Source organism: Ricinus communis, chromosome 2 (assembly GCF_019578655.1).
Source record: "Ricinus communis isolate WT05 ecotype wild-type chromosome 2, ASM1957865v1, whole genome shotgun sequence".
NCBI lineage: Eukaryota > Viridiplantae > Streptophyta > Magnoliopsida > Malpighiales > Euphorbiaceae > Ricinus > Ricinus communis.
Genome location: NC_063257.1, coordinates 25,904,034 through 25,976,122, shown reverse-complemented (window position 1 = coordinate 25,976,122; position 72,089 = coordinate 25,904,034). Strand labels below are relative to the sequence as shown.

At 34.6% G+C, this 72,089-nt stretch overlaps 3 non-coding genes across 3 annotated transcripts; 1 reads left to right on the top strand and 2 right to left on the bottom strand.

Moving 5' to 3' along the window:
* The first annotated feature begins 27,987 nt into the window (after nucleotides 1-27,987).
* On the top strand, nucleotides 27,988-28,094 carry LOC112534621. The gene has a single exon (XR_003078897.1). It is a non-coding gene; the product is annotated as a small nucleolar RNA R71 (small nucleolar RNA).
* Nucleotides 28,095-31,152: 3,058 nt separating this feature from the next.
* Nucleotides 31,153-31,259, bottom strand: LOC112534620. Its single transcript, XR_003078896.1, has one exon. It is a non-coding gene; the product is annotated as a small nucleolar RNA R71 (small nucleolar RNA).
* Nucleotides 31,260-52,265: 21,006 nt separating this feature from the next.
* Nucleotides 52,266-52,372, bottom strand: LOC112534615. Its single transcript, XR_003078891.1, has one exon. It is a non-coding gene; the product is annotated as a small nucleolar RNA R71 (small nucleolar RNA).
* Between the last annotated feature and the right edge of the window lie 19,717 nt (nucleotides 52,373-72,089).

Below are 72,089 nucleotides of genomic sequence, written 5' to 3'. Positions count from 1 at the left end.
ACTATACAATGGACAATCATTATACACATGTAAACCACAACAAAATTCATAAAAGACTTGAGATGAAAGGATAGGAGAAGAGAGTTGATCGGTAGCCCTGCAAAACGATTTCACTCGAGCATCTAAAGATGCTCGGGCATCCCAATTTTTAACACTCTCTTGGTTCCTGATTCCATTTTCCAATATGTCATACAAAGAGTTTGAATTTAGCATTGAACCTCCTTATCATTCACTATCTGAATCATAAACTTAAACGAAATAAATATGTACAAATAAAATAAAATAATTAAATAAATAAAAATAAAAATCATAAAATAATAAGAAAGCAAAAAAAATGGCTAAATTAACAAATAGCAAATTTCACTCTAGTTTTCAAACATTCCTCGGCAACGGCGCCAAAAACTTGATGTGTGCTAATCGTGTTAGCTACAATCTAAGGCAGTGTACCTATCGATGCAGTCTAGTACTAGTGGCGAGTATCAAGGTCGTATTCCTCGGGAAAGTGAAAGCCCAGAGTTACTCCTTTGTTCTTTGTTATATTAACCTAAAATGGATAATGAATAATTTCTAAACTAACTATTAACTACAAGCTAAGTTCCGAGGGAGATGCAGGAGTAATTGATAAATGAAATAATCAAGACAAGAAGACTAACCCAAAGGGAATCTAAACTAGTTGGCAATCGAACAAAAGATAAAGGATCGGTGAGTCTAATTATGCTACCCGTGGACGAATTCTTAACCGAATTCAGTTTCTCTCTCGAGATAACCGAATTCCTAAACCTACTAACCTAAAGTTGGAATCTCTTCCTAACGATTGATTTTTAAATTAGCATTAAGCTTTAATCCGCCTCTATTAAGCTTTGTTAATTCTTAATCTGGCTAGTTAACTATCCTTATCTCTAAGCGATTATTAACCAGTTCTTGCTATTTAAAATTCCAATTGCCAAACGGATTTCTCAATCTCATAAAGCAATATAAACATCACAATTCACAACGTCTCATGAATAGTGCATTATCTTATTAATATTGAAAATAAGAAGAATACAAAATTAACCCAAACAATCCAACAATATAATATCAAGCCAACATAGTAAAGAAATCCCAATGGATTAAATCAGTCTAGCTAGACATGTTCATGTTTAAAACAATCTAGGAAATCAATTACAATGAAAGAATAATGAAAATAAAACATGTACACCCTTTTCTCTCGAATTGGATGAACAGCTCCAAATCTGGATCTACACTTTGATTAATCTCCCAAAATGCCTCTTGAATTGCTTCCACTACGGTTTTGCACTCGGAACCTTATGATTCTGGGATTCTTACTCCCCGCAACTCTCTCTCGCACTCAATACTGTGCAGAAACCGAACCAGCCGCTAGGGCTCTATGTCACTCTTTTTCCTCTTCTTTCTAAGAAAAATTCATTTTTCTTATATATTTAACTCAGCACGGCCGAAGTCCAGGCCGTGCTAAAACTGTGGATCTCACCAATTAGGGTCTCACCACGGCCGTGATGCTCCCCGTGTTGGCCACCACAGGCCGTGCTGAAAGTCGTGGTGGCTACGGAAACCGTGCCCAAAATGCAAAAGTCAAGAATCAAAGCCAATGGTTGAGCACGGCCAGAGTCCAGGCCGTGCTCAATGTATGCATTGCGGGCTCTTGTCCGATATTGATGAATTCTCGTCCGTTTCCGCACGTATTGATCTATAATTGCTTAAACACCGATGATGGTCCTATAAATGTTCCTGAAATGCAAAAGAACACAAAACACGGGTGATCTGGGAATAAAAGCACAATAATTGCTAAGAACATACGCAATAATATGCAAGCAAATATGTGTAAAACTATGCTCATCACAAGTATTATAAAATAACCCTATAGAAGGTCTATATTTATGAATATGAGAAAACAAACCCGTCAGAGGGGTATATTTGTCAATATTAGAAAAGCACCCCATAAGAGGGGTATATTTATGAATATGAGAAAACGCCCCGTAAGAGCGGTATATTTGTGAATATGAGAAAACAACAGCGTAATAAAGGTGTATTTTTTCATATGAGAATATAACCTTGTAAGAGGGGTGTATTTGTCAATTTAAGACAACAACACTATAAGAGCAGCATATTTATGAGAATGAGAAAATAACTACATAATAGAGGTATATTTCTTAATATAAGAAAGGATTCCCGTAAGAGGGATACATTTGTGAATATGAGAAAACAACCCTGTTAAAGGGGTATATATGTCAGTATTATAAAATATCTCCATATAAGGGGTTTATTTATGAATATGAGAAAGCAACCCCGTACGAGGGGTATATTTGTGAGTATGTCAAAACAATCGCGTATATGAGCTATATTTGTTAATATGAGAAAACAAGCCCATAAGAGGGGTATACTTGTCAGTATTAGAAAACAAACCTGTGAGAGGGGTATACTTGTGAATATGAGAAAATTATCTTGTAAGAGGGGTATACTTGTGAGTATCATAAAAAAATGCCGTATGAGGGGTCTATTTATGAATATGAGAAAACAACCTCGTATGAGGGGTGTATTTGTCGATAAAAGAAAACACAACCCCGTAAGTCGAATATATTTATGAGTATGAGAAAATAATGCTGTAAAAAGGGGGTATTTATGAATATGAGAAATCAATCCCATAAGAGGAGTATATTTGTGAATATGAGAAAAAAACCTCGTAAGATTGGTAGGTTTGTTAGTATGAGAAAACAACCCCTTAAAAGAAGTATATTTCTTAATACGAGAAACAAACACCGTAAAAGAGGTATATTCATCAATATTAGAAAACAATCCGGTAGGAGGGGTATATTTGTGAGTATAAGAGAAAAACCCGTAAAAGGGGTATATTTATCAATATAACAAAACAACCCTATAAGAGGGGTATATTTGTGAGTACGAGAGAAAAAGCCCATAAAAGTGGTAAATTTTTTAATTTGTGAAAACAACCCTGTAAGGGGGGTGTATTTGTCAATATAAGAATACAACCTCGTAAGAGCGATATATTTGTGAGATTGATAAAATAACCCCATAATAGGGATATATTTCTTAATATGAGAAAGCAACCCCGTAAGAGGGGTATATTTGTGAATACAAGAAAACAATCCAGTAAGAGGGGTATATTTATGAATATGAGAAATAAACCTCGTAATAGGAGGTATATTTATGAATATGAGAAGACAAACCCGTAAGAGGGGTATATTTGTCAATATTAGAAAACAACCCCGTAATAGGGGTATATTTATGAATATGAGAAAACAACCAAGTAAGAGGGGTATATTTGTGAATGTGAGAAAATAACCTCGTAATAGGGTATATTTTATAATATGAAAATATAACCCCGTAAGAGGGGTGTACTTGTCAATATAAGACAACAACACAGTAAGAGCAGTATATTTTTTAGAATGAGAAAATAACTCCATAATAAGGTTATATTTCTTAATATGAGGAAGGAACCCTCGTAATAGGGTATATTTTTTAATATGAAAATATAACCCCGTTAGAGGGGTGTACTTGTCAATATAAGACAACACCGTAAGAGCAGTATATTTTTGAGAATGAGAAAATAACTCCATAATAAGGTTATATTTCTTAATATGAGAAAGGAACCCCGGAATAGGGGTATATCTATGAATATGAGAAAATAACCTCATATAAAGAGTATATATGTGAGTATCACAAAACAACTCCATATAAGGGGTTTATTTATAAATATGAGAAAACAACCCCGTAAGAGGGGTTTATTTGTGACTATGAAAAATTAACCGCATAAAAGGGGATATATGTGTGAGAATGATAAAATAATCCCATAATACAGGTATGTTTGTGAGTATGAGAAAACAACCGCATAAACGGGCTATATTTATGAATATGAGAAAATAATCCCACAAGATGGGTATATTTTGTCAATATTAGAAAATAACCCCGTAAGAGGGGTATATTTATGAATATGAGAAAACAACCCTATAAGAAAGCTATATTTGTGAATATGGGAAAGCAACCCTATAAAAGAGGTGTGTTTGTTAATATAACAAAACAATTCCGTAAGAGCGGTATATTTGTGATAATGAGAAACTAACCCCATAATAGGAGTATATTTCTTAATATAAGAAAGCAACCCGGTAAGAGGGGTATATTTCTTAATATGAGAAAGCAACCCCATAAGAGGGGCATATTTATGAATATGAGAAAACAAACCCGAAAGAGGGGTGTATTTGTGAGTATTAGAGAATAACCCCATAAAAGGGGTATATTTTTTAAAATGAGAAAACAATCCTGTAAGAAGGATATATTTGTCATTATAAGAAAACAACCTAGTAAGTCAAGTATATTTCTGTGTATGAGGAAATAACGCCGCAAAAGGGGTATATTTATGAATATGAGAAATCAACCGTGTAAGAGGGGTATATTTGTGAATATGAGAAAATAACCCCGTAAGAGGGGTATATTTGTGAGTATGAGAAAACAACATCGTGAAAGGGGTCTATTTATGAATATCAGAAATGAACTCCAGAAGAGGGGTATATTTGTGAATATGAGAAAACAACCTCGTAAGAGGGGTATATTTATGAATATGAGAAAATAACCTCGTAATAGGGGTATATTTTTTAATATGAGAAAATAACCTCGTAAGAGGGGTATATTTATGAATATGAGAAAATAATCCTATAAGAGGGGTTTATTTTGTGACTATGAAAAAACCAACTGCATAAAAGGGGTATATCTATGAGAATTAGAAAATAATCCCATAATAGGGGTATATTTGTGAGCATGAGAAAACAACCGCATAAATGGGCTATATTTATAAATATGACAAAACAACCCTGTAAGTGCCGTACTTTTTCTCCATATTTGAAAACAACCCCATAAGAGAGGTATATTTATGAATATGAGAAAAAAACCTAGTAAGAGAGGTGTATTTGTGAATATAAGAAAACAACCTCGTAATAGGGGTATATTTTTTAATATGAGAATATAACCCTGTAAAAGGGTATACTTGTCAATATAAGACAACAACACCGTAAGAGCAGTATATTTGTGAGAATGAGAAAATAACTCCATAATAGGGTTATATTTCTTAATATGAGAAAGAAACCCTAGAATAGGGGTATATTTAGGAATATGAGAAAATAACCCTAAATAAGGGGTATATATGTTTGTATCACAAAACAACTCCATATAAGGGTTTATTTATGAATATGAGAAAACAACCTCGTAATAAGGGGTTTATTTGTGACTATGAAAAATGAACTGCATAAAAGGGGTATATTTGTGAGTGTGAGAGAAAAGCACCGTAAAAGGGGTCTATTTATGAATAGGAGAAACCAACCTCGTAAGAGGGGCATATTTGTGAATATGAGAAAACAACAGCAAAAGAGGAGTATATTGTGAATATTAGAAAAGGACCTCGTAATAGGGGTATACGTGTGATTATCATAAAACAACGCCATGTAAGGGGTCTATTTATGAATATGAGAATATAACCCCATAAGAGGGGTGTATGTGTCAATATAAGAAATAACCTTGTAAGTCGGGCATATTTGTGAGTTTGACAAAACAACACTGTAGAAGCGGTGTATTTATGAATATGGGAAATCAACTTTGTAAGAGGGGTATATTTGTTAATATGGGAAATCAATCCTGTATGAGGGGTATATTTTTGAGTATGGGAAAACAATCGCGTAAAGAACTATATTTGTGAATATGAGAAAACAACCCCGTAAGAGGGGTATATTTTTCAATATTAGAAAACAGCCCCGTAAGAGGTGTATATTTGTGAATATGGAAAAATAACCCCATAAGAGGGGTATAATTGTGAATATGAGAAAATAACCACATAAGAGCAGTATATTTATGAGTATGAGAAAGTAACCCTACAATAGGGATTTATTTATGAACATGAGAAATCAACCCCATAAGAGGGTAGATTTGTGAATTTTAGAAAACAAATCCATAAGAGGGATGTATTTGTGAGTATTAGAAAATAACCCCATAAAAGGGGTAAATTTTTAAAAATGAAAAAACAACCTTGTAAGAGGGGTATATTTGTCATTATAAGAAAACAATCCTGTAAGTCGGGTATATTTGTAAGTGTGAGAAAATAATATCATAAAAGAGGTATATTTATGTATATGAGAAATCAATCCCGTAAGAGTTGTATATTGGTGAATATGAGAAATTAACCTCGTAAGAGCAGTATATTTGTGAGTATAAGAAAACAACCCCGTAAAAGAGCTATATTTTTTAATATGAGAAAATAACCTCATGAGAGGGGTATGTTTGTCCATATGAGAAAACAACCGGATATGAGGGATATATTTGTCATTATAAGAGAATAAGCTCGTAAAAGGGGTATATTTATCAATATAACAAAACAGCCCCATAAGAGGGGTATATTTGTGAGTACGAGAAAATAACCCTTTAAAAACGGTATATTTTTAGTATGAGAAAACAACCCCGTAAAAGGGGTATATTTGTGAATATGAAGAAACAACCTCATAATAGTAGTATATTTTTTAATATGAGAAAACAACCCCATAAGAGGAGGTGTACTTATCAATATAAGAAAATAACCCTGTAAGTGTGGTAATATTTACAAGGATGTGGAAATAACACCATAATAGGGGTATGTATATGAGAAAGCAATCCCATAGGAGGGGTGTATTTGTAAATATGTAAAAATAACCCCGCAAGAGACATATTTGTGAGTATCATAAAAGAACCATGTAAGAGGGATATATTTGTGAATATGAGAAACCAACACCGTAAAAGGGTGTATTTATGACTATAAGAAATCAACCCCGTAAGAGAAGTATATTTGTGAATATTAGAATACAACCCCGTAATAGGAATTTATTTGTGACCATGAAAAAGCAACCGTGTAGAATGGGTATATTTGTGAGAATGAGAAAATAACCCCATAATAGGGGTATATTTGTGAGTATGAGTAAACAACAGCGTAAACATGCTATGTTTGTAAATATGAGAAAACAACCCCATAAGAGGGGTATGTTTCTCAATATTAGCAAACAACCCTTAAGAGGGGTTTATTTGTGAATATGAGAAAACAACCTAGTAATAGGGGTATACTTTCTAATATGAGAAAACAACCCTATAAGAGGGGTGTATTTATCAATATAAGAAACAACCCCGTAAGAGCAGTACATTTGTGAGAATAAGAAAATAATCCTATGATAGGGTCATATATTTTAATATGAAAAAGTAATCCAGTAAGAGGGGTATATTTGTAAATATGAGAAAATAAACCCATAGGTGGAGCTTATTTGTGACTATGAAAAACAACCGCATAAAATGGGCATATTTGTGAGAAAGGAAAAACAACCGGATAAGAGGGGTGTCTTTGTTAATATAAGAAAACAACTCCGTAAGAGCGATATATTTGTGAGTATGAGAAAACAACTGCGTAAACAGGCTATGTTTGTGAATATGAGAAAATAACTCCGTAAGTGGACTATAATTTTCAATATTAGATAAAAATCCCATAAGAGGGGTATATTTGTGATTAGGAGAAAACAACCCCATAAGAGGAGTATATTTGTGAATATGAGAAAATAACCTCGTAATAGGAGTATATTTTTTAATATGAGAAAACAATCCCGTAAGAGAGGTGTATTTATCAATATAAGTAAACAACCCTGTAAGAGTCGCATATTTGTGAGAATGAGAAAGAATAACCCATAATAGGATTATATTTATTAATATGAGAAAGAAACCCCGTAATCAACCCCGTAAGAGGGATGTATTTCTGAATATGAGAAATCAACCCCGTGTGAGGGGAATATTTGTGAGTATGTAAAAATAACTGCGTAAACGAGCTATATTTATCAATATGAGAAAGCAAGCCAATAAGAGGGGCATACTTGTCAATATTAGAAAACAACCCCATAAGAGGGGTATACTTGTGGATATGAGAAAACCATCCTGTAAGAGGAGTATTCTTGTGAGTATCAATAAACAATGCCATAAGGGGTCTATTTATGAATATGAGAAAACAACCCCGTAAGAGGCGTATATGTGTCAATATAAGAAAACAATCCCATAAGTCGGGTACATTTGTGAGTATGGGAAAACAACACTATAGAAGGGGTATATTTTATGAATATGAGAAACCAACCCCGTAAGAGGAATATATTTGTTAAAATGGGAAAACAACCCCGTTAGAGGGGTATATTTGTCAATATGAGAAAACAATCATGTAAACGGGCTATATTTGTGAATATGAGAAAACGATCTCCGTAAGAGTGATATATTTATCAATATTAGAAAACAACCCCAAAAGACGGGTATATTTGTGAATATGAAAAAATAACGCCGTAAGTGGGGTATAATTATGAATATGAAAAACAATCCCGTAAGAGGGATATATTTGTGAGTATGAGAAAATAACCCCATAATAGGGGTTTATTTATGAATATGAGAAATCAACCCCATAAGAGGGGTATATTTGTGAATTTGAGAAAAAAACCTGTAAGAGGGGTGTATTTGTGAGTATCAGAAAACAACCTCATAAAAGGGGTATATTTTTAAAAATGAGAAAATAATCCCATAAGTCGGGTATATTTATGAGTATGAGAAAACAATGCTGTAAAAAGGGTGTATTTATAAATATGAGAAATCAACCCCATAAGAGCAGTATATTTGTGAATATGAGAAAATAACCTCGTAAGATTGGTGTATTTGTTAGTATAGAAAATAACCCCATAATAGGAGTATACTTTCTCGTATGATAAACAAACATCGTAAAAAGGGTATATTTGTCAATATTAGAAAACAACTCGGTAGGAGGGGTATATTTATGAGTATAAGAGAAAAACCTTGTAAAAGGGGTATATTTAACAATATAAGAAAATAACCCCGTAAGAGGGGTATATTTATGAGTACGAGAGAACAACCCCATAAAAGGGGTAAATTTTTTAATTTGAGAAAACAACCCCGTAAAAGGGGTGTATTTGTCAATATAAAAAAAATAACTCCGTAAGAACGATAAATTTGTGAGAATGAGAAGAAAACCCCATAATAGGGGTATATTTCTTAATATGATAAAGCAACCCCGTAAGAGGGGTATATTTATAAATATGAGAAAACAACTCCGTAAGGGGTATATTTATGAATATAAGAAAAAAACCTTGTAAGCGGGGTATATTATTTTATATGAGAAAACAACCCCGTAGGCGGGGTATATTTGTCAATATCAGAAAAAACATTATAAGAGCGGTATATTTGTGAGAACGAGAAAATAACCCCATAATAGGGGTATGTTTCTTAATATGAGAAAGCAACCATGTAAGAAGGTTATATTTGTTAATATGGGAAATAACCCCGTAAGAGAGTATATTTGTGAGTATGAGAAAACAACTGTGTAAAGAGGCTATATTTGTTAATATTAAAAAATAATGGTCAATATTATAAAACAACCCCGTAAGAATGGCATATTTGTGAATATGGAAAAACAACCATTAAGAGGGGTATATAATTGTGAATATGAGAAAACAACTCTGTAAGAGGGATATATTTGTGAGTATGAGAAAATAACCCCATAATAGGAGTTTATTTATGAATATGGGAAGTCAACCCTATAAGAAGGGTATATTTATGAGTTTGAGAAAAAAATCCCGTGATAGAGGTGTATTTGTGAGTATCAGAAAATAATCCCATAAAAGGGTATATTTTTTAAAATGAGAAAAGAACCCCGTAAGAGAGATATATTTGTAATTATAAGAATACAACCTCATAAGTCGAGTATATTTGTGAGTATGAGAAAACAATACTGTAAAAGAGGTATATTTATGAATATGAGAAATCAACTACGTAAGAGGGGTATATTTGAGAATATCAGAAAAGAACCCCGTAAGAGGGGTATATTTGTGAATATGAGAAAACAACCTCGTAATAGGGGTATATTTTTTAATATGAGAAAACAACACCGTAAGAGGGGTGTATTTGTCAATATAAGAAAACAGAGCGGTATATTTGTGAGAATGTGAAAATAATCCCATAATAGGGGTATATTTTTTAATATGAAAAGCAACCCCGTCAGAGGGGTATATTTGTCAATATTATAAATCAACCTCGTAATAGGGGTATATTTGTGAGTATGAGAAAACAACTTTGTAAATAGAGTATATTTGTTAATATGAGAAAACAACCTCGTAAGAGGGGTATATATGTTGTTATCCTGTGGAACCAAGAAGGAAGAATTGAATTGGTGACCTCAAATTGCGGAAGTAAGAGGCCATAGGTAAAAACACTAAGGATTAAGAAAAAAGATAAGGAAACAAGGGTTAGAGAAGTCTACATAAGGGATTTATAGTGGTTCGGGAATGATCCTTCCTACCTCCACTCCTCAAGATCACACTTGAGTATTTCATTATAATCACTTTGATTATAAACTTGGGTTTTACAAGTTCACCCACAACTTGGTGTTTTCAAAGCTCACACTAAACCTCTTCCCTTAGCGTATCAAACTCTCACTAAGTTCCTTAATCTTTGAGTATTAATGGTTATTCAACAACCAACTGCTTATGAATAAAGATTTCAACTTAATACAATTTACAAATAAAGAAAATGGGTGTAAAAAGTTGAGAAATGAATTTGCAAGAGTTTTGGTATATCATACACACACACTTAGTTGTTATGTCTTTAAGAGGGATATTTATACTTATACCAACTCCTTAGAGACGTTATAATAGGGCTAAAACTCCTACAATGCAATATTTGATGACTTGGCAAAAATTGCCTAAAGTCATGGAAAGCGCCCCCGTGTTTCCTAAGCACGCTCGCACTTTTTGAAAAGAGACTTTGGAACTCCAACGGCTCCATCGACGTGGCACTGATGGGGTGGCTATTGTCTTAATGGTTACTGACATCGTATTAATTGCGAAAAGCGCCCCTGCGCCATGATAGCACCCTCATGCTTGCCTTGATTGTGCCTAGAAGTTCCCTCGCGCTTCTTATCGCGCTATCAGTCTACCAGAAATTGTCTCAACACCTGAAGTGAGGTGCCCTCACGCTTTTGAAGCGCCCTCACTTCTTCGAGCTTTGACACTTTGACTGCCAAGTGTCATGAGATGATTGGGCTTCTATCAGGTGAACTTTTCAACATCATATAAGCTTTTGACCTTATGAAATGTGCCCCACGCCTTTGGAATGCTCTCATGCTTTTGAGGTAAATTTACAAGATATGCTTCAAGGCTAAAAAATGTTTGGGATAGGCTTAGTTCGTTTGATGCTCTATCAGATAGACACTTAGTCACGGAGTTAGTGATAATTATTTTGGTTGTTAGAATCAAAATAAAGATCAATTGCACCTTAGGTCAACAATCTCCCCCTTTTGATTTTGACAACCAAATTGATTGGAAATTCAAAATTGATCAAGTATATTTGCAATTGAATAACCAACAACTCATATTTTAAAGCTAAAGGAATCATTTTCTTAAAGGTATTTAATAAATGTTACTCCCCCTCAGTGCCTCTTTTGAATTTGTTATGAAACAAAATTAATTACTTAGGTTAATTATTAATCAACTCTTCCTTTTAATCATTAATAAATTTTAAGAATTCTACACATAAATTTCTCTCCCCTTTTGGCAAAATTAAAAAGGAAAAGAGATGTAAATTGGCAAGGAGATAGCAAACACAGAAGAGAGATTTCATTCATAAAGAAAAAGGAATGTACATATATGTGATCAATAGATGAGAGACATGCATGAGAAGGAAAACCAAATGAGAAAACAAAAGACAAATAACAAAAAGCAATTTTAAAAATCAATCTTCTTCCTCATCATCCTCTTCTTCTTCTTCTTCTTCTTCTTGATAGACCATGAACTCCTTTCCTTTGCCACCAGTGCTTACTTGGGGTGGAGGAATGGGAGCCTCTTCTTCCTCTTCTTCTTCCCAATCCTCTACATGACAATAAGGGATTTTGTGTGCCTTTTGTATCTCTGTTAAATTCGCATGCAAATGATGGAGGTAATTCCAAGTCTTCTCCATTTGCTTTAGGACTTTGTCCTCAAAAGAAAGAGAGGTTTTAAGAGGAAAGGAAGAAGGAGTTGGCTCACTAGGAATCCTATGATCTTCCTTTCTTTTCTTTCGATTATCCATATATTCACCAATAAGAAGAAAGAATTCCCCATCCATTTCCCACTTAGGACCAAGTTGGATGACCTTAGCATGTTGTACGAAGGATAGGCCAAGTGAGAGTGGTGAAATAGAAGGAGTATATAAGTTTTGGTGAGTGGAGTAATGGGTTGGAAGTGCTTGGCATTTTTGGTGATATGTGAAGAAAGAAGTATAGCACCTTTAGAAGTATTACCAAGGTGAAAAAGGTGATTAAGAAAGAAATTTTTAAGTTAGGATTCGCTTACCATGAATCATTGCAAAGAGGAAAATGAGATCCTTTTGGGGAACTTTCTCTACCCCATTATCTCTTACATGAATATTGGTGGCAATCATCTTATGAACAACCCAATGGGTGAGGGATTTGAGATCCTTGGAGAGGAAATCTTTTGAGTGGGTCTCTTTGATGGAGATTTGTCTCCAAAATTAGGAAAGAGAGAGGCATCCCTACAAGGTTCTCAATTATGGAGAGATAGCCTATTTCTTAGAACCCAAAGATGGAGGAAAATTGAGGTCTTGTAAGGGTTCTTCTCTCCCCAAAAAGCCTAAATTCTATCATGTAATATTCATCCCCATCTCCTTTTTTATTAATTACTAAGATGGAAAGAAATTTCTTACTAAGGTTCTCAAAGCAAAGCTCTAGGGTAGGAGGAAGAAAGAAGTCTCTAAGTCCTATGTTACCAAGAAGATCATGTACGTCTTCATATATGCCAAGTTTGATTAGAGCTTCTTCATCAAAGAACCGGCTAAGTTATGTTTCCTTCCTCTCTATTGTTATGTATTTGATTATTGCCTCATCATTCACCCCTTTCATTCTTTCAATGATGGACTCTGTAGAGGAGAAGCTTCTTCCAACAGCCTTTTTTGGACCTATATGCTTGTCTTGATGAATAAGAAGAGAAGATTGGAGAATTTTTGAAGAAGGAAAGAGGGATTTTTTAAAGCTTTTTGAAATAATTGTGAGAAAATGATGCAAATGAGTAAGTTGTGGCTTTTATAGCCTTAAGGAGGTGTGAACAATGGTACAAAATGGTTGGTTTTGCATTAAGACCAATTTTCAAAAATTCTGTAATGACTAGTTTTTTGTTGAAATCGAGGGGAAGCACGAGCATGGTTGCGATTTTAAAAAATTAGTCACAATCGCTATAATTTGAAGAAACCGTGGTCACGCTTGGGAGTCACAGACGTGCTTTTTTAATGTCATTTCTAGGATTTCTTGAGGACCTATAAAGCGCGAGCGCTTAACCAAGGCGCGAGCGTGCTTTTTGAAATTTCATACGAAAAATGATTTTATAATGAATGCATGAGCATGCTCCTTTTACTTTGATCACATCATTTTATATATGAGTATTGACATGTACCAAGATTAAAAATTCTAGGGCTAAGATAATTTAAATACTTAACATTTGCACAATAATGAAAAATCACAAGTATCATAATCAATCAATTGCACAAATTTTCAAGAATGCAAACTAGAGTGCTACCATTTATCATTCTTAATTCCCTTTTTATGGAATTTATTCTATCCTCATTTAGGGGTTTGGTGAAAATATCAGCTAATTGTTTGGATGTATTAACATATTCTAGCACTACACTACCATTTTGAACATGATCACTCAAGAAGTGGTGCCTAATATCTATGTGTTTACTCCTGGAGTGTTGAATAGGATTCTTAGAAAGGTTTATAGCACTAGTGTTGTCACATTTGATAAGAATATGATCAACTTCTCTCTCATAGTCTCTTAATTGTTGCTGCATCCAAAGGATTTGAGCACAACAACACCCCCACCATATATTCGGCTTATGTGGTAGAGAGAGCAACTGAGACTTATTTCTTGCTAAACCAAGACACTAAGCATTCACCTAAAAATGGCAAGCTCCGAAGGTGCTCTTTCTATGTAATAGACTACCGACATAGTCAGCCTCCGAATATCCTATTATATCAAAAGGTGTTTCTCTAAGGTACCAAAGTCCTAAGTTTAAGGTCCCACATAAATATTTCAAAATTATTTTAACAGCATTTAGATGAGATTCTTTTAGACATGATTCAAATCTAACACGAAGGTAAAAATTATACATGATATCGGGTCTAGAGACGATTAGGTATAAAAGTGATCCAATCATACCTCTATAGAGCTTTTCATTTATGCTCTTACCTTCTCATCCTTGTCCAACTTAGTTGTGATGCTCATTGGTATCTTGGCTGCTTTGCAACCATCCATTTCAAAATTTTTTATAAGTTCCCTTGTGTACTTGGATTGGTTTATGAATATTCCTTCTTTGCTTTGCTTGATTTGAAGACCAAGGAAGAATTTGAGCTCTCCTATCATGCTCATTTCAAATTCTCTAGTCATACACTTAGCAAAATCCTCACAAAGTTACTCATTAGTAGCACTTAATATAATGTCATCAACATAAATTTGAACAATTAGAGTATCGTATTTATATTTCTTTACGAAGAGTATAATATCAACCTTTCCCTTTTGAATCCATTTTCAATTAGGAAAGAACTAAGCCTTTCATACTAAGCTCTAGGAGCTTGTTTCAATCCATACAAGACTTTAGAGAGTTTAAAAACATGATTTGGAAAATTATGGTCTTCAAAATTGGGAGGTTGCTTAACATATACTTCCTCCTCAATGAAACCATTTAAAAAAAACTTTTCACATCCATCTGAAAAAGTTTAAAATTCATGTGACATGCAAATGCTAAAGGCATCCTAATAACTTCTAATCTAGCAACCGGAGCAAATAGCCAATTCATTCCTCTTGGTTGTAGCCTTTTGTAACCAATCTAGCTTGGTTTACTCATCTAGCTTGTTCCTAAAGACCCATTTACAACCTATAACTCGACTATCCTTGGGTCTAGGAACAAGTTCCCACACTTTATTTCTCTCAAATTGGATGAGTTCATCTTGTATAGCAATCACCCAACTCTCATCTTTTAGAGCTTCATCAATGGTCCTTGGCTCAATTTGAGAAACAAAGGCTAGATTATTTAAAGCTACTAGTTTAGAATGAGTACTTACACCTTTTGATAGATCTTCAATGATTTGAGTGGGGGATGATCCTTTTTGAAATTCCAAGCGTCTGGAAGGTGTTGAGAATTTTTCATCTTTTGGAAATCTTGAATGGCATCTTGGTTGTGTTGATCTTCTTGAGTTTCCTTCATAGGTTTTCACCTTGAGTTCCTCAAATGCACCTACAAGATCATCTACACAAATACCTTTCCGATCAAGCTTATTTAATTCATAAAAAAAAAATATTCATACACTCTTCAACTACTAAAGTATGTTTGTTAAACACTCTATAAACTTTGCTTAAGGTGGAGTAGCCTAGGAAAATTCCTATATCAGTTTTGGCATTAAATTTTCCAAGGTTGTCCTTGGTATTTAGAATGTAGCATTTGCAACCAAAAACTCTAAAATATGAGACTTTAGGATTTCTTCATTTCCAAAGCTGATAAGATGTTTTGTTTAACAAAGGTCTTTTGAAAACTCTGTTAGCAATATAACAACTAGTGTTAATGGCTTCAGCCTAAAATTATGAAGGAAGTTCATATTTATTAAGCATTTTTCTAGGCATTTTCACTAAAGTTCTATCTTTTTCTTTCCACAACCCCATTTTGTTGGGGAGTTCTAGAAGAGGAAAAGTTGTGAGAAATACCAAATTCCTTACAAAGATTTTCAAAAAGATCATTTTCAAATTCCTTTCCATGATCACTTCTTATAGAGAAAATCAAATATCCTTTTTCGTTTTGAACATGTTTTGCAAAAGATTTAAGAACATTGAAAGCCTCATTCTTATGAGCAAGGAAGTTAACCCAAGTAAATCTAGAGTAATCATCAACAATTACAAATGCATACGATTTTCCACCCAAGCTAGCTACTCTAGTAGGTCCAAAAAATTCCATATGTAGTAGTTGGAGTGGTCTAGAAGTACTTACAATGATTTTGAATTTAAAGAATGATTGGTGTTGCTTTCCTATTTGGCATGGTTCACAAGGCTTGTCTTTGATGAACTTCACTTTAGGAAGTCCATTCATTAGCTCCTCTTTGGCTAATTTGTAAAGATTCTCCATGCTTGCATGACTAAGTCTTCTATGCCATAGCCAAGATTCATCACTAATAGAAACAAGACACTTGAAAGATTGGTAAGCAACTTTGTTTAAATCAAATGGCTAGGTGTTGTCACTTCTTTCTCCTTTGAATATCACTTTGCCATCCACAAGGGAATTGACAAGGCATCTATTAGAGCTAAAAGTGACTTTGTTCCCCTTATCGCAAAATTGACTCGCACTTAATAGATTGTGTTTCAAACCATCCACTAGGAAAACATTATCAATAAAAGATTTACCATCCTTACCAATGGGTCCGATGCCAATTACCTGACCCTTGGCATCATTTTCAAAAGTTACTTTGCCTCCTTTGTAGTCCTTGACATCTACAAAAAGACTCTTGTCACACCTTGAACATCCACTATCAACATGCCAAAGATTTGTGATTGTGGATTTAAGACACATCTATAAAAAGAAGTCAACTTTACTTGATTTTAGGTATCCAAACAAATTTTGGTCCTTTGGGGTTATGATATGCATCATATTATACATATTTACATGCCCAATTGTTTATATTTTTTGTGCATAGTTATCTCATTTTATGCTAGAATCACCTGTCTTTTGGTTCCTTTCACGTTTCAGGTCATTATCGAGGGACATTATCAATAATTGAGGGAAATACGCGCAATTACGGACTAGAATCCATCAAATTGAGCAAGGACTAGCATTCCAAGGTTGAGCACGACCTAGACTCCGGCCGTGCTGAATCATTAAATAGTTGCCCTCCAAGAGTGCCATTTTGGCATGGTTTCCAAAGACACCACAGCCTCCACCACGGCCCGTGGTGGCTCAGCATCAGCTAGGGCATGGCTTGGAAGAAGTCAACAGATGCGGATTGCGGAGGTCCAGCACGGCCTGGACTTTGCCCGTGCTGATCAGCACGGGCTTGACCACGGCCGAAGGAACTATATAGGCAAAAACGATTTGCTAAATTAGGGTTCGATTTTCTGACTTGATTTCCATTTTACAAGCTTAGACCATCTTCTTCTAGACTTCAATACTCGACTTTAGAAGATCATTTCATGTATTGAAGGAAGGATTACAACTATTTTAACATCAAATTGAAGATCGAGGCAAGATTTGGGAGCATTCAATAGGCAAATTAGGGTTTACTATTATGAATTGGGAATTTAGGGTTTCTCATCCAACTTGTAGAAGAAGATAACCCCACACTTAGCTCATTGCTTGTCCTCAAGCAATCAAAAGTAAAATAAGGAAAATAAACCACTAAGGAACAACACTTAAACTGATAAACAAGCTAGAAAGCCCCTGCACATATTCTTAACAAGCATAAGTCAAGCAAAAAGAAAGGAAGCAATCAATTCAAGTATCACAACCAAGATGCTAATGATTCACAAAATACTATCTCAACAAAATTATTCAGAACCAACTCCTCACAAGATTCACTCTAAACCACTCAGTGTTTAAATGGTAGTGTTTAATCGTTCAATGCATCAAATACTGCCTTACTTACTATATCCTTGCTCTTAAATCCTACTCTTACCACTTATGAAGAGTCAACAATCATGTCAAGAGGTCTTTATAAGGGTTGTAATGGGGATTAGGTAGGGGTAGGTAAATTTGTTAAGAGTTGGACCTATGGTGTTCTGCAATGAGATAAATGACCTGCACACAAGCCACAAAAATTACAAGGGATAAACAATGAACAGTAGTCCAAGGTAGGAAATAGGAATCAAGTCAAAATGTAAACTCCCAAAAGTAATTAAACAATTAGCTCACTTACTTTCTTTCTTTTCATCACCCTTCCCTCTTGTTCTTCTTATTATTATTATTTTTTTTCTTTTATTTCTTTTTTTTTGTAATATATAAAGGAAGAAACATTCACATAATATAGTGAATTTCTTATGGATTGAAGGAAGCTACTTCAAGTTTCCAATGCTATTCCCAAGATAAAAATTCCCAATAAAAACAACTCATATGCAAAATCATAACCCAAAGCAGAATAAAACTAAGTGGTAAGGAAATATGATAAAAAATGGTAAAAGAGGGGGTTATCTATAGAATCAATAAACGAATGAATGCTTTTTCGCTAGAGTGAAAAACCTAAGTGCCTCTATCATACCAAAGTGTTAAACTCTCCTTATGGCCCTCATAAGCATTACCGAGCAAGTTCTAAAAGTAAAGACAGTAATTGGCACTCTCAACAAGAAATAAATAAAAGCATATAAAGTGTATGCTTATAATTGAGGCTCAATTTCTCACAAGTGTGCTTTTTGAGTAGGTTCCAAACAAAAATCATCAAAACAGAATTAAATATACCAAAGTAACTTATTACAAAACTCAAACTAAATAACTTACATTCTTCCGCAAGACTGAACACTATCGGTTTTACCCGATCACATGGACATAAACAGGAATTCTAAATCAAGTCAACAGTAAGAGCATCGAAACAAAGTGAAAAATTTTCAAAATTTTACAAAAGATTGCACAAAGAATAAACAAATAATTGAGATGGGATAAATATCACCCACCCCACACTTGAAGGACACACTGTCCCTAGTGTACAAAATATAAGAAATGAAAAAGGAAAAAGAGCTAATACTGCCCTGACTATGGCTCCGGAGTGAAAAGAGGCGCATCATCAGGGATATCAGGGCGTTGGCTAGTCTGTGGTAGAGGAGTGGCTGCAAATAATAAAATAAAGAATTAAAATCGAAACTGAAACAAAAATTAAATAAAATATGAAAACTAAAACTAATAAAATGTTTCAAAACAAAAGGTTAAAATATTAGAGATTAAAGATAAAAATTGGGGTGCGTCCCAAAAGCGCTTCTTTTTTATGTGATGAGTCTTCTTAGCTGGACTCATGGTGAAAAGCGAACGGGCGTGATCGACGACCATCCATTCTTCTTCCAAGGAAATGTCTTCAAGTATCTGCTTAGAGGGATAATCGTCAATTTCCTCTTCCCGATTGTCAAGCAAGCTGCCAGTATGATGGGCAAAACTCGCTCCTCGTATAATTGCACGTAGTCATTATGCTCTAGGGGCTCTTCCAATTGGAAGGATCGACGGTTGGGCAATTTCTTCAGGAACGTCAATGGTTTTCTCCAGTCCTTGGCTTGGTTCACTTGCTAGAAGAAACTCGAGCTCCTCTAAGACTTCTTCATTGGATAACTCGTGCTCATCTTCCATCATCGAAGCGACTTGTGGAAAATCCACCAAAAATTCCTCTAACTGCAACTCAGCATCATCAACTATACATTCCTATTGATAGTCTTTCAGAGGAATCATGTTCGCCTCTTCCTTTTCTAGTTCCATCTCCATGTTCAAGAAATCGTCCTGCACAGAAGCATCATCGTCAAACATAGTAGATAAACCAGAAAAATTCTCACCTGAACGCAAAGTGATGGCGGTCAAATGTTCCTCGGATTCAGTAGCGTTTGATGGAGTTCCCCATTGTTCTGCCGCTAGTAACTTGAAGATCAAGCCTACTTGATGCTCTATGTTCTCAATTGAGACTTGTTGACTTTCAAGTACCCTTTCTGTTTGTTGGAATCTATCATCAAGACTTGCAATGAACCTCATCATCAGCTCCTCTGGCACTATCTCTTCATCTTGAGTTGAAGGTGCAAGATTAGGCTGCTGATGTAGTTGCTGAAATTCTGGTGGTTCTTGGCCATCTAAGCTCCATCCAAAGGGTGAATGAGCGCTCCACTCTTGATTGTAGGTGCTTCCATATGAGCCATTTGGCCAACTTCCCGTATAATTCACCTATTCATAGTTATAAGAACAATGAGCAAAATCACTATACAATGGACAATCATTACTTAAATGTAAACCACAACAAAATTCACAAAAAAACTTGAGATGAAAGGTAGGAGTGGAGAGTTGATCGGTAGCCCTACAAAATGATTCCACTCGAGCTTCTAAAGATGCATAGGTATCCCAATTTTTTTCACTCTCTTGGTTCCTGATCCCGTTTTCCAACGTGTCATACAAAGAGTTTGAATTTAGCATTGAACCTCCTTATCATTCACTACCTAAATCATAAACTTAAACTAAAAAAATATGTACAAACAAAACAGAAATAAATAAAATAAAAAAATGGTTAAATTAACAAATAGCAAATTTCACTCTAGTTTTCAAACATTCCCCGGCAACAGCGCCAAAAACTTGATGTGTGCTATCTGTGTTAGCTACAATCTAAGGCAGTGTACCTATCGATGCAGTCTAGCACTAATGGCGAGTATCAAGGTCGTATTCCTCATGAAAGTGAAAGCCCAGAGTTACTCCTTTGTTCTTTGTTATATTAACCTAAAATAAATGATGAATAATTTCTAAACTAACTAATAGCTACAAGCTAAGTTCTAAGGGAGATGCAGGAGTAATTGATAACTAAAATAACCAAGACAAGAAAGCAAACCCAAAGGGAACCTAAACTAGTTGGCAATCAAACAAAAGATAAAGGATTGGTGAGTCTAATTATGCTACCCGTGGACGAATTCTTGACCGAATTCAGTTTCTCTCTCGAGATAACCGAATTCCTAAATCTAATAACCTAAAGTTGGAATCTTTTCCTAACGATTGATTCTTAAATTAGCATTAAGCTTTAATCCGCCTATATTAAGCTTTGTTAATTCTTAATCCGGCTAGTTAATTATCCTTATCTCTAAGCGATTATTAACCAGTTCTTGCTATTCAAAATTCCAATTGCCAAATGGACTTCTAAATCACACAAAGCAATCTAAACACACAATTCACAACGTTTCATGAATAATGCATTATCTTATTAATACTGAAAGCAAGAAGAATATAAAACTAACCCAAACAATCCAACAATATAATACTAAGCCAACATAGTAAAGAAATCCCAATGGATTTAATCAATCTAGCTAATCATGTTCATTATCAAAATACACAAGAATTCAATTACGACAATGAGTAAAGGTAGAGAAAACCCGATTACACCCTTGGATGAGAGTAAACAGCCCTAAATCCTTTTGCTCCAATTGAATCGATTTTTGTTCCTGTTGCTCGATTTGAAAACTAATCAACGAACCTCGCCTAATCTTCAATCTTTGAAGGGAATCCGATTGAAACCTTGATCCAAGTCTCCTTTTCCCTTGGTTTCAGCTCAGAAAACCCTTAGGGAGAGAAAACTTAGGGTTTGGGACGTTCTCCCCCCGCTTTTTTCTTCTTTCGTCTTGCTCTTTCTTTTAATTAGTTCGTCCTGTCACCGCGAACATGGCTGTGTTCTTGGCCGTGTTGGGAACACGGTCTGGTGTTCCTAGCCGTGTTACTCTCTGTGGTCGTGCTCCTTAATGCATCTTTTTCCTGTTGTCAAATGCACCCAAAACGGCCATTTTGGTGCCCGTGTTGGGAACACGGCCAGTGTTAAAACCAACACAGCCATGTTCAAATTAGGGATGCACAAACTCAACTTGTTTCGACAACTTTGACGTCCAATTCTGCTCCAATTCTTCCCTTTATCACTCATTGACTTCTTTTGGACCTAAAGCACACAAACAAACGCATAGGGTGAGTGTTGGGACCAATTCACATCCAAATGTACATAAATTCTACCTTAAAATCCCCATTTAGATGTGTGTATTCTACGCGCATCAGCAAGATTTAGGAGCATTCAATAGGCAAATTAGGGTTTACTATTATGACTTGGGAATTTAGGGTTTCTCATCCAACTTGAAGAAGAAGGGTGTACATGCCTTTAATTTACTTTTCTGAATCTATTCTTTACTCTGTGTTGCTTATTAGTATGAGTAACTAAATTGTCAAACCCATTGGGGTTCCTATGTTTTTGGATTGATTTTAATGCTACGAGATTTTGATTATCAATGCTTGTTTCTTCTTGCTTTCATTATTAATGAGAAATTACTTTATTTATGAGACGTTGTGAGTTGTGGTATTCAGATTGCTTTATGTAATTGAGAAATTCATTTAGTAATTGGAAATCTGAATAGCAAGAACTAGTTAATAATCACTTAGAGATAAGGGTAATTGACTAGCCGGATTAAGAATTAACAAAGCTTAATAGATGTGGGTTAAACCTTAATGCTAATTGAATGGGTTGTCGAAGCCCTTCAAAATAAATTACTGATTTTCCTATACTAACTTGTAGAAATAGTGAAACCAGGTCGAATCCCAAGTGAACCAATGTGGATAGCTTCTCAAAGTTAAATAAAAAAATGGGGGGATTTTGAATGTTTGAATCAAAGTTATAAATAAATAGAAAATAATGAAGGCGGAATATTAAAGTAAATAATAATTCAATTTTAACAAATTTTCAGTTCCAGAGTGCTAATTCCATCCAATTGTAATCATGATCATAGGCTAAAATATCAAATTTTCTATTCAAGTACTTAGTTTACTAATTCAGAACAACCACAACAAGTTAAATTCTCCTAATATAATTGACTCAAACCCAGCATCCAAATCAAAACATACCATTAGTCAACTGGGCATGATAGCGTTCTATATCAACTCAAAGATAGCATTAAGCATAATGAGAATGACTAAACCAATATTAATTAATTGAGATAGCTGCAACTGAATTAACCTTGTTCCTTTATTTCCCTAGAGCCTATCATGCAAGCTATGTAATTTGAAAAGGTCGCAATCACACACACATGAGCCAGCTCCTTGCTACTTGTGTCAATCGTTCATGACAATTACGGATCACAAACTCAAAGTTTAGCAATAGAAAAACCAATATCAAAGTTGAGTCGTCAGTTCAATCAATATCAAAAATTGATAAATAATAAAAATAAGAAATAAAGAATACTTGAATTAAAGAAGAATTCTGTTAAGCACAAAGCCTCACAAAATCACAATTGGAATTTATTCACCCTTAAATTAGAAACTAAGAACTTAGCCACACATGGTGGAGTAAGAATTCATAAGAAAAGAATTGTAGGGAATAGAAGAAAAATAATAAGAATCTCAAAGTACTCAGCCATCCTCTACTTGGTAGAACTAGCCTCCTTATATAGAAAGTCAAACCTAAACCCTAATAAGATAATCCTTATAAAAAAGAAATAAACTTTCTATATGATCTTATCCCAATAAGGAAGGATAAGATAAAGGGTAATCTAAACAAATTAAAATCCTAAATACATGGGAGTAAGTTCTCTTTATCCAACACTTCAAAAATAAAGGAAATTCTATAAAAGTGGGTCCACCACGAATTTATCTTGAAAATTTAAAATTCTCTTCTGCAGATTCCAGCAGCTCACGGATTGTAAGGCGTGATCACGCCTTATTGAAAATGATCTTCTGCCCAAATTTTTGCTCTTCCTCTAAAAGACTTAGTTTCTGACAAGTGATGCCTTAAAACATGTCTTTAGGCTAAATTTCACTCAACCCTTGATATTTCACCATCTAGATTAGAATAAACACAATTTCCACAATTAAGCACATTATCCAATCAAAATGTAAGGAAATTAAACACAATAAGTATAACTATTTATGATCTATCAAATTCCCCCACACCTAATTTATGCTTGTCCTCAAGCATACCTCAATCCAACATACCAATTCTCCTCTCTACTTCCTTTTTATTTCTTTTAATCTCCACAAATACCAAATAAGTTAAACATACATCAATGAGTTGAATCATAATGACAAACAAGGGGGTAGCACTCATAGGTAAATTTTGTAAAAAGAACAAGTATCTCACTAATTCACCAAAATCAAAGCAACAAGACTGAACACCCTAACATGGTTTCACTCAATACTGTCAAAGTATTTAGGGTGCATTTACTCTAAGAATCAAATCATAGCATATTATTACCATAAGCTTGCTAATGAATCAAATTTCCACCACTACACATGAATTAGATGCAAAAATCAAAGGGACTTTACAAGGGTTGTAATGGGGCTTAGGAAAGGGTGTGATAAAAGGAAAAATTGAAGTGTTTCATAATCAAGACAAAAAGTTAATTACTTGCATAATAACTATGACACATAACCACAAAACACACTACAAAAACTTTGAAATTTATTCCCACATCTTATATTAGCACTGAAATCTTTGGAGAAATAACATGTAACAATTCAATTCAATATATTTGATGAAAACTTCTCTAATTATCGTTTTTCATGAAAGGAATAAATATCAAATTTTTCTTTTTTTTTCTTTTTCAACATTTTCTTTCCTTTTTTTCTTTTTTTTTCGAAGATTTTCTTCCCTTATTTTTCCTCTTTTTTTTTGTATTTTTCTATTTCTTTTTATACCATGCAACACTTTCCCTTTTGTCTTGACAAGGGTACAGAAACAGGGGTAACAAACAAAAGGTCTTGGGCTAAACAATATGTGTTAAAAATAAGAAAAAGAAAATAGGCTCAAAGTGGCTAACTAAAACGAAAATCAACAAGGTAGGTCTTTTAAGAGTCTAAGAATTGGTTAATCCTAATTGCCCTTATCATATTAAAGCATCAATCCAAAGATGTTGTCTCAATATGCAATTACAAGCAAGTTCTAGAATAAACATACTAAGTTTGATAACACTCAACAAAAACAATTAGAGAAAAATATAATGAACTGCTCTTAGGCTCAAAAGCTCACTTGAATGTTCAAATTTGTATCAAGTCTTGTGCATCTTTCAATCAATAAACTAATGAGATACCATCAGATAATTTTAAAGAAACACTAATCATGCTTATCCCTTTCATGCATTAAACCAAAAATGTATCTCTAACTTACATGGTATTCTAGGTTACCAAAACAAAACTCAAGGTTGCAAAAGAAAAATTAGCACATATGAATTAAAGCATACCTAATCCTAAGCATAAAAAAAATATTTTCAAAAAGAAAAGGAAATCATGTAATTATCATATTCCTCCCCCACACCTCAACTACACATTGTCCTCCATGTATGAAAAAGAAAATGGCTCACAAAAGAAATGAAAAGAAATGTGAAACTCCCCTGATTTGCGAGCCATCATCGGGTAGGGCTGCTGTCGTTTTCTATTCTTGGCGAACTGTCACGTCGCCAGGATTTGAAGGTGTCCCTTTACTGCGCCCACATGTTGAGGTCCTTTTTCAAGCGGTAGTCTTAAGGTGCACCATGGATGGTGAGTGATAGGTGTTAAGGTGGAGGGAAGAGGAAGTGAATATTGGTGGTGGCTGCTGCAAAAGAAAAAACGTTGGTGGGTGCTGCAAAATAAAACTTTCCCTCTTCTTTTCTCTTTATTCTCCTTTTCTTTTGGAACAAAAATAAATAATATTAAAAAAATAAAAAAAATAGAGTAAAGAAGTCAAAACAAAGCAGAAGATGTTTTGAGATAAGGCGTGGTCACGCTTTATAAGAAACGAGCTTCTGTAAAATTAAGTAAAGAAGTCAAAATAAAGTAGAAGATGTTTTGAGATAAGGCGTGGTCAGGCCTTATAAGAAACGAGCTTCTGTAAAATTAAGTAGATAGGTCAGAACAAAGCATAAGATATTTTGAGATAAGGCGCTGGCACGCCTTATAAGAAACGAGCTTCTATAAAATTAAATAGATAGGTCAAAACAAAGCATAAGATGTTTTGAGATATGGCATTGTCATGCCTTATAAGAAACGAGCTTCTGTAACAAATTCAGTTAATGCTTCTAGGAGAGCTGTAAAAAAGGCATGGTCACGCCTTATCGAAATTAGTCTCCTGCCCAAAAAAATATTTTAACTTCTTCACTAAAAAAAAACTAAAACCTAAAAACTAAAAACAAAATAAACTAAGTGAAAGAAAATAAAAAGTATAAATAAAAATAAAGAAAGCATTTAGGTTGCCTCCCAATAGTGCAATTGTTTAACATCGTTATGCTTGACGGAATGATGAAACATTTGAGTCATCCTAATAAGTGGGGTGATCCAAAGGAAAACTAATGAGATATGGAGCAATTTTACCCTCATGGAAGAGCTTCAATCTATGACCATTCACTTTGAAAATTTTATCCGAATCCAAGCTTTTAATTTCCCCTACACTATAGGAAAACACATTAGTAACAACAAATGGACTGATCCATTGAGAACAAAACTTATCAGGCATAAGCTTCAATCAAGAATTATATAATAATACTTTTTAACCAATTTCATAATCAATTTCTTCTAAATTAGATTGTGCATCTAATTCTTGCTCATCACCAACACTTTCTTTTGCAAATACTTCTTGCACAATTGGATCAATTACATCAATATGGAAACGGGAATGTACATTATTAGGATATTTCATTGCATTGAAAATATTAAATTTAACAATCTCTCCATCAAACTCTACGGAGAGAGTACCCTCATCTACATTAATCTTTATCTTAGCAGTTTTCATGAATGGTTGTCCTAATAAAATCAAAGCTGATTTTGATGAGGAATTACCATCCATTTCCAAAATGTAAAAGTCAAAAGGAAGTTGAGCTCATTAACTTGCACCAAATCATCTTCAACAACTCCAAGGGGATGAATATAAGAATGATCAGCTAATTGAATCACTACACCAGTCTTTTGCAAGTTATTTAGTTTCAACTCTGATAAATAGAAAATGGCATGACATTAATGGAAGCTCCTAAATCTAACATGGCACGCTCAATTTTCGTATTACCAATGACACAAGGTAATGAAAATATACCTGGATCCTTGCATTTTTCTAGCATATTCTTTTGCAAGATATCCGACACATTCTTACTTACCACCACTTTCTCCCTTTCCTTCATCCTTCTTTTTTTTGTGCACAATTTCTTCAAGAACTTTGCATATTTAGGAATTTGCTTGATAGCATCCAATAATGGGATATTTATCTCCACCTTCCTAAATGTATCCAAGATCTCTTTTTCTTGCTCTTCTTCTTTTGGCTTAGCTAATCTGCTAGGAAAAGGAGGTAATGGAGTGTGAGATGAAAGATATAGAGGAGGATCGAATTTTACTCCATATGATGCTTTAGAGGAAGCTTCTTCTTCCTTTTCCTTGCTCGGTTCACTTTCCTTAAGTGGAATCGACCTTGAAGGAATCTCCTTTGCACTTCTTAGAATAATTTCAGTAACATTCTCCTCTGGATTTATCTCTAGTTGTGAAGGCAGTTTTCCAGAATTTTGAGCCTCCAATTTACTAACCGACGTAGCCAATTGAGTAATTTGATTGCCTAAATTCTGAATGCTTGACCTTGTTTCCTGTTGAAATTGAAGAGCATTATTAGCAAGATTTTTAACAATATCTTCCAAAGACATACCTGAATTTGAAGCTTGAGGTTTATGGAGAACTTAAGGTGGTCTAATGAAATTCTGGGAAGGATAATTTTATTGTCCTCCTTGGTTTCCATAGCTCAAATTCGGATGATCTCTCCATCCAGGATTATATTGATTGGAAAAGGGATCATACTTCCTTTGAGGTTGACTAGTAAACCCGCCTAAAGCATTAGCCTCTTGCATAAAGTCTTGTTGCAATGTTAGGCACATATCAGTGGGATGTCCTTAAACTGAGCATATTCCACAAACTTTTGCCATTTGCAATTGCCCTACAACCATTTGATGAACCAAAGCAATTAGATCAGAAATTTGATTTTCAAGATTTTTAGTGCTTACCTCATTAACTCGCCTAGTAGCTCCATTAGCTCTTGTACCAAATTACTGAGAATTTTCAGCCATGTTTTAAATCAATTTCTTGGCTTCTTCAGGTGTCTTGTTTACCAAAGCTCCACCACTTGCTGCATCAATCATACTCCTATCCATTGGCAACAATCCTTCATAGAAGTATTGGATGAAGAGTTGCTGAGAAATTTGGTGATGGGGGCAACTAGCACACAATTGCTTGAACCTCTCCCAATACTCATACAATGTTTCTCCAATGAGCTGTGTTATGCCACAAATTTCTTTTCTGATGTTGGCAGCTCTTGTTGTAGGGAGAACCTTATCTAAGAACAATCTTTTCATCTCATTCCATGTTGTTATTGAACCGGAGGATAGATAATAGAGCCAATCTTTTACTTTATCCTTCAAATAAAAGGGAAAAGCTCTAAGATTTATTTGCTCTTCGGTCACACCATCTGGCTTCATTCCGAAGCATACAATATGGAATTCTTTCAAGTGTTTATGAGGATCTTCACCTGCACATCCATGAAAAGAAGGGAGTAAGTGAATTAAGCCAGATTTTAATTCAAAATCAACTGCAATATTAGGAAATGTAATGCACAAAGATTTTTTATTCAAATCCGACGCGGCTAGCTCTTTGAGAGTTCTGTTCGCCATATTTTCTGTAACTTCTTGAAAAATAGATGTGTCATCAATAGCCAAATCTATCTCTAATTCCTCTATGAGACAACTTTTTTTTTTTGCCTAGTCTCCTTTCTTAATCAACGCGTTGTCTTCTCAATTTCAGGATTATATTGCAAATCAATAGCTTGAGAAGAACGAGTCATAAACAAATAAATTAAACAATGAGAAACTAAAATAGGTTCCCCGACAACGGCCCCAAATTTGAACGGGTTGTCGAAGCCCTTTAAAATAAATTACTGATTTTCCTCAACTAACTTGTAGAAATAGTGAAACCAGGTCGAATCCCAAGGGAACCAATATGGATAGCTTCTCAAAGTTAAATAAAAAAATGGGGGGATTTTGAACGTTTGAATCAAAATTATAAATAAACAGAAAATAATGAAGGCTGAATATTAAAGTAAATAAAAATCAATCTTAACAAATTTCCAATTCAAGAGTGCTAATTCCATCCAATTGTAATCATCATCATAGGCTAAAATATCAATTTTTCTATTCAAGTACTTAGTCTACTTATTCGGAACAACCGCAACAAGTTAAATTCCCCTAATATAATTTACTCAAACCCAGCATCCAAATCAAAACTTACCATTAGTCAACTGGGCACGATAGCTTTCCATATCAACTCAATAATAGCATTAAGAATAATGAGAATGACTAAACCATCATTAATTAATTGAGATAGCTGCAATTGAATTAATCTTGTTCCTTTATTTCCCTAGAGCCTATCATGCAAGCTATATAATTCGAAAAGGCCGCAATCACACACACATTAGCTAACTCCTTGCTACTTGTGTCAATCGTTCATGACAATTACGGATCACAAACTCAAAGTTTAGCAATAGAAAAATCAATATCAAAGTTGAGTCGTCAGTTCAATCAATATCAAAAATTCATAAATAATAAAAATAAGAAATAAAGAATACTTGAATTGAAGAAGAATTCTGTTAAGCACAAAGCCTCATAAAATCACAATTGGAATTTATTTACTCTTGAATTAGAAACTAAGAACTTAGCCACACATGGTGGAGTAAGAATTCACAAGAAAAGAATTGTAGGGAATATAAGAAAACTAATAATAATCTCAAAGTACTCAGCCGTCCCCTACTTGGTAGAACTAGCCTCCTTATAAAGGAAGTCAAACCTAAACACTAATAAGATAATCCTTATAAAAAGAAAATAAACTTCCTATATGATCTTATCCCTATAAGGAAGGATAAGATAAAGGGTAATCTAAACAAATTAAAATCCTAAATACATGGCAGTAAGTTCTCTTTATCCACCACTTCAAAAATAAAGGAAATTCTATAAAAGTGGGTCCACCACGAATTTATCTTGAAAATTTGAAATTCTCTTTCGTAGATTCCAGTAGCTCACGGATTGTAAGGCGTGGTCACGCCTTATAGAAAATGATCTTCTGCCCAAATTTTTGCTCTTCTTCCAAAAGCCTTACTTTTTGATAAGTGATGCCTTAAAACATGTCTTTAGGCTAAATTTCACTCAGTCCTTGATATTTCACCATCTAGATCAGAATAAACACAATTTCCATAATTAAGCACATTATCCAATCAAAATGTAAGGGAATTAAACACAATAAGTATACCTATTTATGATCTATCACTAATCGAATAATCGACCGTTAGGAAGAGATTCCAACTTTAGGTTATTAGGTTTAGGAATTCGATTATCTCAAGAGGGAGATCGAATTCAGTTAAGAATTCATCCACGGGTAATTGCAATTGATAATCAATATAATCTCTATCTTCACTAAAATTCAACTAGCTTAGGTCCCCTAGGGTTTGTTTTTTCTTTCAAGAGTTTTTCCTAAATCCTTTCAAATTATTTGACACTTAATTAATTGTTTATTCATATTTAATCATAGCATAATACTTCATCGATTTTTTTAGGTTAGATAATATAATACGCTACAGTAGGTCTTTGATTTTAGCTATACAAATAGCATATCAAGTTTTTGGCGCCGTTGCCGGAGAATATTTTTATGTGAACTAGAGTGAATTTGTGTTTTTGTTAATTTAGCCGTATTTATTTCTTTGTCTTTATTTTGCTTTATTTTATTCTTTTATTGTTTTAACTACTTTTGTTCTTTGGTTGCTACATTCCATTCTTAGGTAGTTTATGAACAAGAGCTCTAGCTCTGATCTTATAGAGCCTCTGTCTAATCCAGAACGATCCCTCAAACTTTTAAGGAAGCGTCTGCAATCAGAAGAGGAGGAGATTGAGGTTGAGGTACCTGTTGATAGACTAGAAGGGATGGAGAATCACAATGGAAATGCCACGGCGGATCCCAACAGAATGATGTACGAGTTTGCTAAACCATCATTGGGATATAAACGAGTTTACTCAGACCAGCAGTGGTAGCTAACAACTTTGAAATAAAGCCAAATGTGATCCAGATGGTACATCAAAGCGTACAGTTTGGAGGGCTGCCAAGCGAGGATCCCAATGCCTATATAGCCAACTTTTTGGAGATATACGACACGTTTAAGATAAATGGAACTACCGATGATGCCATCCGGCTAAGATTATTTCCATTTTCTTTAAGGGATAGAGCAAAAAGATGGCTGCAATCCCTTCCACCGAACACTATACAACCTGGAAATCCTTGGCTGAAAAATTTCTTTACAAGTACTTTCCTCCAGCTAAAACTGCTAAATTGAGAAATGATATTTCTTCTTTTGTGTAAATGGACGACGAGAGCATGTACGACACTTAGGAGAGGTACAAGGACTTGTTAAGATGCTGTCCACACCACGGTCTACCAATATGGATGCAGGTTCAGACCTTTTACAGCGGTTTGAACCTTGCTACTAGGCAAATGGTGGACGCCATGAACAACTACTAGTGGCAATCGTCTAGGGAATGGTCAACCATTTAGACTCCACAGCAGCCTTGGCAGCTCAAGTGGAGCTTCTGACCAAGAAATTAGTCCAAATAAGCTGCGAGTTTTGTAGTGGCTCGCACTACGGTGCAAACTGTAATACGGGAGGTATGTTTGCTAGTCCCTATACTTCATCTATTGTTTTTGCTGACCATGAATAGGTTAATTACATGCGAAATGCACCCAGACAGTAGAATAACCCTTTTAGCAACACATACAATCCTGGATGGAGAAATCACCCCAATTTTAGTTGGCGAAATAATAATGCCCAGGGTCCACAAGGCTTTGAGGCGCATGACCACCACAGGAAGAAGTGGACCATCAGAGCTTCCTCCACCAGTCGAGAAGAAATCTAACTTGGAGGAGCTGATGATGAAGTTTGTCACGTCGATTGAGACAAGGTTCCAACAGACTAACAGTGTTCTCAGAAATCAACAAGCATCCATTCAAAACTTGAAAAATCAGATTGGGCAGATTTCTAAGATGTTGTCTGAAAGCCAACAAGGAGCGCTCCCCAGCACCACTGAGTCTAACCCGAGGGAGCATGTGAATGCAATCACGTTGTGTTCAGGTAAGTTAGTTTCAGCTCCTTCTAAGCCTGTTTTCGACGAGTCCACTAATGATGTGCAGAATGAGGTGAGCAGTAAGGTTAAAGAACCTGAGAGGCAAAAGGTGCAACCAATCCCAATCAGGGAGTATCAACCCAAGATTCCTTATCCTGTTAGACTGAAGCAAGGAGAAGCAGAAGAGAAGTTTAGTAAGCTTTTGGAGATTTTTAGACAACTGAATATTAACTTGCCTTTTGTCGACGTATTGAAGTAGATGCCGAAGTATGCCAAATTCTTAAAGGACATACTTCGCAACAAAAGCAAGCTAGAGGAGGTAGCATATGTTAAGCTCAATGAAGAGTACTCAGTAGTGTTTCAGAGCAAGTTACCAGAGAAACGTCACGACCCAAGGAATTTTACTATTCCTTGCACTTTGGGTAACTTGTGTGTTGATGATGCATTAGTTGATTTAGGCGCTAGCATAAATGTCATGCCCACGAGTATGTTCAATAAGCTAGGTTTAGGGGAAGCAAAACCCACTAGGATGTGCATTCAATTAGCTGATCATTCTATTAAGCTTCCTAGGGGGATTATAAAGAATGTACTAGTCAAGGTAGATAAATTCATATTTCCTGTGGACTTTGTGGTTAGAAATATGGATAATGAGCATGGTGTGCCTTTAATCTTAGGGAGACCTTTCCTTGCCACGGCTAGAGCTAAAATAGATGTATTTGAGGGAAAACTAAAACTTAATGCTGGGGATGACTGTGTTACTTTCAGTTTACCCCCATTTGATAGTTCTCTCGCCGACCATGTTCACACTATTTGTGCTATTGATGGGATTGGTTTTGCATGTGATAAGCCACCACAGGATATACTAATTAATGATGCTCTGCACACTTCTTTACATGTTGATGCATGTTATTCCTTTAAAGAAAACAACTTGTATCAATTTGAAACTTCATGCTATAATGCACTTGAGAAGGGTAGTTGCAAGTTTGTTTATGACAGGCAATCTAGACAGGATTTGTAGTGGATGACTGGACATCCCAACTTGGTATGGAGAGCACCTCCTTGGCCATCTGCTGCACACATTGGACTGCCTCCTTGTGGTTATATGCCTCAGGCCCCAGCTTACAATGCGCCCACCTTCTCAATTTGCCAACGGGATAGGGATGCTGCTGTAGAGTCCAATTAAGCGACTCGACCAAAAAGAAGTGCTTTTTGGGAGGAGCCCCAAAATTTTAATTTTATGTTTTTTTTATTAACGTTTTTAGTTTGTCAGTCGTTTGCATGCTTGATGGTAGTTAGAACACTAACTTAATAATTAAAGATAGTTGTATGAATCTAGGGTTTGACTAATCTAAGTCGGATTTTTGGTAACTGGTGGAGACGGACTTCCCCGTTTGATTTATTTTACTTGATTTACAGCCTAAATGTGTGCGTATATATGTAAAATGCAGGTAGGCAGTTCGGCGACTCGAGATGGCGAAGGAAAGCCCGGATTTAACCCATTCACCATGGTTTCTGTAGGAATCACGGGCTGCACACCAGGCCGTGCTGATCAATACGGCCGGAGTCAAGCCCGTGATGAGGATGCACATGTAGAATTTAGGAATTCAACCGTCCACCACGGCTTTCGAGGCCATCACAGGCTGCATCACCAGGCCGTGCCGGTCACCACGCCCGTGGCCGAGCCCGTGATGGAGATGCACGTAAACCACAAGGTAAATTCAGCCGTCACCATGGCTTCCGAAGGCACCATGGGCAGCAACACCAGGTCGTGCTGACCAGCACGGCCCTCACCCGTGATAGATTGGCGCCATAATGAAGCTTTAGATTGGCGCCTTGCCCTCGCCCGTGCTGACCCCGTAACTATAAAAAGGAGGCCTTTTCAAAATTTTCCTACCTTTTCCTCTCTAAGCTCTAAGCTGTTGTTTTCTTCCTTGTCTTTGATTTTTCTTACCTGTCTCAACAACTTCAAGTAAGTCTCTTCGCCTTTTGCTTTTATTTGATTAAATTTGATTTTTCTTTTATGCATTTATTTTATTTAGGAAATTTTGATATGCTTTGGTAGTTTTACTTTGTTACACTGCTTTAATTTGACCTCGATTAGATTAAATTAATACTAGTTGATATGTTTGATGTGAATTCGACTATGAAATGATCAGTGTGGGGTTTGGCAGTAATAAAGTTTATTTATGGCATTTTATTATGAACAATTGTTAGCATAAATTTGCTTTATTTGGTGCACGATAAAGTAGGTTGGAATGTAATTATGAATTAGTTTTATGCAGGAGATTGAGGCTTTAGTCTTTTTGTTAAGTCTAAAGTTTTCTATTAGTCGAATTATAGTTGTTATGCTGTTTAATTTTCAGTGTAATTTCTGATTAACTTGATTTCTTGTTCGAATACTAATGATTCATTACGTCCACTTCACCTTCATCAGCACCAGCACCAGAACCTCCACCGCAACAGCAACTAGTCCGAGTCTGAAGAGCACCAGCTGTGAATCCACCTGCATTTGGTCATCAACCATTATGGATATTTCCTAATGTAGATAATGAGAGTCGGTTACAAGTCAAGAGATGGAAGCAAGTGATGGTGGGACGTTGCATCAACTTCGTATCCCTGAAAAGAGTGGGATTGGCTCAGGATGTGTGTGCTCTGTTTGAAACTCTGCCATACGCACGATTCTTCAACATCATTGAGCCAACCTATCGTGAGCTTACAATTGAATTCCTCAGCACCTTCTTCCTGCAGCAACAGATCACAAACTAGCATCAGCTTGATGCAGTTTACTTCAGACTTGGGGGAAGGGAGTCCTCAATGTCAGTTCCATAATTCGGCATGCACTTGGGATTATAGACTGAGCAAGAGACCTCGAGTGAGGAGTATTAGGGATGTCTTTACATCAACCCAATCTCGTACGACACCATGTGGGATTCATTGGTAGTCACGCCGGGATCACACTACCCCAGCAGGTCTAAGGCGTCTAGCCTTTCAGATCATCTTCGCTATCTCCATACTCTATTCAGCTTACACGATTACAGGCAGGGGAGATAGTTTTGGAGTGGTAACACAGACCGATGTCTTCATTCTCTAGGCTATGCAACATCACAAGAAGCTTGACTTGGGATATTTGTTAGCTTGACAAATCCGTTCATTTATTGTAGACGCCTAGAAGAAGATGCACTGCTATTTTGGCCCTTGTGTAACTAGGTTAGCCAAGCGACTGGATGTATTGGACGACTGTCTGTCAGAGCTTTGACAGATTGGTGACATGACACGACTAGGGATCAGACAGATGATTAACATGCAGATGATCACGGCTACTCGACACCCACATGGCATAGAGAATAGGCTCGTAAATGCAATAGTCAGCGAGGCTAGAGAGGCTGCAACTAGAGGAGCCCAAGACCCGACGGCTGGAATTCCAAATGTTAGGATTCCTAACCCAGCCAGAGTATTTATGCCTACATCTGGAGCCTCATCTTCTTATTCTGCAGCGACATCGAGTGCTCAAATTAGTACTTTGGCTGACCGACAAGATCAAATATGTGATTTACAACAGCAACACTATACTGAGTTTGTGCAGCAGAGAAAGGAGTTTGGGCAGTTTCAAGAGGAGACTAGGGCACAGTTTTGAGGTTTAAACGATATGCTCTAGCAGCTTATGCATGGGTTGGAGAGGCAGGCTACCTAAACAGACTTAATGGTGGAGCAGAATAAAAAGATGGTGGAGATCGGAGCACAAAATCAGCGGTTCATTGATGATATGGAGTTCGATCTAGCAGGATGCTTCACGGACCCTGTGCCACCACCGCCGCCCCCTCCTTCAGTGACCTCTCCTACTCCTCATCCTTCAGCAGATCCGGCTAGTGAGGATGCACCTTCGGCAGACTACTAGTAGTGAAACAAAAATTTGTGCTATTTTTCTTTTTTCCTTTTCCTTTTTATTTTCCTTCTTTATTTTATTTTACTTTATTTTCTTTTCTTTTTTCATTTTCAATTTTATGTTATTTCCTTTCATTTTCCTTTCATGTTAATTTATTTTAGTAGAACACTTTGCTCTGCCATCTTGATATGTACATTTAGTATGATCTTTAATGGTTATGATGTGCTAGTTATGTGATATACTCAATTTTAATTTTTCTAACACTAGACAGTGTTACACTCACGTGTGGGGTAGGTAGCCCTTAATTGTTTAAAGGCAATGATAATGGACTATTCTTAGGATGTTAGGACCTAGGGTTTTCATGACATTCAAGTTTAGTTTATTCTTTCGTAATTAATGACTTAATTCACACACTAGTACTTGATTGTCCCTCTTTATCTTTTGTTCTTGAAAGCAATTTGACTGTATTCAATATATCAATTTGCCCAGGTTAAACCGATATTACTTGAGTTCCTTGCAAATTTACAACCTTTGACTGTGAACTTTGATTATGTCAATCTCGTATTCAATTTATGTGATGATTCAATTGATAAGTCTGGGAACCAATTGCAAATTTTAGCCACTTCAAACGTGAGTTTTTGAACCAAAATTGAGCATCCATTGCACATTATGCTCATGAATTTTCTTGTTTGAGTGTGCACTGTACTTACTTTCGTTTCTAGAACTTGCTCTATAATGCTTGTTGCGGTTACATGAATTTTTGAATACCATTAGATGAATTGGGCAACTTAGGATTTCACCACATCTAGCTAAAAGCCTACTCTCTGTTTCCATTAGTCAGCCAATTTGAGGCTTAACCTTTTCTTTACAATTTACACCTAATCACTACAGATACACCATTCTATACATCTGTCTTTCCTTTCACCCAATATACTGAGTAATTATATGTTATTTTTCTTCATTTATGGGATCATAGTGCCTGACGTTGTTCTTAATTCACTTAGTCTTTTTAGTCATTTTTTATGCTCCCTTCAATCCAAATTGGATAACTGCTCTTATTATTTATGTCACTAACCATAGCAACCCCTATATATAAGCTGCTTTAATATATACACATAGAATATATCAAAAAAAAGAAAGAGAAAAAGAAAGAAAAAATTTATGACTTACTTCTTAGCTCTTAGCTCTTTTGAATTTAACTCTTGTGAGCATCCTTTACTTCAAACAATGATTAGTGAATATTTTTGTTGTTTTAGCACTCAGTTCCTAAAGCATTCATTTCAAATAAGTGCATGATTTTTTAGTATACTTTACACTTCTATCCCAATATTCTTACCTTTTACCTCAGCCACATTTCAACCCTTGAAAAGACCCTTTGATTTTGGTATTCAATTATTTGTAGTAACGAAGATGAGATTTATGACCAAGCTTATGGTAAACAGGTTTTGTTCAGCTGGATTGAGGGAATTTTCTTATTTACCTATAAACACTATGACTGATTTGAGAGATTCGTGTGAGGCAATGGTTCTTAGTCTATAATGCTGAATTGTTACATAAGTTGTGCTTCGAGATGATATTATTATAGTTCTTCCTTAAAGGTGTATAACTTGTTAGTTACTTGAGTTTCATTCTTTATATGTTGAATAAGGTTGAGTTGTGAACTTTAGCATGGATTCTGAGGGGTGATTGTTGCTTGTGCATGTATTAAGTTATTGATTGCTTGAGGAGAAGCAAAAGCTTAAGTGTGGGGTGATTTGATATGCATCATATTATACATATTTACATGCCCAATTGTTTACATTTTTTGTGCATAGTTATCTCGTTTTATGCTAGAATCACCTGTCTTTTGGCTCCTTTCACGTTTCAGGTCATTACCGAGGGACATTATCAATAATCGAGGGAAATATGCGCAATTACGGACATGAATCCATCAAATTGAGCAAGGACTAGCATTCCTAGATTGAGCATGGCCTGGACTCCGGCCGTGCTGAATCATCAAATAGTTGCCCTCCAAGAGTGCCATTTTGGCACGGTTTCCAAGGCCACCACGGCCCGTGGTGGCTCAGCACCGGCTAGGGCACGGCCTGGAATAAGTCAACAGATGCGGAACGCGGAGGTCCAGCACGGCCTGAACTCTGCCAGTGCTGATCAGCACGGGCTTGACCACGGCCATGCTTAACGAACTATATAGGCAAAAACGAATTGCTAAATTAGGGTTCAATTTTCTGACTTGATTTCCATTATACAAGCTTAGGCCATCTTCTTCCAGACTTCAATACTCGATCTTAGAAGATCATTTCATGTATTGAAGGAAGGATTACAACTGTTTTAACATCAAATTGAAGATCAACACAAGATTTGGGAGCATTCAAGAGGCAAATTAGGGTTTACTATTCTGAATTGGGAATTTAGGGTTTCTCATCCAACTTGAAGAAGAAGGGTGTACATGCCTTTAATTTACTTTTCTGAATCTATTCTTTACTTTCTGTTGCTTACTAGTATGAGTAACTAAATTGTCAAACCCATTTGGGGTTCCTATGTTGTTGGATTGATTTTAATGCTATGAGATTTTAATTATCAATGCTTCTTGCTTTCATTATTAATGAGAAATTACTTTATTCATGAGACGTTGTGAGTTGTGGTATTCATATTACTTTATGTAATTGAGAAATTCATTTAGTAATTGGAAATTTGAATATTAAGAGCTTGTTAATAATCACTTAGAGAAAAGGGTAATTGACTAGCCGGATTAAGAATTAACAAAGCTTAATAGAGGCGGGTTAAACCTTAATGCTAATCGAATAATCGACCATTAGGAAGAGATTCCAACTTTAGGTTATTAGGTTTAGGAATTCGGTTATCTCGAGAGGGATACCGAATTCAGTTAAGAATTCCTCCACGGGTAATTGCAATTGATAATTAATAGAATCTCTATCTTCACTAAAATTCAACTAGCTTAGGTCCCATAGGGTTTGCTTTTTCCTTCAAGAGTTTTTCCTAAATCCTTTCAGATTATTTGACACTTAATTAATTGTTTGTTCATATTTAATCATAACATAATACTTCATCGATTTTTTTAAGGTTAGATAACATAAGACGCTGTAGTAGGTCTAGGATCACCCTTTCCCAAGAATACGACCTTGATACTCACCATTTGTGCTAGTCTGCATCGATATGTTCACTGCCTTAGATTTTAGCTACTTAGCATATAAGGTTAGCATTGAAATACTCACTCATGAAAAGATGCATTTTCCTTATCTTGAATTTTACGTTTATGTCTCCAATTCTCATGCAATAGTGGCAAGTGACCTTAGATTTCTTAATAGAGTTTGAGTTGGTCTTCTTAGCCACTTTTGCTGAGGTTTGGACCTCATATGATTACTATCACACATGCATCAACAAGGTTTGCCTAAATTTGTGTTCCTATACATGAATGCATGCTTTGTTCCTCTTAGCTTAGCCTTGGGAACACGTGTACCTTTCCATTTCTTTTGAATGGGAGGTCTAGTGTGTGTATTGCTTTTTAAAACTCCAATTGAGTTTCTTTCTAACGCTTGAGATTGAGTGGCTTTAACAAAGATTGTGTTGTGAGATGAGGATGATGAAGCACTTATTGGAAAAAAACACATGTAGTGGCGCAACGGAAGCTCTAAACATTTCACATCTCATTATAATTAAGGTTACAAGTTGTAATTGAGGATTTAAGTTGAGAAAAGGAAATAACTTTTCAATTTTGAACGTGAAGAACACAAAGGAAAAGACTACAACCTTTGAAGAGCAGAATTCAATTCTTGATTGTTGATCATGTTTCTGTTAGAGAATCAAATAGAGATTCGTAATTGCAAATCCTCTAAATTATCTCACACAACCAATTTCAAGCAAAGCTATTCAATCCTTGAGATGAAGAACTCCTTGTACTCTCTCAAGTTTCCTACTATGATACCTTGTTATAATAGTAAGTATGTCAAATTCTCTCTCTGCTTCTTATGAAAATAGGAGTAAGAAACTCTCTTATATAGTGTTAAGGATTCATAATCCTTAACACAGTTGTACAAACACATGTCATCATAAAACTCTTTTATGATGACATGTGTGAAGCAGTATTGATACATGTCATCATAAAACTATTTTGTGATGACACGTGTCAAGCTATATTGACACCACGTGTCAAGTTGCTTTCTTAAGACATGTCATTATAAAACCCTTTTGGTGATGACATGTGTCAAGCTGCTTTCTTAACACTTGTCATCATAAAACCCTTTTGGTGATGACACATGTCAAGCTACTTTCCTAACATGTGTCATTATAAACCCTTTTATGATGGCACATGTCAAGCTACTTTTATGACATGTGTCATCATAAAACTCTTTTGTGATGACACGTGTCAAGCTACTGTACGAATATATGTCATTACAAACTTTTTTGTGATGATATGTGTCAAGCTCCTTCAATATATAACACATATATTATACATTATCATTAGTTAGACATTTACAAACATTAACTTTGGAAGATGCTAGTGTTCCTACTCGAGGTACAAGTCAAGTCCATTGCCGTGCTTGAGTTGATATTAACGTGTGTGACTTTCTAGGTTTATTATTAATTGGCAATGGAAATTTAATATTAAACTCTTTATATTAATTAAAACAATTTAATCAACTAAGGGAATAATTAAATAATTGTCCATCAATCGTTCCCATAAATTATAAATGACGTCTAGCAACATATTATAATTACCTAATTAATAATAAAGGCATTGATCATCCATGAACCCTTTATTTATGATTATCGTGTAATTAAATCCTTCCATTGAGCAATATCCCGATCAAGTAAGGATCATGGAATAGTCAAATCTACTAACTTGATTCTATAACTAAATCCATGATAGATCTCGACTAAATATGATTAATGCAAAAACCCTTTTCCATTAATTTTAATTACCTTGGACAAGGATTTCTTAGTCAAGATATTATCGAAATGCATAGGATATTCTACTTGTTTACTCAAGGCAATGGATTCCTTGTTGATAAACATCTACCTCCATGCATATGCAACTTGAGTCACTATTTGCAAGTACCCATTCTAGGTATGAACGGATACCTAAAGCATAAGCAAATTCCAATTACATATTTATGAGACAACTTTGTCACCTCAGGTCCGAGCATTAGTTACACCATCATAACTTAATAATGAATCAGTAACTTAAGTAAATCATCCATGTTTTCAGTCCACTCATCTCACAAGTGACCCATAATTTAACTTAGTAACTCATACTAAATGGCATGAGACTCACCATCCTATATATATTAGTATCTCATACTAATCATAGGGTTAAACACATTAAGTTGGTCTTCCAGATTAAAGATGTCCAATATTTAATCCTGCAACCAAGAACTATTTTATAATATTTATTCTAAAGATCATTCGTCACTTATATTCTCAACTCTTGAGAATGGAGTCTTTAATAAATATTATTGGACTCATTTAATAATTATATTACTATAAAAATTAATGATAGACAACTGTCATTAATAAAAAGATATTCATTACATAATAATATCATAATGTATGAATAAAAAAGTAAAATTCCAATTGGCTTTTAGGACATACATCTAACAACACTTTTGAACTCAAGTCCATGTCTCACAAGGGGAGGTCTTTGAGACACAACTAGGGTGTCAAGAGACTTCTTCCCTTTGTGAAATTTTGAAATTAAGTTTCTAAGTTCTTCATCTTCATTTTTCAAAGCGTTGTTTTCTTTAAGAATTTTTTTCTTTTGAAACATCATCCAATGACTTCTTTAGGTCATCATTAGAGGTTTTTAAGGAGGCATTTTTATTTTTTAAGATTTTAAGGTCTTCCTCCAATCAAGAACATTTATTTTTTAAAAAATTTATTTTTGAAAGCATGTTTTGTGAAAATTCATCCTCATCATCAAACAAATCATCACCAAAAGAATAAGAAGATAAACATGAAGAAGAAGAATTACAAGAATGAGAAGTGGAACATACCTCTTGGGATTCTTCCATGTTGGTCATCAAGTAAAGATTTGTCTCCTCTTATCTTTCACTTTCATTGTTGGATGATGAAGATGCATCACTCCAAGTAGCCTTCAAGCCCTTTTTCTTTTCTTTGTCTCCCTTCTTCCTCTTCAAGTACTTTAGACAATCTGGTTTGATATGTCCTTGCTTCCCACATCTGTAGCAAGTAACTTCCTCTTTCTTGTCCTTACTTATTCTTAATTTGGAGAAGGCCTTTTTGCTTATGAAGGGCTTGTTGCTGCTTTTTCTTTTTGCTTCGAGTATCCTCTTGACATGCTTAGTGATGAGTGCCACATCATCATTCTCACTTAGAGCTTTCTTTTATTCTTCCTCATCACTTAGAATATCAATAGCATCTTGAGCTCTATTGCTAGCTTTGATAGCTAGGGCTTTCTTCTTTCCACAATCTCTATCTACTCCATCCCTTACAAGAGACATTTTATGAGTTGGAAGCTTACCTATAAGCACATCCATAAGAATTTTGCCTGGTCTTCATTTGCTTCTTCAATGCTAGCCACTCTAGCACCATACTTATCTAGAGGATGGCTCCTAAGGATTTTGTTGTTGATGTGTACTAGCTTATAGTGCTTTCCAAGCTTTCTCATGTTATTGATGATGGGGAGAAGTCTATTTTTCAAGTGAGTGACGAACTCGTTAGGCTTCATCTTGAACATTTCGTAATCAGTGACATACATTTAGATCTTCCTTGATTTTACTTGTTTTATGTCTTTATGGTAGTTTTCCAAGGTAGTCCAAATTTCATAAGACGTGCTGCAATATTGCACTCTCCCACACTCTTCTCTAGAGAGACAACTCACAAGTATAGCCATTGCTTGCTTATTCTTGTGGTTGTGCTTCTTGTGGGCATCAATACATTCTTCTTTAGGGAGAATCCTTTCTTCCCCATTCTTTATTTCGGCGGGAGCTTTCCATTCCTTCAATACATAATTCCACACTTCAATGCCATAGGAATCCAAATATATTTCCATATGAAATTTTAAAAAGGTGTAATCGGATCCGTCGAAGAATGGCTTGAGGTATTGGGCTCCTTCATTGATTGCCATGACCTTTGCACTCATAATTAAGCTTGATAAGAGTGACTTTGCTCTAATACCACTTGTTGTACCGTGTAACCAATAAGAAGGGTTGAATTGGTGACCTCAAATTGCAGAAGTAAGAGGCTTTAAGTAAAAACACAAAGGATTAAGGAAAAAGATAAGGAGATTAAGGGTTAGAGAAGTCTACATAAAGGATTTATAGTGGTTCGGGAATAAACCTCCCTATGTCCACTCCTCAAGATCACACTTGAGTATTTCACTATTGTAACACCCCCATCACATGCTAACTAATAAACATTAGCCAGGAAGCATACAAGCGTCGTAGAATATATACTACAGGTAGATAGGTCAATATGTAGGTTGTTAAGAATCCAGACACAAGGTTATTAACATATAAACATATGATTATACTTAAACATCATTTAACAAGTATTACAATCATCTTCTTATGCCTAATAAGGCATACTTCCATATATATCACATAACTGCATACAAAAATGCATCGGAGGAGACTTCACAACCCGGCCCAACTTGGCAGGCTGCTAAAAGCTAGACTTCGCATACAACCAACGGATGCACTACTATTTACAAACCTGAAAAGAAAAATTTTGGAGAGGGGTGAGCCTCCAGCTCAGTAAATAAATAATCAACATAATCTATATCACATACACTTAATACAATTTCCACCCAATCACATAACTTTCCATGAATTATAATGGCAGATGGATGTCAAAATAGCCTTCCTTAATAGATACATTAAGGAGGACATCTATATGGACCCAACTTAAGGGTTTTGAATCCAAGGGTACTCATAATCAAGTATGCGAGCTTAAGAGATTCATTTATGGTCTTAAGCAAGCTTCTAGGAGTTGGAACATCTGTTTTGATGATGCAATCAAATCGTTTGGTTTTATAAAAAATATGGATGAACCATTGTGTACAAGAAGGTTAGTGGGAGTATTATCACTTTTCTTGTACTTTATGTAGATGACATATTGTTGTTCAGAAATGATATAGGCATGTTGACTTCCACAAAAGTATGGTTGTCAAAGATTTTCTCCATGAAAGACTTAGGTGAAGCAACCTATATTCTGGGAATTCGTATCTATGGGGATAGATTGAAAAGGATTATAGGCCTCTCCCAAGGTCTTTCCTTAGACAAGGTGTTGAAGAAATTCAACATGCTTGATTCTAAAAGAGGCTTGTTACCTTTTAGGCATGGTATTCATCTTTGAAAGAATAGGTCTCTAAAGACATCAGGTGAAAGAGAATAGATGGCCAGGATTCCATATGCTTCAGCTATTGGAAGTTTAATGTATGCTATATTGTCTACTAGGCTAGACATTGCCTATGCTGTTAGTGTGACTAGCAAGTTTCAGTCTAACCCAGGCGAGGAGCACTGTGCAGCGGTCAAAAATATCTTCAAGTACCTACGAAGATGACATATGGTGGAGGAGAATTGAATTTACATGGTTATATGGATTCTGATTTTCAATCAGATGTGGATGATAGAAAGTCTATCTCACAATTTGTTTTTATATATAATGGAAGAGTAGTGTCACAACCGAATTTCTTTTCATTAATAATTAATATTCATTAGCATGTCATTAAACATGTCATTTGCATCATAATTATGTATGACCTATTTTATTATATTATGTGGTAGATAAATCAATTATTTAGTTACATATTGATTTAATTGAAAAGTAATGATTTTGGACTAAATTGGAAAGTTAGAAAGAAAGAGGATTAAATTGTAAAATTTCCTATTTTTACACCAATTTACCACCTCTTCATTTCTTCATTTCTACATATACTTCCTATTGCCTCTTCTTCTTTGTCTCTCTCATTCTTCTCCTTTTCTTCTTCAAACCTTTTATTTTCAAACTTTGATTTCCTAATCAAACTCTACAAACTTTTAGTAAGTGAGAGTCTATTTTTTCTTATAAATTTGAAGGTTTTGGGCTTTCATAATCAAGGGAAACAAAGGTGAGTAACTTTAATTTCTTTGTTTTTCTGTAAATTAGGATTAATGATGTGAAATTATTGATGATTATGTGTTTTGAAATTGTTTTAATCATGAGTGAACATGCTATTACTTGTGATCTTGAAGTTGAAATTTCTGGGCAGAACTTTTCACCTCTGATTTCGTGACCTTAGAGGCTTAATCTCAAAAATTTCCAAACATGAAAGTTATAGGTATATGTTTCAGGAATATTTCTGTAAAATGGTTTTACAGAATGTTGAGTGAGTATGAACTTATAAGGTGACGAATTGCTGCTGCTCTGTTTGTTGTTCAGCAGGTGGCCTGGTTTCTGTGCTGACATTTTGAGGCATTTAGAGGCTGAACCAAACAAAGAGTTAAACATACAAGTTTTTCATTTATATATCTAGTATATGTCTGTGAAATTTTGTAATTTGTGGTTGAGTATAACGTGAGATATATTGAACTTAATATGGCCTGCTCGAAACTATTTTAAGCAGAAATCGGACTTAGGATTCAGAAATTTGTTACTAATGGTGTGTTTCACAACTTGAGCTAGAAAAGTCCAAATTGAGTAAAATTAGTGTCTATAAAACTTTAGGATGTTAACTTTATATCTGCAGAGTTTCATCAGAAAAATTATTGTTTTGGTTGGTCATTTAATAGGAAACGTTTTATTGTTCTGTTTAAATGGAAATTGGAGCAGCTGTATTGAAAATGCCATAACTATTTTTATACAAATGATTTTGAAGTGATTCTTTATGCTATGGTTTCTATAAACATGGAAGTGTAATTCTGGGAAAGATGAGACTTTTATTAATTGTACATAGGTTTTGGTGTAATTTCTAAGTCAGTACCTACAAGCTGCCTACATCAACAAATATGTTGATTTATTGTCATTCATCTCATGCATCATATTAACATCAATAATATATGTTATTTTGTTGAAATGTGATGTTTTATGGATATTAAAGATATGTATATTTATGCCTTGTGATTGAATTGTATTTGTATTGAACATGTGAATAGATTCGTCCAAAGGCAAGGAAGTGGTAAGAGAAAAAGAATAGGATTACTTTGTTATCCTATAAATTCTGGTAAGTATTTAATAGACTAAACTTTGTGTATATTGAGTAGGAACTGCTACGTTTGATTACTTGATAATCTCTTGGTTGACTGAGTTGATATTGGTTATGTTCTTGGCATGTTGTAAACTGAATTAATTGTGATGTGTTGTGAAGTGAATTGATTGTGATTAAGGATTGATGACTCTTGAATTGATATTGTGTGATCGGGAGAGCTGAGCCGGGCGGATAGCTACCCGAGTATGTGAGATGGCAAGACTGAGCCGGGCGGATAGCCTTGTCAAGTGGTCACTGAAATTTGAAAATGTGAGGAAATGTGAGGATGAATCATCTGATCCTAATTTAATAGAAATAATGTGGAATTGAATTATTTGACTTGGTTGAGTTTGAGATTATTTGCATTATATGAGATGAAATTATTTGTTTATGAGAATAATTGAAATGGTTGATTTTGTGATTGTCAGTTAAATGTTGGTATAATTTTCTGTATTTGATAAAGACTTGATAATTCTAGCCTAATATACTATAGTTTAGAAAATTAAATGCTTATTGAGTCGCTAGCTCATTCCTTAGCAATTTTTTCCAGGTTAGTGCAGTTGTAGATAGCCTTAGCTGTCCATTACTCTTTTTGCATCAGTCAACATTATCAAGTGGGCAAGAGGAGTTATCTCAAGCATTGGGGCATTTTGGGTACTTGTGTGAATTAAACTAATGTATAAATATTCCTTATGTATATTAGGTATGTAATGCCACTTAAATTGTATGAATGTATATTGTAACTAAGTAATAAATTATGTTTATAAAGTTAATTATATATATATATTGCTATACAATTGGATGTTTGAGTTTGGGTGCTACAAGCAGTAAGTTGGAAAAGTTCCAAACATGATACTACTGGAGACTCCACTACAGAGGCAGAGTATGTTGCTGCATCTAATGCAGTAAAAGAAGCGGTTTGGATTAAAATGTTCGTGACAGAACTTAGAATGGTTCCAACCATCGAGTTAGCAGTACCTCTCTTCTGTGACAACAATGGGGCAATTAGACCAGCCAAGGAACCTAGGTCTCATCAGAAATCCAAACATTTCAAAAGACACTTCCACATCATTCATGAAATCATTGGTAGAGGCAATATAGCCATGCGGTACCTATCATGCATCACCCTAATGTCAAATTGCCATGGTCCCCCAAGTAAAATTTCACTAGCATGCAATAGTACTACATCACATAAGACCTCATCATGATATTTACTAATAGAAAAGGAAATAATTGCTTCCTGGTTTACCTTAACCTCACTATAATTATTAAGCCATTGAAGCTTATATGGATGTGGGTGTGGTATGGTAGGTAGCCCCAATCTACTAATCAAGAGAGTACTTACAACATTAGTGCAACTCCCATTATCAATAATCACATTACACGACTTGCCTTGTATATGAAATCTTGTGTGAAATAAGTTGTCCTTTTGTTGCTCATGGTAATCTTTTTGATAATACATCTTTCACACACAACTCACTTGTTTAACACTCAAAACAAATCAAAATTAAAATTACACGACAAGTAGAACACAAAACTAGACTTAGTGAACATGATTAAGCTAAAAAAAATGTAAGAACAAGATGTAAAGGAGAATAACTAACCTTAATGAATGAATAACAAAAAGGATAAAATTAAAATACCAAAACAATATATTTTTTAATTTTAGAACTCTAGCAATTGACTTAAACAAAGAACTAATAACATGAACTGAATTAAAAGAAACAACAAAGAAACATAACAAATTAGAATTGACTAATGAAAATATGAAAGGATAAAACTTGATATAGAGCCAAGGCTCTGATACCAAATGATATGGAACCTCCATGAATAAGCTTGAAAACCCCTTTTGAATTGTGGACCCCCAAAACATTAACATGAAAACTCCAAGAAATAATTTGGTTCAACCCCTAAAAAAGGTTATAAAACAAATTACTTAGAGAGATGACCAAAATTAGAATTTAGAAAACTTATTCCTAAATCCCAATTTTGAAACACTCCATAAGAAGATGATCAATCTACTTGAATATTTCTTAAGCATGCATTCTACACAAGAACACAAAGACAAAGCAAACAAGCTTTAAGGTAAAAATACCAATTATCATTCAAATTTTAACTTATTTCCTATATCAAAGTTCGTACTAGCCTTATATAGGCCTTAGAAAACCCTAAATCTTAACTAATAAGGATTTACATCTCATATAGGATAAAGATAACCATCCTAACTAAAGAGATAACTTAAACAAAGTCCTAACTAGGGTAAATAACATGTGCAGCCGCCCAACTTAAATGAAGAAACCCTAATTTACTAAAGTCATGCATATGGGCCTTAAAACATAAGCTAATTTAGGCACAAAGTCTTCATATGCTCCAATTCAATACCTTTGGTTTTTTTGAGCTCAAATAAAATATTAAGTAAGCCCATTAAACACTTGGACTTGTAATATATTAAGTTGAGTTGGGCCTTCACTTAAACTAAAGCCTTGAACTCCTTGTAATTCCTTTTGGGCCGAATTCACAAGGCCTTGCATATGTTGAATTAAGGCTTGTTGATACTTCTTGGATCTTGATCTAGTTATTGGGCCTTAAGGAAATTGTATTAGGTCTTTAGCCTTAATAGCTTGACTTTGATCTTGGGCTTGAAGCTTTGGCCGAACTCCTCCTTGCTCTTGCTCATCTTCATCAAGTCCATCTACATGAAATCCATGTGATGGTGTTTGGTATATATCAATTACCTTTAAGACTAATTATGATTTGTATGACTGGCTAGTGATGCCTTTTATGCTAACTAATGCAATAGTACCTTTATAAGACTTATAAACCATGTTTTGCATCCTTTTATCAGCAAGTTTATTGTTGTGTATTTTGGTGACATATTAGTCCATAGCAAATCCATGCATGAGCATTTAGAGCATCTTAGAACTTTATTTGATGTCTTGCAAGGAAAAAAGCTTTATGCTAATCTTGGTAAGTGTGAATTTTGCACTCCTAAGGTAGCTTTTCTTAGATTGGTTGTTAGTGCTAATGGGACTGAGGTAGATAAAGAAAAGGTAGAGGATATTGCTTTTTGGCCGACACCTAAGAGTGTGAGTGAGGTGAGATCTTTTCATAGCCTAGCTAGCTTCTATAGGCAATTTGTTATTGATTTTTCTACCCTTGCTGCCCCTTTAACTAAGGTTATTAAGAAGCATGTAGGTTTTAGACTGGGAGAGGCACAAGATAGGGCATTTCATGTTTTAAAAGATAAATTGATTAATGCTCCTTTACTTGATTTGCCTAATTTTAATTCTACCTTTGAGATTGAATGTGATGCTTTTAGTGTTGAAATTGGAGCTGTATTGATGTAAGAGGGTAGGGCAATTGCCTATTTTAGTGAAAAGCTTAGTGGGGCAAGCTTATACTATCCCAACTGTGATAAGGAGATGTTTGCATTGGTGCGGGCATTGGAGACATGGCAACATTATTTATTGCCCAAGGAGTTCGTAATTCATACAGATCATGAAAGCTTAAAGCATTTGAAGGGTCAAAACAAATTGAACAAAAGGCATGCGACTTGGAGTTCATTTATAGAGACCTTTTCTTATGTGATCAAATATAAGAATGGTACGGATAATGTGGTGGCTGGTGCAAAATATATACTTACATATGTATATGTAATAATATATGTGAAATTATAATACACTTACATATGTATATGTATAATGTATGTGAAATCATAATTCTGAAAAATAGATAATTCTTTCAATATGATGTTTCATTACAATGACTATAACTAGAAATGCCTTTATTAAACATTATTAAATAAGTCAATATACAAAGTTTGCCTTTAAACATTAACTTTATAACATAGCCTTTTACATGTACCTAACCACCATGGTATGGAACAAGGATGAACATTTATGTATAAGTTACAATGAGTATGTATATGACTCCTCAAATGAGAAATGTTGGCCAACCTTACTCTCGCCTTTAATCACACTTACTTGCTCAACCACCAACTATCAAGCCTTGCTTCTTGAATAAAATTTATGAAAAGAGTAGAATGAGTACAAAAGTACTCAATGAATAGATATACAAGCAGAAAATATTTTAGGTAACTGTAAGAAGAAGAAAACCACATAATTATACAAAATATATAATGATACAATGCAAATATGCATAGTTCTTTAGGTTATTTTAGTTTTAATTTCATTTTATTATACTAGGTTTGTGTGCTTCTTTGTTTATAAAGGTGTTATTTTTATTTGGTTTATGTTTATGATTGATTGTGTGTGTCTTATACATGTTTTTAGGCTCAAAATATGCATGAAAAGGAGTCGTCATAGAAGACTCGAGTGACGAGTCGGCACCGTCTTGACGAGTCAGTCCCCAAGAGTTGCAACTTTTCCTAGTTTGAGAAGTTTTCGTGTTTTGGTCATAACTTTGTCTACAGACATCCAAATGAGGTGATTCAAGTTGCTCTGGAAAGATTACAGAATGTTCTACAACTTTGAAGAAGGAACTGTGTAGAGATTAAAGTCATCTGATGGACGAAAATTCCCTTGAGATTACAGAATCTGCAAATGAGGGTGATTTTTCATGTCAAAGGGTGCCTTTTTCCAATTTCTACACGAATAGCAACCTTTAGAAACATATAAAATAAGTGTGTTTGGCTTTGTTTTGGGAATGAGACAAGAAATATAGATATAGAGCATGGTTGTTAATAGAAGTATTAAGTTTTAGAAATCATTGCAAAGACTTTGTTCTAGTTTTTGAGAATTAACTAGAAGGAGACTAAGTCAAGAAGCAAGAAGAGAAGATTGTTCTGCACCGAGAAAGTTCTAGAAGACTTAAAAAAGGGTTTATCTATTCATTTTCTTCTATATACCTTTCCTATGCTGCAATTGATTTTCTCTTATTGTTCTCTAATATGTGTCTTGGCTAAGTCTTTGTATGGGATTTACAATGATGAATTAATTAAGAGCTACATTTTTATCTAATGTTATTTATGATTTAATTTCAATTAGTGCTCATTCATGTTATGTATGATTGATCACCATATGTAACTTGTTAATCAAATTATTCACAAAGAGATTTGGAGTAATTTGGTGGAACGTAATTGATATTACTTAAGAATTGAATTTGGCTTGGATACAAGGGATTCATCTTAAGAGAATGAGAATTAGTATAATGTGTTAATGATTTTCTCTTATCTCTACATTGGCATGAAAATGAATGTAGACTCTAAGAGGAAATACCTTTAATTGACAATGAGAATTACCTTTAAAGACTATAGACTAATTTCCAATCAATATGTCTTATGATAATAATGTTCAAAGTTCTTATTTGATTGTGATTTGTGATTTTCCCATATAAATATACTATTATAACTTGTGTGAATACTTAAGTAATTAGTTAGTATTTAGATTTCCTTATTTGTCTTAATTACTATTATAATTTTTGTTTATTTTGCTTATCCATCTTAGTACCTAATCGGTTAATACAAAGTTTACCCTAACTCCCGAGTGTTCGACACCCTTCTTGCTCTATACTAAGTCCTAGGGACTAGGGTATATAATTTGTCCCGCTACAAATTTTGGCAAGTTTAATAGTAATTTTTATTAACTTAGGGTAGAGAAAGGTTGTTTTAGGCCTTATTTTTGTTTTTTTCTATTTTATTTTTATATTCTTCATTTTTATATCTTATTTTTATTATTGTTATTTGTTTAGTTTAATTCATTCAATTGTGGATTAACATGCTTACTAGAAGTACTAGTAATAATAATTTGAACTTTGATCCTGACATTGATTTAACTATACATGCTTTAAGCAGGGAACAAAGGCAAAGAAGAGAGAACCAACAAAATTTGAATAACATGGCTCACCGGAAAGGAGAACGTTAGGCGATTTTGTAATGCCTGACATCTCAGGAAGTTTAGGAGGTATTGTGGCTCTGGCTATTGCTAACAACAATTTTGAGATCAAGCCAAGTATCATCCAAATGGTGCAAAATAATCAGTTTAGAGGTTTACAAGGAGAAGATCCTTATGCCCATATATTAACTTTCCTTAATGTGTGTGCAACTTTCAAGATCAATTGTGTAACGGATAACGCAATAAGGCTCAGACTCTTCTTATATTCGGCTAGGGATAAAGCACAACTTTGGCTTGCTAGTTTGCCAAATGAATTAATCACAACGTGGGACCAATTAAAGCAAGCATTTATGCACAAATATTTTCCACCATATAAAATGGCCAAGTTTCGCAATGAGATCACTACTTTCAAGCAAAATGGAAGTGAGACAATCTATTCAGCTTGGGAGAGATTTAAGGAACTCCAAAGGCAATGTCTATATCATGGCTTGCCGGATTGGATGATTCCTCAAATTTTCTATAATGGGCTGACGAATGAAAACAGAAATATCATGAATGCAGCAGCCAGTGGAAAATGGATGGATAAAATGGCTAGAGAAGCCATTACCTTGCTTGAAGAACTTGCATCTTAAGGATACATGGGTGATGAAACAACTATGGCAAAAGCAAGGGGAGTTTTGGAGCTTGACACAATTAAAATGCTGAATGCAAAGGTAGATGCTCTCACCAATTTGGTAAGTAGAAATGAAATTAATTCTTTAGAAAGTACTAATATTGTTTATAAGTCTTGTGGAGGATCCCATTCATATTCTCAATGTAATTTAAGTACAAATGAGGATGTGAACTACATGCAATGGGGTTTTCACCAAAGAATGGGGCTGAATTCCAACATTTATAACCCTCAATGGAGGAACCATCCCGATTTCTCTTGGACAAACCCATCCTCTCAATTAAACCCTCCATATAACCTAAATAACAAACCTCAATACCCATCAGGATTTTCCATGAAACAAACAAACCTTTAATCCTGCCCATCCTAAACCTACTCTTGAAAATCTTATGGAGCAATTTGTCAACTGACAAATGTCCATAAACAAACAAAATGAGGAGCAAATTAAATAGCTAAACTCTAAACTTGTGCAGCTTGCTACTCATAACCGCATCCTTGAAACCCAAATTGCCCAACAAGCCTCTTCCTCCAACACTAGACCTTTAGGAAAGCTTCCTAGCCAACCAGAGTATGTACAAAAAGAGTCTTGTCAAGTAATTACCTTGCGTAGTGGTAAGGAGGTTAAAAAGGATATCAGTAAGAAAAAGAGAGTGGTTAATGATGATGATAATGAGGTAGAGATTGAGGAAGTGGATGTTAGAAGTAAAGATGATAATGAGTGCGCAAAGAAAGGTAATAAGGAAGATGCGATACCATCAATGAATGATGAACCAATAGTAGATGTTAAACCTCTTCCTTTTCCTCAAAGGTTCATAAGGCGTAACTTGGACAAACAGTTTGGTAAATCCCTTGATTATCTCAGGGAAATTACTATCACTATACCATTTGTGCATGCTATTAGGGACATGCCAGCTTGGGGTAAATTTTTGAAGGATATTATTAGTCATAAGAGCAATCTTGAAGATTATGGCTTAGTATCTCTTGTTGAAGAATCCAAGGCTATGTACTCCAAGTCTCCACCAAAGCTTAAGGATCCAGGTTCATTTATAGTTCCTTATGCAATAGGAGGTACACATTTTAATACAGCTTTATGTGATATGGTGCTAGTGTTAGTCTTATGCCTTACTCTATTTACAAAAGGCTCAATTTGGATGAACTAAATCCTACCAATATGTGTCTTTCCATGGCGGACAAATTTGTCACATATCCACTTGGCATTTTAGAAAATGTGCTAACAAAAGTGGGGAAGTTTATAATACCAGCTAACTTTGTTGGAAATGGAGGAAGATCTTGAGATCCCAATTTTGTTCGGAAGACCATTTTATATGACAGCAGGAGCAATTATTAATGTGAAGAGAGGAAAGATCACATTAGAGGTGGATAATGAATGTATGGAATTTGATGTGCTGAATATTATGAAGTCAACACCTGTAGAGGTGGCAAGTAGAATTGATTGTATTGATGTTATTGGTGAATGCATTGAAGAAGTAATTCATGAGCGTTTGAGGCAAGATTATATGGAGCTATCCGGGATGCAAGAAGCTAATAAGAATATTTTGGAGGTAACTCCACATAAAATTCCCATAGGACATCAAGATTTGAACCTTTAAGTAGAGAGGATGATCCAAAGGATACTACATCAAGTGAAGAAGTCAACATGGAGCTCAAGCCCCTACCGTCAAACCTAAGATATGCATTTCTTGACTCTAACTTTAAATTTCCTTTTATTATTAATTCATCTTTGCTTAGTGATAATATTGATGCCTTATGTGATGAGTTGCTTAATCATAAAAATGCCATTGGTTATTCTATAAACGATTTAAAGGGTATTGGCCTTAATGTCTATATGCATAGAATTCTTTTAGAGGACCACGCTAAGCCTTCTATTGAAGGTCAAAAGCGGTTAAACCCCACTCTCAAAGAAGTGGTGAGAAAAGAGGTAACTAAGTGGCTTGATAATGGAATCATATATTCCATTAGTGATAGTAAATGGGTGAGCCCCGTTCAGGTTGTACCAAAGAAGGGAGGCTTAACCGTTGTTAGGAATGAATATAATGATTTAATACCTACTAGAACTGTCACGGATATGTGTATTGACTATAGAAAATTAAATAAAGCAACTAGGAAGGACCATTTGCCATTGCCTTTTATCGACGAAGTCCTTGAGAGACTAGCCAACTTTTCTTATTTTTGTTATTTGGATGGACTTAATGGTTTCTATCAAATTCCTATTTATCCCAAGGATCAAGCTAAAACCACCTTTACATGTCTCTATGGTACTTTTGCTTTTAGGCGTATGCCTTTTGGTTTATGTAATGCACCTGCAACTTTCCAAAGATGCATATTTTCAATATTTAGTGATTTACTTTTATGGACAACTTCAGTGTTTATGGTACTAATTTTTCCAACTATCTAGACAATCTATCTAAAGTTCTTGATAGGTGTATTGAGCATGGATTAGTCTTGAATTGGGAAAAATGTCACTTTATGACACAAGAGGGAATCATTCTTGGTCATTCAGTTTCAAAGAGAGGCATTGAAGTTGATAAGGCAAAGATAGAAGTAATTGAAAATTTGCCACCTCTGAAGAGTGTTAAAGATATAAGAAGTTTCCTTGTTCATTTTGTTTGATGTATTATTCATCAATGTTCATTGTCTGTATATATAATATTCATTATGCTTAATATTTATGTTCATTTTATTTGATATATTATTCATCAATATTCATTGTCTGTATATATAATGTTCATTAATATTCTTAAATAAAAGTAGAGTCATTCTTTAGTGTACTCAGGTGTTCTATGCACCTAGAGAATTTCAGCTACTAGAAAACTTTTAATCCTAGCCATTAGAATAAAGAACTTTCTACCTTATCAACTGGTAATATTTTCTCTATTTTTGAAACCTATAAACTATTGGAAGTGTTTTTCACCACAATCTACTAATGGTGTAGAATTTTATCTCTTTTTCAACTATTTGGTCTACTTATCAATTAAATTATAACTGTTTAACTTTTTAATAATTTTTGCTAGTTATTTTTTGAAATTAAAATTAAAAATAAAAAATATAGTCCCTAAAAAATAAGTTTTCAGCAGAGTTTTCTTTCGTTGTTAATAATGATTTTGTTATTATTCAAGACAGATAAAATAAAAGTGAGTCAAGAAACTCAACTCATAGACGAGTTAAAATAACTCGAAAATTAAATTTTCTTGATAATCAAAAGCTAAGCTTGATGTCAAGAAACTTAAGTTTAAGAATTCAAGTTCATTGGTTATTGAGTCTGAGTCTCTGCCACCGCTATCGGTGGAGCCAGAATTGGTAAGTTTTGTGTTTGATACTTTTTCTGAAGAAGATGTTGCTATGTTTCTGATGATGCTCTCAAGAGATATTTGGGTGAGAAATAACGATGCAAAACAAGGTAGTTATAATAAAGATGGAGAAAGATCAATTAATCATTTGTTGTTGATTCAAAAAGAGAGAAGATCATTAAAGTTAGCAAGATTTGCAGAAAGTTTAGATGTAAGTAATGTATGAAATTATTTTGATCTTCTCAACCACTGATTATACATTAAAGATTTTGTTGTTTAAATGAAACATGGCTAAGAAAAAATGACAATAATGAACGAATTTCTGAGTATTTTCGACTCTAGACAAGCATCAATGGACATAAAAGAGCGAATCTTATGGATTCTTCCACGGTTGCTCTTGCTGCTACTATTGTTGTTACTCTTTTGAAATCTTATTTTCTAACAGGGCTTATAATCAGGTGTACTATTGATAGAGTTCTATTATTTGTGCCCTTGTGCTAGTACTTGTGCTTGGATTTATTTGTATTCACTGCAAAAATAGGAGAAGGAAAAATAATACCCTGATCTAAAAGCATTTCAAAAATATATATAAAGTGTTTGATAATATGTTTAAGAGTGTGCTTTTCTAGCTACTGTTCTTAGTTTGGATATAGCTTCTGATTCTCATTAATGAAAGCCTTTATTTTCTAACAAAAAAATTTACCAAAGTTGAATAAAAATCCTAAAGTTGTTAGAATGGCAATTAGTGTTTTGAGTTCAAAATCCAAAAGATAATGAAGCATCCATTTCCTGCGAAGTTTTAATTTTTTCCTTCCCTTTGAAAGAAAAATCTTCATTTCTTTTTTTTCTTGATGGGATATATCAATGCTAAGAAGCAAAATCTATATATGTAAATCCCGTAATATAAATTATTTTTAACATATATAGACATTATGCTGATGTGATTTTTTTATTTTTAATTTATTATTTTTTATTTGAATTATTATATTTATATATTAACTAATATGTGACTACTATTCTTACACAATGGTTCTCATTTAAAAAATAGTATGTTAACTAATGCATTACTTTTATAATTAAACGATTTTTAATCCTAAGATATATTAATTATGCTTTAATATTAGTTCATACAAATATAGTTGATATATTAATTAATAAATTAATAGATTTTGTTCATTTTGTATGATATATTATCAATTATATTTTATTATGTTATTATATGTATTTAATTAATAGTATTAGTTAACTTTTATGCATATAAATATTTTCTAAATAAAATATTTTATTTAAATTTAATAAATTAATAATATTTATAATCAAAATAATAGCAACAATCATGCACACAATTAATATTTATTAATATTAGAGGTGGCAAATCAAACCAAAGATGTCTTAAATTTTGTTTATCTATATTTTCTAAATAAATAGATGATGAATTATGGATTGCACGAGGAGGATTACTCTTTCTTTTCTAGATTTTTGTTAATATATAATTTATTCTTATAAATTATGAGAATTGTAAAAAAAACCAGGGTTGTGCGTTAGACTGAGCTAAATTACTACTTGGTGCATTAGGTATTGGAAGTGTGATAATAAATAGGAAAAAAATGATAAGATTGCAAAAGGTTAAAAAGATAAAGTTAGGATTGGAATTTGAATTTTTGAACACCAAAAGTTTGGTAAGAGCAAAGGTAGTGGTTTTTATTGAAAAATATCTTTTATTTATATATTTATGTTTAATTTGATATTTAGACAGTGTAATGTTTTATTTTTTACACATTATATTAATTTCAATTTTATATTCATAACGAATACATCTTTCATATACTACAAGTAGGAAAAAAATATATTCTGGCACATGATAGGTATATTTTTGTGAAGGAAGGGAGAAAAGTTACATTGATATCTCTTTCTCCCACGGAAGACCAAAGCTTCAACACGGTACTAGGATATCATTTGCAAGATTAAGAAGGGTGGGAAGAAGCCTGATTTTTCAGAGCCAAAATTATAGGAGAAATGGCAACATCATTGGACCAAGCCAATAGTGAAACGGATCTCACAGTTGTATGTAAAGAATAGGATGTCGCAATCTAGTGATAGATCCAAGCCATCCACTCACATTGGAGGCACTACTACCTATTACGAGTATGGGAGATGACCTATAAGAATTTTATTAAAGTTAGTTTAAGTAACTTTATAAATTCTTATATATTTTACGACATTAATGTAGTATTTAAATAATATGTACTATTCTTTTAGACTACACAATTAGGTCGACTGCCTACTGCTGCAAAGTTATTTGTTCACCTATATACTAAGAATAAAGATGGTCATACTTTCATTGATTAGAAGTCCATATCTGTTCATGTAGGCTAATTCTATTTTTTAAAATAATCTGCATCTTATCAGTTATCTCTATTATATATTAGCATTCCACTTTTTCTTTAAATGTTTGCTAGGATGCTCTTTAGCCAGGCGAGAGCAGATGACACATGTAGATGAGACTTTGGATGAGAGTGACATTTATCTCAAAGTGTTTGAGTTCTTTCTGCCATCTAATGCATCTTCAAGGACTCACCACACCAGCTATGAACATGTTGCTGAAATTACTTCATTATATGCGTCCCAAACATCAAAACATCACATTCTCGCTTATATTACGCTTGGATTTATTGAAAGCAACATGATTTCTTCCTTATGTGCGTGAATTTATGTCTTATCATACATGATCATCAAGCTAATCCCCAATGCCACCAATCAAGCTTGTTAATTACATTCTTATGACTCCTTATGCCAATCCTTATGTCATCAGGAGTCCTCATGTATAGAGAAACAAGAAATGATGGAGATTCCTACGGTGCAAATCCTAAATCAGAATATTTGGGCGTCCCTCGATTCTCGGCGTTCTCTCTTTCCTCTAAAAGATTCGTCCGCGATCATTCTAAGAATGATATCAATACTTGATCAACTAATTTTCTTCCTTCGCATTTTTCCAAGCATTGGATCAGTGCCTATAATTATCGCTTTAACATGCTTTAACTCAAAGCTGCTATTTATGCTCACCAAATAAAACCAAACCATCATACAAGACATAGATTAGAAAGAGATGAATAAAAGAAAAGAAAAAAGGAGAACATACATAGGATTTAAGATCTGATAGGGAAAGAAAACACAAGTTCTTTATTCTCTTCCATGGCTAAACGTAATGATCAAATAGAATTGATTTAAACATAAAGGTCGACAAAGAAAAAAAAGAAAGGAATAACATGAGTAATAAGTCTAGGTTCGCTAGTGCGTGTCTTCATAAGTTTGCAAAGTTCTTGAAGAACATGTAACTTAATTCTCTACAAAGAAAGATGTTGACCAGTCAACTTTCTCTAGTTCTTGATTTGACTTTAGTTTATTCATCTTTCTTTACAGGTTCTTTCAAGAACTTTGCGGACTTATGAAGACCCATACTTGAGAAGCTAGACTTATTGCTTATGTCCTTCCTTTCTTTGTGTTCTTTGTCTACCCTTGTGTTTACATCAATTCTATTTTATCCTTACATGTAGGCATGGAAGAGAATAAAGAACTTGTGATTTCTTTCCTTATCGGATACGAAATCCAAACTATGTTCTCATTTGTTCGTTTCATTTAGTCCTCTCTTTTATTTTATGTCTTGTATGATGGTTTGGTTTTATTTGGCAAGCATAAACAGGAGTGCTGAGTTAAAGGGCATGGAAGCAAAAATCATAAGCATCGATCCAATGCTTGGACAAATGTGATAAAAGAAATTTAGTTGATCCAGTACTGATCATAGATGAATCTTTTAGAGAAAAGAGGAATGCTGAGAATCGAGGCATGCTCAAATATCCTGATTCAGGATTTGCACTATTGGGATCTTCATCATTCCTTATTTCTCTTGGCACGAGGACTCTTAATGACACAAGGATTGGTATAAGGAATCATGGGAATGCAATTAACAATTTTACCGGTGGCATTAGGGCTTCGATTGATAATCAAGTAGGCGAGACGTAAATCCACACGCTTAAGGGAGAAATCATGTTGTTTTCAATAAATCTAAGTGTAATACAAGTGGGAATGCGAGCATTTTGATGTTTGGGATGCATATAATGAAGTACTTTAGATGGGAGGGTTATTAGGTAGCCCAACGCGAATTTCCCTTGTTTTCATTAAGTTGGCTCATAAAATTTGGTTCCTTATCATTATAGAATTAGGTTTCTTTAAGCTAGTATAAATTTCTATGTAAAGGGAGTTGTTGGATATTGATTATTTTGGAGTTAATTCTCTTCTTTTTTTCTTTTTGAACTTGGTGAATTTATCAAGTGAAGGCTTGGTGTTTTACAAACTTAGTTTCTTCTAAACTTTTATTTATGTTAAACAGCCTTTAATTCTTTATAATTAAGGTTTTTAAGTACAAGTTATTTAAGGGTCTTATTGGGAGTTAGAGTTCCTTTGCTTGATTAGGTGAATGATCCTTGGTGCAGACATCAACATTGAATACAGGTTTGGCACAAGTTAGCCACGTTCATATCACTTATCAACACTCGCGCTAGCGAGCATAGACTTATCCCTCATGTCCTTCCTTTCTCTTGTGTTCTTTATCTACGCTTGTGTTTAAATCAATTCAATTTGATCCTTACTCTTAGCCATATGGAATAGAATAAAGAACTTATGATTTTTTCCTTATTGGATATGAAATCCTACCTATATTCTCTTTTTGTTTATTTCTTTTGTGTCTCTCTTTCTAATCTCTATTTAATATGTTGGTTTGGTTTTATATGGGGAGCTTAAACACGAGTGTGGAGTGAAAGTGCGTGGAAGCGGCAATCATAGGCACCAATCCAATATTTAGAGGAATATAAAGAAAGAAAATTAGTTGATCGAGTGTTGATATCATTCTCCGAATGATCATAGATGAATCTTTTAGAGGAAAGAAGGAACAATGAGAATCAAGTCACGAACAAATATTCTGATTCAGGATTTGCACCATTAGGATCTCCATCATTCCTTATTCCTCTAAGCACGACGACACATGATGAAACAGGGATTGGCATAAGGAATCATGGAAATGCAATTGATAAACTTGACTAGTGGCAATTGCGGCTTAGCTTTTAGATCAAGTAGGACAAGATGTAAATCCACTTGTCTAAAGGAGAAATCATAATGTTATCAATGGATCCAAGCATAATATAATAAGGATTGCGAGATTTTTTATCTTTGGGATACATATAATTAAGTAATTTGATTTGGAGTGTCATTAGGTAGGCCCATATGAATTCTCCTTTGTTTCTGTTATATTGGTTCATAAAATTTGGGATCTCCATCATTCCTTGTTCCTCAAGCCATGAGTACTCCTAATGACATAAGGATTACTATAAGGACTGGTTAACCACTCTCGTAGTCTTAAATTTTATGAGCCAGCTTAACAAAAATGAGAGAAGATTTGTGTGGACCTACCTAATAACACTCCGACCTAGATTATTCATTATATGTGTCTCAAACATCATAATGCTCATATTTCCAATTGTATTACGCTTGGATTTATTGAAAATAACATGATTTCTCCATTAAACACGTGGATTTACATCTCGTCTTGCTTGATCATCAAGCCAATCCCCAACGCTAAAAGTTAGGCTTTCTAATTGCATTCGCATGATTCCTTTTGCCAATCCTTGTGTCATCAAAAGTCCTCGTGCCTAGAGGAATAAGGAATGATGGAGATCCCATTGGTGCAAATCATGAATCGATTCTCGGCATTCCCTCTTTCCTTCAAAAGAATTATTTGCAATCATTTGAAGAATGATATCAATACTCGATCAACTAATTTTCTTTCATTGTATTTCTCCAAGCATTGGATCAATGCCTATAATTGTCGCTTCCATGTGATTTAACTCAACACTCCTATTTATGCTCACCAAATAAAACCAAACCATCATATAAGACATCGATTAGAAAAAGACAAACAAAACAAAAGAACAAATGAGAACATAGGTAGGATTCCATATCCGATAAGGAGAGAAATCACAAGTTCTTTATTCTCTTCCATGGCTAAGCTTCTTTATTCTCTTCCATGGCTAGGCATAAGGATCAAATTGAATTAATTTAAATGCAAGGATAGACAAAGAACACAAAAGAAACGAAGGACGTGAGTAATAAGTCTAGGTTCGCTAGTGCGGGTCTTCATAAGTCCGTAAAGTTCTTAAAAGAACCTGTAACTTAATTTTTTGTAAGGTAGAAAACTTAAATAATATGCTCACTAGCCTCAAATATTTGATTGCATGCAGTTTTCACAGTGTGAAAGCCCTCATTCCATAAGAAGAAGAAACTAGAAGCTAAATATGAGTAAAAAAATAAAGAAAGATGAATAAACTAAAATCAAATCAAGAACTAGAGAGCAGTTGTGATATGAACCTAACCTATATCAAAGGATTAAATCCGTATAATAGTTTGATTTCATTGCCCAAGATCTGTTTATAACCAGACTAATGGAAACCTTAGACCCTTCAAGTATATTAAACTATCAAATCTAAGGTATTAGAGGTAGAAGACGCCACAATTTAGTATGGATTCTAAATTGATAAGTCAAATTTGAACGCCACAAATAATGAATTGCTTGATAAGTTCGATTTAGCTCTAAACAAGAACTAAGAATAAAGTATAAACTCACAAAATATATTAATCATCAATCAATCAATGAACTTGAAAATTCATAATAAGATAGAGATAAACATCCTAACTAAAAATGATAACTAATAATAAAGTCCTAATACTCCTAAAATATTATATAGCCGCCCATTAGGAGTAAGAAACCCTAGTTTCTTTAAGTCACATGCATGGGCCATCTTTTCTAGAGCTAATTAGTCACAAACTCCCTTATTGATGCCTTTTATGCTAACTAATGCCGCTAGTACCTTTATGAGACATATGAACCATGTTTTACGTCCTTTTATCGGCAAGTTTATTGTTGTGTATTTTGATGACATATTAGTCTATAGCAATTCCATGCATGAGCATTTAGAGTATCTTAGGACTTTATTTGATGTCTTGCGAAGAGAAAAACTTTATGTTAATCTTGGCAAGTGTGACTTTTGCACTCCTAAGGTAGTTTTTCTTGGATTTGTTATTAGTGCTAATAGGATCGAGTAGATAAAGAAAAAGTAGAGGCTATTGCTTTTTGGCCAATACCTAAGAGTGTGAGTGAGGTGAGATCTTTTCATGGCCTAGCTAGCTTATATAGGCATTCTTTTAGGAATTTTTCTACCCTTACCACCCTATTAAGCGGCATGTAGGTTTTAAATAGGGAGAGGCACAAGATAAATTGATTTATGCTCCTTTACTTGCTTTTCCTAATTTTGATTGTACTTTTAAGATTGAATGTGATGCTTCTACTGTTGGAATTGGAGCTGTATTGATGCAAGAGGGTAGGCCAATTGCCTATTTTAGTGAAAAGCTTAGTGGTGCAAGCTTATACTATTCCACTTATGATAAGGAGATGTTTGCATTGGTACGGGCGTTTGAGACATGGCAGCATTATTTATTGCCAAAGGAGTTCATAATTCATACTGATCATGAGAACTTAAACCATTTGAAGGGTCAAAATAAGTTGAATAAAAGGCATGCAACTTGGAGTTCATTTATAGAGACTTTTCCATGTGATCAAATATAAGCAGGGTAAAGATAATGTGGTGGCTGATGCACTCTCTAGGAGGTATGCCTTGATTAACACACTTCATTCTAAATTGATTGGATTTGAATTGCTTAAAGAACATTATCTTTATGATCCTGATTTTGGAAGTGTATATGATGCATGCGAGCATGGAGCTTTTGATAAATACTATAGGAATGATGGCTACTTGTTTAAGGATAATCGATTATGTGTGCCTAATTATTCTATGCGTAAATTATTTTTAAAAGAATCACATGAGGGAGGATTGATGGGGCATTTTGGTGTTTCTAAGACTTTAGATATGTTGCATAAGCACTTTTATTGGTTGAAAATGCGTGTTGATGTTGAGAAATATTATGCCAACTGTGTTGTTTGTTGTTTACTTGCTAAGTCTAAAAGCAAGCCCCATGGATTTTATGTCATTGCCTATTTCTATTTCACCTTGGATTGATGTTTCTATGGATTTTATCTTAGGGTTGCCAAGGTGTAGGCATGGAAATGATAGTATTTATATGGTGGTAGATAGATTTAGTAAAATGGCACACTTTATTGCATGTTATAAAGCTGATGATGCATCACATATTACTGATTTATTCCTTAAAGAAGTAGTATGTTTGCATGGCATGCCTAAGACTATTGTTAGTGATAGGGATGCAAAATATTTGTCCTATTTTTGGAAGACGTTATGGACTAAGTTAGGTACTAAATTGTTATTTTCTACTATTTGTCACCCTCAAATGGATGGCTAAATCAAAGTGGTTAATAGGGCTTTAGGATAATTATTGCGTGCTATTATAAAAAAGAAGATCAAATCTTGGGAAGATTGCTTACCTCATGTAGAATTTGCATATAACAGGAGTGTGCATTCATGTACTCATTATAGCCCTTTTGAAGTTGTTTATGGTTGTAATCCATTAACTCCCTTGGATTTATTACCTTTGCCATTATAAGAGAGTGCTAACTTGGATGGTTCCAAGAAGGCTGAATATGTTAGACAACTTCACGACAAGTTAAAGCAACAAATTGAGAAGAGAAATGAGCAAGCCATGCATTATCACAACAAAGATAAAAAAACAAGTTGTGTTTGAGCTTGGTGATAGAGTGTGGTTGCATATGCACAAGGAGAGGTTTCCTCTTCAAAGGCGTTCTAAGTTGCAAGCAAGAGGAGATGGACCCTTCCAAGTGGTTGCTAAGATTAGCAATAATGCTTACAAACTTGACCTTCAAAGAAAGTATAATATTAGTGCAACCTTTAATGTTTCTAATTTATCTCCTTTTAATTTTAAAGGTGCTAATTCAAGGACAAATTCACTTGAGAAAGGAAGGAATGATGGAAATCATAGTGCTCCTACAAACCCATCTGAGCAAGATCCTGTATATATGGGGAGTGGTCCAAACATAAGAGCAGGAGCCAAGAAGATTAAGGATGCAATGACCTTATTTTCTCTAGCCTTGGTGACAACTCACATTATAGAAGAACAAGCCTGAAACAAGCCCAATGGGCTAGATTGTGTCTTGATTAATCAAGTTAATGAGAATGGGCTTTTAAAAGCTTGACTCCTTATTACTTTCCCTTTGCACCAAAATTACTCCTTATTTAACTTCTTATGTATTTTAGCCCTTGAGTGCTTTGTTACTTTAAAACTCTATTTCTTTGGGCCTTTTTCATTACTTCTTTAGTTTGGGCCTCTAGTTATGTTTAATAGATTAATTTTAAGTCTGGGCCACCCCTTGCATTCGGCACAACATTCATTAATTTGTTTAAACTCTAAGTATTCACTATAAATACTTAAAGGTTATAATCTTGTAAGACTTTAACTTTGATTACAATTTGATGCTTGAGAGTTTTCTCTTTGTAAGTTCTTGCAAATACTTATTATTTTGAACATTGCAACTTTGCTGATTGTTCATTGATCACTAAGGGTTTCTTTAATAGATTGTTGTGAATTCTTAGTTGCATATCTTTTATCTTGTTCTTGATAGATCTTTAAAATAGATTGATATTGGTTCTATTCAATAGATTGTCTAGGGTCATATCACCTTCTGTCACCAGGAGTCCTCGTACCTAAAGGAACATGGAACGATGGAGATTCCAATGGTGCAAATCCTGATTTGGAATATTGGGGCATGCCTCGATCCTCTGCGTTAACTCTTTCCTCCAAAAGATTTTTCCGCACTCATTCTGAGAATGATATCAATACTCGATAAACTAGTTTCTTCCTTTACATTTGTCCAAGCACTATTTCGGTGCCTATGATTGCCACTTCCATGCACTTTCAATTAACACTCGTATTTATGCTCACCAAATGAAACCAAACCATCAAACTAGATAGAGTAGAAAATAGAAGCGAACCAAATGAGAACATAGGTGGAATTTCTTATCTTATAAGGAAAGAAACCACAAGTTCTTTACTCTCTTCCATACGGCTAAGCGAAATAATCAAATCGAATTGACTTAAACGCAAGGGTCGGCAAAGAACATAAAAGAAAGGAAGGACGTTAGCGATAAGTCTATGTTCGCTAGAATGAGTCTTGATAAGTCAGCAAAGTTACTGAAAGAACCTATATCTTGATTTTTTGCAAGGTAGAAAACTCAAATAATATGCTCACTACCCTCAAGTATTTAGTTGCATGCGAGTTTTGTAGTACGAGAGAGTAGCTGACTGGTCAACAACTCTTATAGTCCCAAAGTCTATCAGCCAACTTAACAAAAAAAAGGGAAATTCGTGTGGGCCTTTCTAATAATACTCTGACCCAAATTACTTCATTATATGCGTCACAAACATCAAAATACTCGCATTGCCGCTTGTATTACGCTTGAATTAATAAAAAAATAACATGATTTCTCCCTTATGCGAGTGGATTTACGTCTCTTCTTGCTTGGTCATCAATTAAGCCCCAATGCCACCAGTCAAGCTTGTCAATTGAGTTCCCATGATTCCTTACGCCAATCCTTGTGTCATCAAATGTCTTCGTGCTTAGAGGAATAAGGAATGACAGAGATTCCAATGGTACAAATCCTGAATTGGAATATTGGGCATGCCTCGATTCTTATTGTTCCCTCTTTCCTCTAGAAGATTCATTTGCGATCATTTGAAGAATGATATCAATACACGATTAACTAATCTTCTTTCTTCGCATTTGTCTAAGCATTGGATCACTGCATATGATTGTTGCTTCCACGCGCTTTCACTCAACTCTCGTATTTATGCTCCCCAAATAAAACCAAACCATCATACTAGTCAGAGGTTAGAAAAAGAGGCACAAAAGATATGAATAAAATAAGAACATATATAGGATTTTGATCTCGTGCCGCTAAACTCTCAGGTTTGCTTTTGCTGGCTCGGTAATATGGAACCTCTCAACAGCTCTCATTCTTTTATGAGGTCGTGCATGTCTTGGTAATATGGAACCTCTCAACAGCTCTCATTTCCAAAACCTCTTTAGAAATTGATATGATTCCATAGGCCACTTGCATATCGAACAGATCTTACTCATAAGGGAGTAATTGTGATATGACATTCCTAACCATTTCTGAAAAGGTTTGCTCAGCTACATTACTTGAAAAGAAAGAAAGACCACTCCAAGATAAGGGGGGAGGGGTGGCGGTCAACCATCCACTCTCGATATTCATATTGATAAATTCATTAAGGAAAGAAATCACAAGTTCTTTGTTCTATTCCATATGACTAAGCTTAAGGATCAAATCGAGTTGATTTAATCACAAGGGTAGACAAAGAACACAAAAGAAAGGAAGAATATGAGTGTATGAGTGATAAGTACTTTAACCTAATTAGGACTTTGTTTTAGTTATTTCTTTTACTTGGGAAGGTTACTTTTATCCTTGATAGGATGTAAATCCTTATTCGTTAAGGCCTATATAAGGCTAGTACAAATTTTAATGCATAGAATTAAGTTGAATTTGAATGATAATTGGTTGTTAAACCTAAAAGTTGTTTTGCTTTTGTCTTTGTGTTCTTATGTAGAATGCAAGCTTAAGAAATATTCAAGTAGATTGATCATCTTCTTTTGGAGTGTACGAGTGTGGATTTACATCTCACCCTACTTGATTATGAAGCTAAGCCCCAAGGCTACCGGTCAAGCTTGTCAATTGCGTTCCGATGATTCCTTATGCCAATCCTTGTATTATCAACAATCATTGGGCCTAGAGTAATAAAAAATGATGGAGATCCTAATGGTGCAAATCTTGAACCATAATATTTGTGTGTGCCTCAACTACTGTTGTTCCTTCTTTCCTATAAAAGATTCATCCATGGTCATTAGAAGAATAATACTAATACTCGATCAACTAATTGTCTTTCTTCACGCTTGTACAAGCATTAGATCGGTGCTTATTGATAAGAACCAATATAGCATAAGGAATCCTACTTCAATAAGGAATCCTAATGATGGAAATCCTACTTGCTCAAGGAATCCTACTTTAACAAGAAATACTAATTCCACTAGGAATCCTAATCCAGCAAGGAGTCCTGATGAAATTAGGAGTTCAGGCGACAAAAGGAATCTTATTTCCACTAGAAATCCTAATCCAACTAGGAATCCTAGTCAGATTCAAAGTCCAAGTGAGATTGGGCTTAAACAAAACAATGGGCCTCAAGATACTCTTATCAACTTAATCTAACATATGGAGGCATGAACAAGTCAAGATAAGTCTAAAATAAACAAGTCAAGCTATTTGGAGTCCAATACTCAAGAATGGGCCGCATATCACATGTTATTTAAGCCTAATTGTCATGTTTATTATATGGGCTTCGGTTGGACGAATTTTAGTAGTTTTTATTTGTTTAAAGAAGTCTTTTAATAGTTAGGAGTCTTGTTTTAAGTTATCCTTTTAGTTTAGGAGTTCTATTCCTAGTTTTATTATTATTTGTTTCCTTATCATTATAGAACTAAGTTTTTTAAGGCCTATATAAGCTATGTAAAAGGAGTTGTTATTTTCGAGTTAATTCTCCTCTTTTGCTCTTTATGAACTTTGGTGAATTTATCAAGTGAAGGCTTGGTATTTTACAAACTTAGTTCAACACTCATGTATGCTCACTAAATAAAACTAAAACATCAAACTAGACATAGATTAGAAAGAGTGGCACAAAAGAAACGAACAAAATAAGAACATATGTAGGATTTGGTCTCGATAAGGAAAGAAATCATAAGTGCTTTATTCTCTTTTATATGGCTAATCGAGAGGATCAAATCGAATTGTTTTAAACAAAAGGGTATACAAAGAACATAAAAGAAAGGAAGGATATGAGTGATAAGTCTATGTTCGCTAGCACGAGTCTTGATAATTCTACAAAAGTTCTTAAAAGAAACCATAACTTGATTTTTCAAAAGGTAGAAAAGTAAAATAATAGGCTCACTAGGCTTAAGTATTCAGTTGCATGCGATTTTTATAGTGCGTAAGCCCTTATTCCATAAGAAGAAGAAACTAGAAGCTAAATATGAATGAATAAATAAAGAATGATGAATAAACTCTAGTCAAATCAAGAACCAAAAAGGAGTTGATTGGTCAATAACTCTCATAGACCCAAATTTTATGATCCAACTTAACGATATCAAGGAATAATTTGATGCGCATATCTAATAACACTTCGGCCCAAATTACATCAGTATATGCATCCCAAACATTGTAACATGTGCATTCTCACTTGGATTAATCAAAAGCAACATGATTTCTACTTTACGCATGTGGATTTGCGTCTCATCTTGCTAGATAATCAAGTTAGCCTAATGTTGTTGGTCAAACTTGTCAATTACTTTTCAATAATTCCTTATGCCAATCCTTGTGTCATCAGAATATTGGGGCGTGTCTTGATTCTCGTTGTTCTTCTTTCCTCTATAACATTTATCTATGATAATTTGGAGAATGAAATCAACACCGGATCAACTAATATTCTTTCTTCGCATTCGTCCAAGTATTGGATCGGTGCCTACAATTGCTGCTTCCATGCTCTTTTTCTCAATAGTGGTGTTTATGCTCCCTAAGTAAAATCAAACCATCATACTGGACAAAAAGGAATTGACTGGTTAACAACTCTCGCAATCCTAAATTTTCTGAGCTAGAATAACAAAAATAAGGAAAGAATCATGTGGGCATACCTAAACATGACAATTGGGTTTAAGTAACAAGTGATATACAACCCATTCTTGAGTATTGGACTCCAAATAGCTTGACTTGTTTATTTTAGGCTTATCTTGACTTGTTTGTGCCTCCATTTGTTGGATTAAGTTGATAAGACTATCTTGAGGCCCATTGGTTTGATTAAGCATAATCTTACTTGGACTTTGAATCTGACTAGGACTCCTAGTTGAATTAGGATTCCTATTGGAAATAAGATTCCTAGTGGAAATAGGATTTGTTTCGTCACTTGAACTCCTAATATCATCAGAACTCCTTGTTGGACTAGGATTCCTAGTGGAATTAGGACTCCTTATTGAAATAGGATTCTTTGAGGAAGTAGGATTTGCATCCTTAGAATTTCTTGTTGGAGTAGAATTCCTTATGCTACATGTGTTCTCATCAATCGAGCATGACTAAATATTTTGACTCAGGATTTGCACCATTAGGATCTCCATCACTCCTTGTTCTTCTAGGCACGAGGACATTTGATGACACATAGATTGGGGTAAGGAATCATGGGAACGCAATTGACAAGCTTGACTTGTGGCATTGGGTGGTGATTTGATGATCAAGCATGATAAGACCCAAATCCACGAGCGTAAGGGAGAAACCATTTTGCTTTCGATTAATACAAGTGGGAATATTCGTGTTTTGATGTTTGGGACACATATAATAAAGTAAGTTGGATCAGGGACTTATCAAGGAGGCCCATGCAAATTTTTCCTTATTTTCATTAAGCTGACTCATAAAATTTAGGACTATGAGAGTTGTTTACCAATCAACTCCTCTCTGGTTCTTGATTTGACTTTGCTTTATTCATCTTTCTTTATTTAGATTTAGCTTGTAGTTTCTTTTTTTTTATGGAATGAGGACTTTCTCACTATAAAAAATGCATGCTACCGAATACTTGAGGCTAATAAGCATATTATTTCAGTTTTCTACCTCGCAGGAAATCAAATTATGGGTTCTTTCAAGAACTTTGTGGAATTATCAACACTCGTGCTAGTGAGCAATGACTTATCCCTCACGCCCTTTATTTCTCTTGTTTTGTTTGTCTACCCTTGTGTTTAAATCAATTTGATTTCATCCTTACGCTTAGCCGTATAGAAGAGAGCAAAGAAATTGTGATTTCTTTTCTTATCGGATATGAAATCCTACCTATATTCTCATTTGTTTGTTTCTTTTGTGTCTCTCTTTCTAATCTCTACCTAGTATGATGGTTCGGTTTTATTTAGGAAGCATAAACATGAGTAAAAGCGCGTGGAAGCAGGAATCATAGGCACCAATCTAATACTTCGACGAGTGTGAAGAAAAAAATTAGTTGATCGTGTATCGATGTCATTCTCCGAATCATCACGGGGGAATCTTTTATAGGAAAGAGGGAACAATGCGAATTGAGGCATGCCCAAATATTTTGGTTCAGGATTTACATCATTGGGATCTCCATCATTCCCTATTCCTTCAGGCATGAGGGCTCTTGATGACATAAGGACTGACGTAAGGAATCAGGGGATTGCAACTAACAAGCTTGATCGGTGGCATTGGTCTTAGCTTGATGATCAAGTAGGACAAGACATAAATCCATGCATATAAAGGAGAAATCATGTTGTCTTTTATTAATCAAACCGTAATACAAGCAGGAATTCGAGCATTCTGATATTTGGGATGCATATTATGAACTAATTTAGATCGGAGTATTATTAGGTAGACCCACTCGAATTTTTCCTTGTTTTTGTTAAGCTGGCTCATAAAATTTGTGACTACGAGAGTGGTTAGCCAGTCTTTACAGTAATCCTTGTGTTGTTAGGAGTCCTCGTGCCTTGAGGAACAATGAATGATGGAGATCCCAAATTTTATGAACTAGCTTAACGAAAGCAATGGGAAATTCATGTGGCCTGCCTAATAACACTCCAAACTAAATTACTTAATTATATGCATCCCAAAGATCAAAAAGCTTGCATTCCTAATTATATTACGCTTGGATTCATTGATAATATTATAATTTATCCCTTGCGTGCATGGATTTACATCTTGTCTTGCTTGAACTTAAAGCTAAGACCTAATGCCACCGATTAAGCTTATTAATTAAGTTTCCATGATTCCTTATGCCAATCCTTGTGTCATCATCTGTCGTTGTGGGTACAGTAATAAGGAATAATGGAGATCCCAATGGTGCAAATCCTAAATCAGAATATTTGCTCGTGCCTCAATTCTCATTATTCCCTCTTTCCTCCAAAAGATTCGTTTGTGATCATTCAAAGAATGATATCAATAATTGATTAACTAATTTTCTTTCTTTGCATTCGTCTAAGCATTAGATTGGTGTCTATGATTGCCACTTCCACACGCTTTCACTCAACAATCGTATTTATTCTCTCCAAATAAGACCAAACCATCATACTAGACATTGAGGTACAA